The sequence below is a fragment of the Lepeophtheirus salmonis genome, chromosome 6, assembly GCF_016086655.4.
Source record: "Lepeophtheirus salmonis chromosome 6, UVic_Lsal_1.4, whole genome shotgun sequence".
Taxonomy (NCBI): Eukaryota; Metazoa; Arthropoda; class Copepoda; order Siphonostomatoida; family Caligidae; genus Lepeophtheirus; species Lepeophtheirus salmonis.
In genome coordinates, this window is record NC_052136.2 from 56960186 (window position 1) to 57032274 (window position 72089).

The 72089-nt window shown below is 30.2% G+C and overlaps 2 protein-coding genes across 3 annotated transcripts; one reads left to right on the forward strand and one right to left on the reverse strand.

Moving 5' to 3' along the window:
* Positions 1 to 11811: 11811 nt before the first annotated feature.
* mAChR-B (muscarinic acetylcholine receptor) lies at positions 11812 to 40238 on the reverse strand. Of its 2 annotated transcripts, XM_071889772.1 has the most exons (6): positions 40099 to 40238; positions 23779 to 23831; positions 14314 to 14408; positions 13831 to 14129; positions 13525 to 13762; positions 11812 to 13462 (listed from the first exon to the last, which is right to left on the reverse strand). In XM_071889772.1, exons 3-6 carry the CDS (start codon positions 14370 to 14372, stop codon positions 12121 to 12123), a joined length of 1938 nt encoding a protein of 645 aa, XP_071745873.1. In that variant the 5' UTR covers positions 14373 to 14408; positions 23779 to 23831; positions 40099 to 40238; the 3' UTR covers positions 11812 to 12120. The 2 variants fall into 2 exon arrangements, with proteins under 2 accessions (XP_071745873.1, XP_040571743.2); XM_040715809.2 differs by lacking the exon at positions 23779 to 23831 and having other exon boundaries at positions 40099 to 40236.
* Positions 40239 to 57799: 17561 nt separating this feature from the next.
* On the forward strand, positions 57800 to 63657 carry LOC121120988 (protein phosphatase 1 regulatory subunit 42). Its single transcript, XM_040715853.2, has 4 exons — positions 57800 to 57857; positions 61064 to 61405; positions 61815 to 62085; positions 62211 to 63657. The coding sequence occupies exons 1-4, from the start codon at positions 57848 to 57850 to the stop codon at positions 62389 to 62391; spliced, it is 804 nt and encodes a 267-aa protein (XP_040571787.2). The 5' UTR covers positions 57800 to 57847; the 3' UTR covers positions 62392 to 63657.
* Positions 63658 to 72089: the final 8432 nt, after the last annotated feature.

The window sequence follows — 72089 nt, forward strand, 5'->3', positions numbered from 1 at the left end:
TATTTAAAGAAAGATGGCGGAGTAAAAACATTTGCATAAGATGTTTAAAACCCAGGAAAACATTGCACATTTGCAATATAAAGTGTTAATAGTACCAGAATGAATACAAGGTGTATCATTCACAATTAACTTGCGCGAAAAACAAATTTAGGCAAAACCTTTAAAGTTCAAAACTTTCGATAAGAAAGAATCCACTGATAAGCAACACTTGAAGAGAAACACTGAAAGTAAAAACACTGATTTTACAAAAATTGCAAAATCAAAATCTCAGCGTCCATAACTTTAGCTATTACTTCATAAGGCAAAAAATCTGGTGGAAAGAAGCCAAGAATTAAGTTTGTTTGTATAATGTGAATTCTATTAGTAAAGATTATTTTACAAATATCCAAAAATCGTATATTAATGATTCTAACAAAGTTGTTAAGTTATATGACAATTACAGCTGTCATTTGGGTAATTCATGGGGGGAATCACTTAGTGTAAAGCAAACAAGTCAATTACGGGTTATAAATTATAAAGGTATATCTGTTTTGTGTTATTTAATGAATCCATCAACTCATCAATTAATTAAAGTACGATCATTACTCGACTCAAGGTCAAATGTATATCCTATCAAAAAAAAAAACTGCCTTGGAACTAAAATTCATAAGTGTCCTCCACGATTTTAAAAAGGAATGTGTTAATTGATCGCAATATTACTATGCAGGAATTGAATGTAGTCTTTCAATTATTGATTATTGACAATATATTTCTGTCAGAAATCATTAAAGTTACTAATATAAAAGAAATTGGAGAACCTTTGTTAATAATTATAATTACAAATACTTAGCACCAAATAATCTTTTAAGATTATAAAATAAAACACGACTTGTTACTTTGATAGTATATATAAGAATGAGTCCATATTCATTTACTCGTTTGTAATACATACAAGGTACTATGAATACATAATAATAAGAACAATGACACACCATTTCCCCTTGTAAAGGAAGTTAAACACCAATAATTATTTCAATACATTAAAACGAAGACTTTGTCTCAACTTGGTCGGATATTTAGGTAGATCTAAAATTGGTTCCATTTGTGTATAATCTCGCTTTATTTGAATCGTATTTATCGCATTCTGGACCCGTCTTCCATTTTGACCTCATAGGAATTTCCATGCCTATGCTTCGATATAATGACGGCCTTTCGCTCCATCTCTTTGATTTATCATCTTGCCAACATACTTTCTCCCCCTTTGGGAAAGTAATTTGCTGTTTATATTGATCATTCTCTGAGGAGTTGCGTGTTTATTTATGTATATTAAGTTGCGTTACATTTTATGCAAAGTAATTTCGTATATATTATCTTGTATATAATCTAATAAAGAAGTAACTCAATAGGTGAAGAAATGAAGAATTATTCCTAAGTGCAAGAACCTAATCACTGTAATTAATTACATATCATGGCGCAGTCGGTAATTACTGATAATTAAAGCTAAGAATCTTTAAAAACTTTAATTAAAAAAAATATTATGTGTATTTTAAGTTATAAAATTTGATAAGTGAAAATGGTTGGACGAGGTGATGACTTAAGGAAGCGATCACCTAGTAAAAAGGTTCAAGTAACCAGAGCTGTTAATAGCATAACAGTTTGTTTAAGTCCCTATTAGCACGGAAAACATCTGAAGGTAAATTATTCCTAGATGAAGCAAGGATTAGTCTTCAAAAAGCCTATAAATCATTGGAGGATCATTATATGGAATTGATGGACATAGATCCAGATCAAACAGATGAATACAATACTCAATTGGAGGAATATAATACAAAATATAAAGAGACGCTAGAGAAGCTTTTAGATACTATGTCCTTGAATGAGCAACCAGCTGAACCAACTTTAAATAAACCACCCGAATCTTCAAGTCACATTATCCATATTACCAACTCTTCACTACCTTTTAATTTAACAAAGGATCATAATCTTCATGAATAAGCTGAATGGGTGAAAAGTTAGAAGAGTTACTATACTCCTAATTCAATTGATAAATTTCCCCTGCATGTTCAACATACTCACTTCTACAAGGGAATTGATGCTAGTCTGAGAGCGAGAATAAGTCCTAATATACAAGGCGCTGCTCCTGTTTTTTCTGAGGTTGAAGATAGATGTGTAAAAGCTTTAGAGGATGAATTACTTCATCTGTAGCCTCCCTTCCAAAGAAGATTACTAAGACAAATCCAAATTCAAAGTTCAATACAAAATACAATAGTTGATATACCTCAACAGTGAACAGTCCAAAATGTTATTCATCATCAAAAATTTATATTAATCAGATCAAAGGATCGATGTCTTTGAAGAGGATGGAATTGAAAGTTGAATCTAGTCTCAAAGGATGCTTGAAACATTTCAAGATTATGGTATTGCCGGTCACAAGGTCGAGCAAGAGTATAATTTCCTTTGATTATATAAGAGAAAATTGATTTCCTTTCACTACCACAAATCAACGGTTGTTCAATGCAAGTAATTATCCTATGAAATGTGAGGGAAATTGAAGTTACACATTCAAGTGAGAAAAGTATTATGGTTGATGTTAAAATTACATCGTCTATGAAAAGAGAGTTTCTCATAGGTATAGATGATTTGAAAAGATTATCAGTCATCACGGAAGGGTTTCCAAATATTTTAGTGAACAAAGTTCAATGCTTAAATAAAGAGATGGATAAAATCATGGAAGAATTTAAAGATATATTCAGTGACTCTCTAGACGATAAACCAATGTCTGGACCACCTTGAGTTGGATCACTCTCAACATATAAAAGCGCACAAAATTTTTGACAGCAAGTCCAATAAACATACATCAACAAGATAAAGCATAGGCACTTATCGATAAATTAATTAAAGATGAAATTATTGAACGAGTTTCTAACCCGACTGAATGGATAAGTCCTGCATTTTTCGTCAACAAAGAAGGAGGCAAGGGAGTCCGATTAGTAGTTGATTACACACGTCTTAACAAATATGTCAAACGTCCAATACATCCATTTCCAACAAGTGAAGATATAATGCTGAGTATCAAGCCTGATTCGAAATTTTTGCTAAAATGGATTGTGTTCATGGCTATTTCCAAACCCCCTTAGAGGAGGAGAGCAAGAATCTCACTATGTTTCTTTTACCAGATCGTAAATTTCGATTTACACGCGCACCTATGGACTTAAATGTCAGTTCGGATAAATGGTGTTCTCGTTTTGATACTATAATTCCTATAATTGAAAAGGTATGTGATGCTAAGAAGATAGTTGACGATATCCTTATTTAAGTACCTGATGAAGAAACTCTATTTCAAAGGACACGTCAAACTTTAATAGAATGTAGAAAGAAAAATGTAAAGATCTCTATAAAAAAATTTGATTATGGACCATGTGTTAACTTTGCTGGTTATTCCGTTTCTGGCGAAGATGTAAAACCAAATGAAGAAAAGCTCGAGGCTATACGTAAATTTCCCATACCAAAAAATATATCAAGTTTAAGATCTTTTATGGGGCTTATCAATCAACTCGGACACTTCATGCCGGATTTGGCCCACAAGACTACTAATTTAAGATCATTGCAGAAGAAAGATAGTAAATTTTTATGGCTAGAAGACCACACAGAGTCTTTTGAACCAGTAAAAAAAGCCTTGCTTAGTTCAAGGCTAATTGCCAGTTATTTTAATCCCAAGTTATCTACTCAATTGTTAACAGATGCTTCACGTTTGAATGGACTAGAATTTGCTCTAGTACAACGAGATGACGACAACTGTTTAAAACTAATTTAATGTGGATCAAGAAGCTCGTTGTAAGTATTACTTATACGGTTCACCTAAATTTCTTATTCTGAGTGATCATCGTCCACTTGTTGGTTTGTTCAAAAAAGAAATTACGGATATCCCAAATAAACGCCTACAACGTTTCAGGGAGGAATTAATTGATTACAACTTCGAATTGGAATGGGTTCCAGGTAAATCTCATGAGATAGCGGACGCTTTGTCAAGAGCTCCGATATTTGACCCACCTGAGGAGTCGGATGAGGAATTTGATGATAACACAGTGTTACGTAATAAAATCTGTACAGATCCTAGTATGTAACAATTGATCGACGCAGTAGTAAATGACAGTGAATATCAAATGATATTACAGGCATTCAGGTCGGGGACAGAAATGAAGAAATTTCCAATCAACCACCCAGCAAAACAACTATAATGAATCTGGGATCAATTATCTCTATTTGATGATGATGAATACACACTCTTCATTTATGACAACAATCGTATTATTGTTCCTTCGCCCGAGCGGGAAAGAATCTTACAATTACTTCATATACTTCATGCAGGCATTGTGAAAACAAGGAAGACGGCGCAACAACTCTACTTTTGGCCAAATATCAAAAATGATATCAAAAATATGATAGAGAAATGTGATTCCTGTCAGAAGTGTTTACCAAGTAAGCCAGATGAACCAATCATTAATTCAGAGGCCGAATATGCAATGTCACATGTGGCTTCCAATCTCTTTGAGTATAGGAGTGGTTTTCCTTTTATAGCCAAATTAAATTCGTTGTCTACAGATGCTGTTACAAAAATTCTATTTTCATGGTTTCATTGGTTTGGATTCCCAAATATATTCGTACTAATGGAGGATGACAGTATAGAAATGAATTTGATAAATTCTGTGAAAAATATATTATTATTCATGAGAAAAGTTCACCGCATAATCCTCAAAGTAATGGTTTAGCAGAGCAAGTAGTCAAGTCAGTTAAGTCAATCATCAAGAAAACAGATAAGACCAATATAGAAGTAGAATTATTTGCTTGGAGGAATACACCCAGAGCAGATGGATTTAGTCCGGGACAAATGATGTTCAGCAGAAGACAACGTGGTTATTTGCCAACACTACCTAATGCTCATGAAAAAATCGATTCAAATGATGCTTATGAGAAACCAAAGAAAACAATAAACGTTGTAAATTTTCTTTTCAGGTCGATCTGGCTTAGAAACAGGAGATCATGACAATGTATCTGCTATAATATTCTTTTCGATGCTGTTACAATATAACATCGGGAAATCCTTCGAAATTATTGCAAAACTGTTATGTATTTAATATGTCCTTTCTGGTTTTTATCTTCTTATATAAGTACTGTGTTTTACGTGTTATAAATAGTATCGTCTTATGTAAATATATCAGAGTATAGTTAGAATACACATGATCATATAAACAGTGTGTAGTTTCATTCCTCCACGTCATTCTTCCTCTCATCTCTCCCGGTCATCCTGGATCTCTCCTATTATAAATAAGATTGTGTCTCTCCCTCGTCAAGACGCAACAAAAACTTTGACAAGTTTTCCAACTGAGTAGCAATTCATTTCTTCTCTCCGGACTTATAAGGGCCGTTACTTTACTGATGTTAGCATTAAATATTATTGTTAATTCACAATGCCCGACAAATTTCATTTTAATTTCCACTTGCGTTACGGATATTAGGATGATAAGATTAATTCCATTGAATACAATATTTATCGAAAATATTCTTAGAAATAATGGGGATTGGTGATCCAGTATGAAGTAAAGCTTTAAATTGAAATTGTTTGTTGTGGGTATGATTCACAATAACATTGGCTTTTGGAGTATCTTCGTCGTATGTATTCAACATATTCCCAATAAAAGTTGAACAAATCTTCTTGTCTCTTCTAGGTATACGACACACTTTCATAATATGCCCCTTTTTGTAGCGATTCGAACAAATAACATTAAAACTATAATAGCAATCCTCAATCATGTGGTCTAATACTCCACGACAAGTACAACCTTTTGACATAATCGTGCTATTTGTATTGTTTCGGCTGTTGGTATATCGTCGATCTCCTTTCAAATCCCAAATCTATTAATGTTACCTTTTGGTATCACTGACTTATTATCAAATTTTCTACCTCTTTGAACAGGATTAATAGAATATTGAACACCTCGTTCCACTTCCCTTTTATTAATCCCTCTTGCTTCGTGAGATTTAGTAATTTTCTTCAATGTCTCTCTTGTTAAATCTCCCCCTGCCTTGAGATATTATTGTTTCAATTCGTCGTTATTCGTGGCAACAATGCATCGAAAAATATGCAACTGTTCGATAGACATATTCTTTACGTCTCCTTCATCTTCTAAAATAAACAATCTTCTTTCGAAATCAGATATATCTTCATCTTCTCTTTGAGTTGCCCTGAAGTATTTTAATCTTCTTGTAAACAATGGATATATTCTTCAAATATTAGTTGCTCACAACTATCGTTATCTTCGCCAAATATTGGCGTATCTGACAAAAATTTTGAGGCAATAGCTTTATCCAAATCAATAGACAAACAACTACGGAAGTAGGCATGTTGATTTTGAATTGGAATAATTTTCATATATCCATATTCTTTGAAATTGTTCCTCGAAATCCGATTGAATAATTTTATCGTTTTCTTCCCCATTATAATCCATCCAGGCATTAGCACCATCCTCAACACATCTATATCTATAATCACAGTATTTAATAGCATCCTGTAATTCTTGGATACTGAATGAATTAGGTGAATTTTCCTTATTCAGACTTATATGAGTTTTAAGACTTGTAATAGCTCTAGTGAGAAAACTTTTAATTCTTGTATAGATGTTCTTTGTTTTGATTGCCATCTTTAATTAATTACAAAGTCAAATGCACTAACAACAACGATCAATTTGAATCACGTCCAACAAAGATATGCACTACCCACTTGAATTAATATATCTACTTTTGAACGGAACTTTTCCAAATATATGCAACCTCTCATCATCCCCGTTCAATAAGTATTCTCTCAATTTTATAGATCTTCCTTATTATATTCCAAGATACTATCAATACATAATAATAAGAACAATCACATACCAAACCTATTCACCCTATAGTCATAAATCCTATGAATTATAATTACTTAAAGGAAATTTTGGTCATCAGAAAGTTATCCGATCAAAGTTAATAGACCATTTTAACTTCTAATCGCTGAACCATACTATGCTCAACTAATAAAGAAAGAGCAAATACTTTCACCAGAAATTTCAATGCCACCAGTAAAACATTCAAAGTTGGGTTGGGTTTTTAAGGGGAGTAACAGTAATAGATGCAGTTACAAATATAAATGTACAATTCTCTCAGGAAATTGACTACATGAATTATAAAATAGAAACTATATATAAAAATAGTTTTGAAACTTTTGACTCTAATAAATTTTGAGGAGAATATGTAGGTATAAGCCAACATGAACCTGATAAATTGATCTCAGCTATGGACTAGGGTTTTTTTTTTTTTCATATCAAGCAGAACAACACATCAAAGAAATATATGTTTATGATTCCACAAAAATCCTGTTTTGTTTAAATGCTCCGGAAAGGTACTTATACAGAAATTAATTGAATGACATATAATTACACAGAGCATTGCCTATCTGAAAAAAGGTTCTTAATAAAGTTAAATCAGAACATCAGTCATTAGTGGATGACGCTTAAAATAAATTTATTGAAAACGGATTTGCGGGAAAAATTCCAACGCAATTACCAAAAAAAGATCACCAAACCTACATTTTTAGATGTTGTCCTGTGCCTAAACGATTGACAACAAAATGTAGGATTGTAATAAACGCATCAATGCCCAATCAGAAAAATAAAAAATTAATTTATCAAGTTAAAGATGTTCATAAATAAACGGTAGTTATAAAAAAATTAATTTGGGGTAATACAAAGTCTTACATATCTGATATCAGACCAAACTCTTCTATGGTCTATTCAATGATCGGGCTGGAGGCAATCCCAAATAAAGATATAAAATAGTCGGTGGGGACTCCAAATAGAATTAGGAAATTAATAGTTGAGAGAATATTTGAGTTAGGGTACGGTGGATCCAGGGAAGACGTCAATGACTATAATCCACGCATCCCTATGCGGAACCCTTTTTCAAATGCAAAACAAAAATTGAACTATATTTAACAGGTATTTAGTACTACTGCTGTTGAAGTCTGACGAATTATGAAAGCTAGAACAAATGTATATTTGTATTGGTTATAATTTATCCGACATATTGATCTGGTTTCTACGTAATTTTTAAAGGAGGATCTAACAAAAGTTTGAGAAGTGACAATGGCTTTTCCTATATTATGTATCCTAGGTCTTGGTTTATGCGTTGCAAATGTTTAATGTGTAGGGGTAAGGCAAGATTTGGGTATTTCAGATGCTAAATTAAGCAATATCTACATTGCATCTATAATTATTACAAATAATATAAATTATATAAGTAGTATGATATTCTTTCTTGAAATTTTGTTAATGTTTATTTTTTTAAGGATTGAATCCAATAATTTAATAACGAATGTCTATCCAAATAAAATATGTCTTTCTATATCTAAATGATACTGATACTGGCAATAGGTTAATTAATTAACCACCTCCTATTGGGGTACAAGGGATCTTTCGAGTTTGTTTATAAATATAATTCTCATATTGGAGTCAAATACATATAAACTTTATCCCAGAATTGTTTATAACTGTCCTAAATAATTATCGCCTCTAATGAATAAAGATTGATACGGGGTTGATGTGACCATCATTGACTGGATAATTGCTACCACAAGCCAATATAGAGCACATTTAAAAACTGACTTTTTAATTACACGACTATTGAACATAGTGAACGCTGTTCGATGTAAAGGTGGAGGCCTTTCTATAGGGGTTGAAACATTTATTCAACGGAGAATAAATTTATTGAGGAGGTTTGACGAAAATGCATTCTTAATGTGATTTTTTCCTTAGATATCACCGACACTATATATATATATATGTAGATATGAAATAATGTTAATTTAATCCGTCGGAGTAATTATTTTAAATCAACGCAACCTCGAATCTATTAAATGTATCAACGTTCAATGCACATGTTTTGATTTATTTCAACTACCTTTTATTTTGTTGCTGTTTGTAATAATTATTATACTGTTTGTTACATTTTCTTTATTAATTCATACCATTGATATTGGATAACAATAAATGACGATTTAAAAAAATAAATAAATATATGCAATCAACATGATTGAAACTATAACCAAATTTAAATATTCTTTTTACTCAAATCTATAGATAGTTGTCTTAAAATATTTGTTATTTGATAGTATTAGAAACCTTATTCATTGTTTAACAAGAATACAAAGTATGAAGCAATTCATGGATGAGGAAGGATCAAACTTTTAAACCAAATAATGTAAGTTTGATAAATTGCTAAGACTATTTCTTTGTCTTTTTCTAATTACAACACTAAAATTCCATATAAATGATTTATGACTTACATTATTTTATTCTTCAACTAATAGGTAATATGGAGTTGTAGTTTTAATTCAAAATAGATGAAAGAATTAAACTTTTTTAATATTGAAAATGAAGGAAATCATATCAGAAATTTAATTAAATTTTTTTTTTTTTCAATCATTACTCAGGGTATGAATTACATAGCATCTGGACATGTTATTCACTTTCAAAGTCATGCAACCTCACTATTATTAGAATTACTATTTAGATTTAATAAAATTATTTTATTTTATTGTCAACTAACATAGTTAAAAATTAAAATATATATTTTGCATAGAAATTGATTGTTGTTCCAGGACGTGGAATATACAATCAACAGGAGTGGTCCCTTGTTGCCACCGATAAGACAACTTGTGGAAATCTCAAAAACAATAATATAAGAACTTCTATGCATAAATTTCCAACGTCAAACATGGGAATTCTTAATAAATGGAAATCAGCTATTACAAAAAAATTTGATATTTGGTAAAAAATATTTAATATCATTGCTAGTAGTATCTGATGAGGGCTTATATACATTTTTTTTGTACAACAATACAACATAATTATAATATCTATTTAATACAAACTTCAATCGTACTAAAAATATAAGTGTTAACAAATAGGGTACTTTTTACAAATAAACATATTTGCATTTTGGTAACAATAAAATTTATTTTTCAGACACAATAGTTGAATTTTGAAAAATTTCCCGGGTTAAGTAGCCCATATATTACTCATCGGTTTTACTCAAATAGAAAGTGGTTGAATGTCTCTATAATGTTCCCAGTAAAGAAGCAAATCCTTTCTTCGATAGATCTTGCCTGAGTACTACCAAAAGGGAGAGTTATGTTAATAATTCCATATTCGAACCAAAATAAAGAAATTATTATTATTTATATATCTAGATGGCAAATCAGTTGATAGATCTAAGAAATTTATTTGTTCTTTTCATTTTAAAATTTATGATTTAGAAACATAAATTAGATGGACAAATGGAGAACAAAAAAAGACGCATCTAATAAAAATCCTTTGCCATCTTAAAGATTCAAAAGAAAAGTGAGACTTAAATAAAGGACTAGTATATTTTCAATGGCTGAGGTAGGACCTAAATGGAAAATGATGAAACAGAATTGAGGGCACAAAAGTTTGTGAGAAAATATGACATGCTACTTTAAAGAATATCATTTATATCCGAACAGTTAAAGCTGGCAATTCAACCTTTAAGCCAAACAAAAGAAGTGATTTTAAAAAGCATTCAAGGCCCTCTGTTTTCCTATTACACATGCTGGGTAAATTATAGGCTCATCACAAATTCGTTCTCTACAAATAAATGCATAAAAAAGAACAGTACAAGTATTTGAATGTTATGTTAACATGATGATGTTCATTTATTCTTAAAGTGTTCATATTCAAAAGGTGGAAGAATGGCAAAAATCTTGTCGTCGGGCTTGATGAGATCTAATGCTATTGCAATGAAATTAATGACTACACCTTATAGACTATTATCGATTGACAAGAAACCCTAAGCTCTGACTGGAAGTTTTATTAACTATAAATAGTCTATTTTAAGTGATAAACTAGTTTTAGATATGTAAATACTTTATTTTGGCATTTAAAAGCTTATTTTATTTTAAATATCTGTTTGTTGGTTATTTTAAATGTTTGTTTGGTTGTTAGTTTTAGAAGTTAATTGTGCTGATATTACTTAAATGTGTTTACTTTGAGGATAATAAACCACCCGAACTCCGGGTCCAAAATAAAAAGAGCATGAAAACAATAAATATTAGGCCACTATTGCTACATAAGACTATTATGTTGATCGTTGTGATATATACATATTAATCAAGGATGTTCAGAATACTATCAGCCGGTATGCTAAAAAAAACAAAAACAAAATCTAACATGTTAACCCTTATAATTTAAAGAATGTTTTGGAGAAAAGCAGCTCAACTGATGCTCATGATCAAAACGATTTATTTAAGTTGTATAATTATTTAAAGTCAGATACACTTTTAATATATGGCTGCATATCAAAAAGGACTTCCCTTCTGGTAGGTCTGAAAAAAACGATCGTACATTGACTCTGTGGACTTTGAAACTAAGCTTACAATTCTTATTTTTGTATACTGAAATAGGGATTTGCATACTTAATTTCAATTTGAATTATTTTTGCAATTTTTTTTTACTATACGCAAATTTTGATTCTGTCATTTTTATAAAAATTACCAACTAAATTAACCATATTTTCAAATGTAATTATTGTTCTGTTTAGGGTATAAAAACAAAACATATCTTAAACTCAATAAATAGAAAGGCCTCCAAACTTCATTATTTCATAAAGCTTCAAATTTAATAAATAAACACCTGCTGCTTCCCTTTGTCTTGAATCAGCATCCCATTCCATACATCTGAATATATATATATTGACAAAATTTTTGGGAATACATCCGGGGCAAACTTTCTTTTAAAATTTTATTCTCATGACTTTTTCCTACAAAAAAATAAAAAACATTCGTGATAATGAATATTACGTCGTTTTGTGTGAAACCTCACCTTTTTTTAGAAACATATTGATTATATTTTATACTACGAAAGTATTTATTCTAGATTTATTCTAATGTAACATAATAATTTTATGTATGCAAATATCTATCTAATGTATTACACATTCATTATAGAGTTCATCTTTTTAGAAAAACAAAAACATTCTGAAATCGTATTTGAATATACATTTGTACATAATATTTAGAACCTACATATATATTATCTATTTAATCGAGAAATCTCCTTTCATGATTCGTTTGAAAGCGTTTTTAAACTGCTGATTACTTGCTGCATAGCAGAAAGGATTGATTTGGGCATTGGCATAACAGAGAAAGTAGGAAATCATATAAACGTGGATGTTGACTGCAGTAGGATAGAAACTTGCAAGAATTGCAATTACATGATATGGAGTCCAACATGCAACAAATGCTCCTAGTATGATAGATATCATACGTAGAGCCTTTTTGGCACGATTTTCAATCATGTTCTTATCCTTTTTCCGTCGTCTGAATCGTAATTTCTTTCGAATCGTTTTAAGTACAATCACCTTACTTCTTTTGCCTTTAACGGTGAGAAATTGAGAGGTTGTTATTCTTTCTTCCTTAGCCAACCGGTGATCTGATTCAGTTTGCTCTTGTTTTGGTGAGGCATTGATTTTTTTAATTGAGTCTAATTCACTCATTACCACCTTACGGTGTTCTAAAGACTGATCCTCGACCACAATATGAAGAACGGCGGGCAAGGGACTTTTTTCGTTGTGAGATGAGGATTTTTTTACATTTTTAAGCTTCGTGGTTCTAGCATAATGTTGATACATGGATACAAGAGAAGTCGGTGAGATTTGAGTACTTTTTGATTCCATTGAAATGCTTGGCCCTGGTTTCTTTCTACGATGGTTACATGGAGCAGCATGTCCAATGCATTTTTCTCCTCTACAACGATCAGGTGACACAATTTCTGTTGCCTTTTTTTCCACTGTTGTCTTAGCAACTGTATTGTTAGTAACCGGTGTAATATGCAGAACTGTTGGACGAACTTCCCTTACATTTGTTGGATTAGATTTTGTCTTTAGAGCTTCAGATGGGGCTGCCAAGGGTTTTCGAGCCATGTTTAAACATTTTTGCCTTTCCTTTTCCTTTCCCCTAGTTTTTTTACTGAGGGTCCATGCCGTTTGAAAAATAAAGGAGTATAGAACGATAAGTATTACAAGTGGAATCCAATAATATCCGATGATAAGTGATGTGTTGAAGAGTGGATCCTTGAGAAACTGAACCATGCATTCACCTGGGAGTAAATCTCTTTTTCCAATGAAATGTTCCCATCCGAATATACTGACAAAGAACAACAATGCTGACACCACCCAAATCGTTACTACAACAGCCATGATTTTATTACCAGTTCTCCATGTACGATATTGGGTCGCAAATTTAACAGAGCAAAATCTGTCTATTGTTATGGAGAGAACCGTAAACTGAGAGACTAAGCATACTGTATAATCCACTGAAAGCCAAAGATCACATAACATGGGTCCGAGTTCATCTGGCCAATATCCAACTAATACATAACTACAGAATTATTAAAATTAAAATGAAGTTAAAAAAACATAGCTTTTACTCATTTTTCTTACATTGTATAAAATGGCATGGAAACAGTACCAATGAGGACATCTGTAATGGCTAGGGAGGCAATAAAAAAATTTGGTGGTTGACGGATCTGTCTTTCCACAACAAAGGAGACAAGTACAAGGAGATTTCCAAATGTTGTGATAACAATGCATATTGCCAGAAAAATTGCTATAAGTACAGTTAAAGCAGTCCCAAATGGTGCAGGCCAACATTCAGGTCCGCATGGAATGCTTTGCTTACCTACAAAGAAAAGATATGATCTATGATGGTATTTCAGTTATACTCACGTATACGTAAAAATAACTTACTCAAGGAATAATTTCGACATAGCTCGCTAGAATTATTATACCCAAAGAAGGAGAGACATAGATTATTGTCATTGGGCAATAATGGTGGAGTCGAAGAAGGATTTGTTGTACTGGATACATATTGATCATATTGTTCAATTAGGTTAGTAAAGAGTTCTGTTTGATTGAATGGAAATGAAGATGATTTTTTGCGGTTTCTTATGATTGGGAGATCATCTATGCTGATTGATGGAAAGCATTCGGGAAGATCTCGTCCCAAAGCAGTGTTGCAGAGACGTTTTTTCTGCTTTTCAAGCTTCCTATCATTATATTATATATAATTTTTTTTTGTAATAATAGAGGAAACGTGACTACAATAGTTTACGAAGAAACTTGTCTTCCTCTACATAAGTGAGGGCAACACTAAATTTATATCTTATAATAGGCATGACTACATATTACATTATACTATTATTGTTGATAATAATGTATTAATTTGTTTACCATTTTGTGATATAATTTTCTCCTATTGTAAGAACCAGTGAGGACTTGTTTTCCTCCATCTTGTTTGTGACAGATATTCCATTCACTGAATTCTCCTATGACAAATGAGATGATTATAAATAAACATGTGTACTGCAAATGTATAAAGTATATTGGGTCAAACTTATTAAATTCGGTAGACATAATGACTTATTGGATAATTATAGGTTCGATATCCATATTAATGACGTTTCATAATAAAATTATTTTTACTTGATATTTAACGGATTTTTTGAGAATAACACCTCCTAAATACTACTCTAAGAAATGTTTTCATCCAGTTTTGAAAGAATTTTGATATTGTAACACTTTCAAACAGCAGTTTGAATTAAATGAGTAAAAGTATATGTATTTTAAAATGGCTTATTCGAAGAATTAGAAAGACAAAATTACTGCCTGGAGATATTTAAATATGTAATATATCCTTAAATTGAACCTAATACTTGTTGCAATTTAATGTCATACTTACACAAGCCCTCTAATGCAATACTTTTTTTAAATGGTGCGCCTTCGTCTTAGTTTTTGTATTTCGATGTTTATCGTAATTGATAACGTTGCTTCCCTGATAACTTTTTAGAAATAAACATTTTGGTTGTTTTTGTTTTTTGTTCATGTAACACCACTCACCCATGATCAAAAATGAATTTTATACTTAGTTTTTCGTCTTTTCTCCCAGAGCTTTCGTTCTGGCTTGCAAGTATTGAACAAAATGATTATACGGCCTGCACTCGTTATCTTTCAGTTATCAGGCCCGCAGTAAAAAAAGGTTTGGGTACCCCTGCTCGAATGTATAAATAATATTAATAATTTAAATCGGTAATATGTCTCATCTTTTGATTTTTGTTCGAGATTGTTCTTGTGTTGAAGGCCATGTAGTATGTAGTTCTACCGCCTCTTTTTCCAACTTTTAGTTTATTTTTGTCCGTAGCCTATTTTTGTTATTCTTTTTTTACTTACTTGGCTATAAACAATCCTTACTAAATAATAATGATTATATATTTACAGATACTATCTAATTTTGGCAAGACAACCATGGAAGGATTATCATATACATACCCCCACAGATAAGTTTAATATTATAATAATGAAACCTCTCTCTACAAGAGAAAAAAAGTTCTAAAAGGTGTGTGAGTCTGATTATCAACATCATTAAAGATAGTATTATTATGTGCATAGTGTTTATACTGTACGTAGATCTAATGATGAGTATACTAACCGCGTGTACATTTGGCACATCTTCCTCTTTGTAAAAGAGTGTTTGTTAGACTTTCCAAAGTTGTTTGAAATGTTTACGTATTTTGTAATAACTAGCATCCCTCAATGTGATAATCCCTGGCAACAAAATGAGAAGGAAACCTATCACAGTTCCTTTGGTTAGTGCCTGGTAATTTTGCCTTAAACCTTAATATATAAATAAATAAAGTCTATATTTCATTAACGTTTAATATACAATATTTATTACCCTTTAAATATTTGTTTTTATCTATTAAAGTTTGAAGGAATTATGATCTTGCCCAATATTAAGCATTTTTTTCATTCCAGGAGTTTTTGTAGTATTTTGTAGTATCTTGTTTAAAGATAATTACTAACAGAAAAGTGATTAGCATTTCTTCTATTCGAATCGTTGCCCTGTTTTTTTTTTCAAATTCTACTAATTTTATTTTCCATTTTGTTTCTGGTTCGAATTCATTACATAGTGAAATTTTGCTTTTGTATGCATTGAACTTTTGGAGAATTATTTCATCATTTTTGCAGCAGAAAAACAATCATTTTATGTGTCTTATAGTAATACACATTACATATTTTGATAAAAAAATTCCAAAAGAACAACAATTTTTAACCAAAAATAACAAAAACGACGTATAAATCTCAATTATTTATATAGTAAGGGGAAATATCCTTGAGGGAAAATGTCCAAAAACGAATGGTTTAAGGTAAAATATCCTGAGGCGAAATTACCTAATGTCCTTCTGGATATATTTCCTGGGACATTTAGTCTTAGTAATATATGACACTGGTCTTCAACTAGCCCACATTGCACTGATATGTCTTAATTTAACCTTTGGTCTCAAAAAATGCAACACGATGCTGTCCAGAGATTTTAGGTAAGGGAGAAGGGTCTCTAAACGAAGACAAAGTTTGCAAGGCATAACTTTTTGTCTGTAAGGATGTGTTAGATGGAACCCCATCCTGAGTCTATACATAATTTCCTTAGAGTAATTAGCGTTTAATCATAGCAAGACAGTCCTTGTCATCTGATGCTACCACCCCAAGGAAAATTACCTGAGGTGCTGCATGCTTCGTTCTGAAGGTCTTGTTAACCTCTTTGGATGATCCTCTTGGATTAATCTGCTTCACATATCTTCTTTCCAGATAACATTTAAGTGAGTGTTGCCCTTTTTCTTGCTGTGTACTCTTCTTCTTCTTCTTTTCATACAAAATAATTTTAATTTAAAAAAAAAAAAAATAACTTATCACCTGATTGTAATTTTATTTCCTCTTACTCCTAAGAAAATTTGAGAATCAAATCAAAAAGCAGGGAAAAAGTTCTGCCTGCACTCTGTAGTTTGTAGAAAACAATTTTTTACAAGTAATTGTCCTCATAACGCAGTTTCTAACTTTTATATATTTATATTTTTTTTGTTCCACTTCAAAAAGCATTTAGATATCAATTAGACGCATACTATGACCCCTGATTTAATGAGTTTTAGAAGTACTTCATATTTGTCCATATTTTGTGGAATAAATATGGCCTGTGGCTAATGATAATTGTAATGATTTTGTTAATATTATAATTATTTATATGACTTAAAGATAAAATATCGAAGCATTTGCAAATATTATCTAGAAATCTGTTCATTCAATATAAAACCAAATTTACAATATTGTATACTATTAAAAAAAAAATTGATACCTATACCAAGAATGAAAGGTTTCAAATTAGTTACGTTAATTCGAAAAAAAAGAAAGATAAGGAATGGGCGATGAATGATGATTTTTGACCCGTTATCTATTATTTTTTGTTCGGTACGACGCCTATTAAAAAAGAAAGCAAGATAATATAAAGGGGGAAATTGAACAAAAGAGAAAAATAACTATAAAAAACCAAGAGATAAAAGGCACAAAGTCACGAAGTACATAGTTTCTAAATGATTGATTGTTTGCCTTTAAAATCCAGATACTAACAAGCAAAGTTATTAAATATAAATTGAAGTTATGTATTGGAGAATAAAGGACAGTGTTATCATTGCAATTAACCTTATAAGGAAAATCAAATTGTACGTTTTGCCAAAAAAAAAAAAAATACTACAATAAACATATAGGAAAAACTGGTACAGGTTGTTAACAAGGTAATGCAATACCTGGCTGTTTGGGTTGTGGTCCCAGCACACTACTCTATGCCGACTTGTAGCATTTGGTTTTTTGGTAGGCACATTCAGTATGATTGGACGGTCTACTAGACTGTTTTCTCCTAAATATTGAAAAAAAGTAGTTGTTGGATGCACCAACCAAAAATATGACTTTCATTTTCACTTCCAAGATGTTAATCTAAGTAATTGTGATAGTTTTGAGTAGTTTAATGAAATTTTGCCTTTAATTTTGTTCCATTTTTTATATTTTGTAACTTTTCTGTCTTTTTCTTTGCAAGCAATAAAAACAAACAAGCGTTATCTATGATGCATACAGTACAACTAATTAAAGCAGACTACCGGAAACAAATTTGACATGCTGAAAAAAGGCTATCAGTTAGCAAAAGTAAACTTAGGTCATTTTTTTTTTTACAGTAACAAAAGTTCTTAGTTTTTGACCTTCAATTTTTCCATTTTTGTATCCTTCAATATTTATGAAAATCATAACTTCATTTGTATTGTATATATGTATATATACAAGTTGGGGATTTTAAATCCAGAAAATTTTAGTATAACGTACATTACAATTTATTTCCCAAAACTAATGAAGGAATTCACAAATATTTTGATCTTGCATATAGAAGTCCTTAGTGAAGTCAATCCCTCTAACCAACCACCTCCAACTTCAACCACAGCTTGCAACCTGGCCAATAACCTGGCACTGACTTTGATGAGGAACTCCTTGTCCACATTGCCCACTGCTCTGAGAATGGAAGGCCACAAAGAGTAAACATAAATATACACACGTTTTTGAACTCTCTCTCCAAGAAGCGCCGCCCATAGTAGTTCAAGAAGTTACGCTTCTGCCGAGTTAAGAGGTCATGTGTTCATGAGTCTTCTTTGCAGGTGTTCCCGACCAATCAAACTCCTTTAAACCCCTTACAACATCGTGAACAGTTGATTGGGACAGCTTCATAAACTCAATAATATCTTTGGAAGTAGGCTCAGCACGGAGCTACACAATCTTAGGGGCACGGCGTTCATAATCGGAAAATGTTATGTTATACAGTTTTGTCAGCTGAATCTGATGAATACACTTTCAAAAAACATATATTTTAGGGTTGCCAAGATATTTTAGTCTAAAAAAAATTTCCAAATTTTAAATTCCCGCCCTGTACATATATTTTTAAGGGTATGAATAAATTAATTTTTGATTCAAATGGTTTGTTGATTGGAGTAGAGAAAATGTTAAAAAAATAAATTTTTGAAAGTTGATAATCTTTCAGACATTTTCTCTCTTTTAAACAAGAAACATTCACTGGAATATACTCATAATATTTGTTCTTTTTTATTTTAAAAAAAAATATAATTTTGAGAGTGGAATTCATTTTTTAAAATACCTACATAACTTTTACTTTTGAAATTAATCACTTGAAAGATTTGTTAAGACTTAAATATACTTGAAAAAAGGACTATTACAAATTAAACGTTCAAAAGTGAGATTTAATCAAATGCATTTCTATGTGTGGAGAAAATGTCTTTGACTTCAAGAAATTATGTGAATTATTTGTAACATGGACATTCCTAGCATTTATCTAATTATTTACAAATAATCTGACTATTTAATGTGGAATTATTTTTCAATGAAATGATCTAAAAACCTGTTTTATTTGTAATCAAAAGTAAAATAAAATATTAAAAATTGTAATTTAGTTATTATATGATTTTAATAACATTCATTGTACGCTCATATAAATACAGGGTTGATCTTATTCAGTGTTAAACATTTTATTAATTTCAATTTTTTAAGAGTAAAAGTGAAACAAGAGGTATTGTGACGGCATTATTATCTGAAAATAGTGACGAATATTCTAGTATAAATAATTATTTATATTCTTCGTTAAGGCAGGAAAATCCAGGATAGCAAAATCGAAAGATTTTTTATAAATAATCAAGTTTTTAGTACAATATTACAATTATACATTTTGGGTTATTCCAGGAAGAAATTTTTAGAAGGTAGCAGATTTCATTTTGAAATAGTATGTGGTATCATTGATAGTAGCCCTACTCATAAATTTAATATTTGAATCCATTACTCAATCCAACTCTCAGTTATGAGATTTTAAAAGGGAATAAATTCGGATTTTGATGATTTTTTTATTAGTGATATAGTAAAAAAAAATAATTACAAATTTAAAACAGCATTGAAAAGCGATCAGTTATCAAAACTTTTTTTGTAATTTTTTTTGTTTGTGCCAGGGAAAAAAAAAATCGATACCCTTAACTATTTTAGGGTTGGTGTTTTTTTATATAGCTTTTTTACCTTTTTAACCATTTAAAGATAGAACAACATTTTTTTTTAAATTGTAAAGTATTAAAAATAACGAAAATCATAACTTTATTTAAATTATATTTTGCTTTAAAGGGTTTATTCGATTAAATCTTTTTTCATTTCTTTACTAGATAAATGAAATTATGATTTCCATATTATTATTAATAATAGTTAATTCAATTTATGTAAACCAAACAGGTTAAAAACCACCGCGGCCACTTCACAAAGCATTTAAGTCCCTTCCAAATACTCAAAACTGAACTCCGAGTCCATGGGTCGTTAAAGACTACGGCAGAGACACTATGCAGGTTAAAATCGACAGCCGTCACTTGATAAAGAATTTTGGGCCCTTCATATAGCTCCCAAATAAACATTAGGGCCATGACCTTTTAATCTGCTGGGTGGCTCTACCATTGCACAAAATATTTTTTTGCCCGAGGTATACTGATTTTGTAAGTGAATGACGGGAATTTTCTCAGTGATAAGTTTCCGCACTAGCAATTTTCTCCAGGTCAATTTTCCGCCATTGCAATTTTATCCGGTGTCATTTTCCGTGTGCGTTTGTAACCTTATAAACATCAGTACAACTTATGTTTTTTCTAAAAACAAGCTTAAAGAAAGTTGAAATGACGTCTTTTCCGACTGTTAGATATATAAAATAGCTTTAGAAAACTAAAACCTGACTGATTCATCTATAACTTTTGTAGAAATATTTGGCTCTTTTAGGCCTACTGTATGCAATTTGGTAAATGGTCATCTCTGATTTAATTTTGTAATAGTGTTGAGAGATTTTCAAATGGCCTTAATGCTTTGAAAATGGATGTTTTTTAAGATAATATTTGCTTCTTATTCAATTTACTTTCAAGCTCAGTGATATATTATTAATTTTATTTGATAATTTTCTTACAAAATATAATAAAATCTGTGTTATTTTATTCTTCTTATCTCTCCTTGTCTAAAAACAGAATAAGAGTTACAGGAAATTTTTGAGACCAAATACTCACAACGCACATTATCCATCCTTTTCCATTAATTAAACAATAACATTGGTAAACTTATATGAAAAAATTATATAATACTATTATGCATAATTTTTTGATTCACTTAGGTTTTGTATTAGTTATTTGTAAAATATGATTACTACAAGAAGCTATGAATATTATCACAAGAAAATAGTAAGTATCTTTTTTCTACCTTGTAAAAGTGAATAGGTTCATTTCATGACTTTTTTTTTTGGAAATGATCACTAACCAACTTCAAATAATTTTACAAAAAGTTTTATCTGTCGCCCAACAGCCTTAAAGTTTTAAAAATTGAGATATTTTTCGAAAATGTTTTCTTTTGTGATATAACTTTCATACAAACAGAAGAACCTAAGTTAAATCACTTTTTATTTATAATTATTTATGTTATGTATAATTAAATTCATATATTTTTTTAGTCTAGTAATAGACCAATGAAATGTGTTAAATGAATCTGGTTATGACAATTAAAAATAAAAATCAGTAAACAATTTGTAAAATATTTTATTCTTTTTTTTTTTTACATAATTAAATTTTACCAAGAACAATAAACTTGATTTAATTTTTAAAATATGTGTACATAATATTTGATTCCATTTGATGTGTCATTTACAAATTGTATATGTTTGCAAAGTATGGGAGTGGGGGGGGGGTAACTCTCTAACCAATAAGAGCGTTTGGCTTCTTTATGATGATAATAGTTTTTTTTTTTTTTTTTTTTGATAGCAATTAAATAAGAAAAAGGCTCTCACAAAAAATCATGTTCTCCTTTGAAATAAAGGAAGGAAAATGAGTCTGTGAGAGAGAGTCCAAACAATAGTGTTGTAACAGACTTTATTCATTCGGTCCAATTCAGTCTTAGGACCGGGTTTATTGTTCCTTAGGACGGTCGATTATTTAGAAATGTCATTTAAAACGTCAGTCCTTGAGACTGGTCCTAAGAATTTAAAAAAAAGTATGGATGGTTTATTAAGCCAAATAGGATATTTATTAAGATTATTGCACATACTTCGCAAAAAATCTTAATGTTTTCTATAATACGAACATACTATATTGTTACATAGTTCATTATATTATATAACTGAATAATAAAAAAAGAGACATAACTCAATGCCGTCAAAAAGGATGGATTTTGCCTTTTTTTAAGGAATGACAAGTGGAATTGAACTCTGCTGTGGTTTTCAGCCCGACATAAGGACCGACAAAAGACTTCCAACCAATCAGATTGTATATTTCCAAAATATAAGAAGTTTTCAGAAAATCCTGCATTTAACAAATTTATAGTTAATAAACTAAACGTTCCATAAATACTGAATAACACTCGGCTTAAAGTTTTTACTATTGACAATGTGCATCTTCTTTGCGAAGCATGCTGTATATGCATTTTGAATTGGAGTGCATTTTGGTGATGTGTTTTTTTCACAAATCTATAGCTATTATCAAAAAAGTTCAAAAATTTAATTTCAAATATAAATACTTATAAATATTTTACATTCTCTAGCGATAAAATAGAAACGTGTACACATCTTTCCTACGATTGTAATTGGGCAATCCATTTGGTAAGAATTAAGAATGTGTTAAGTAAAATTAAAAGAAAAACTACTAAATGTCGACGTCAGAAACTGACTAGTTAGTGGCTACCAATCCGAATCTTCCCAGGGCTTTTAAGGTAGGGCCATCATGATTAAAATGCAGGTTATAATATATTCTTGCAGATGTAACAAGAAACCCATACCAACAAATTTGGAAGGTGTAATTGAGAAAGAACTCGACGTTTTAGCTCATTTTTCCGATCATGGTTGTTAATTCAGAATTGAGATATTTGTATTAAAGAAAAAAAAAATGAAAAAAACTGTTATTTTTATTTAATTTATCTTATTATTGTTTTTTCTTAACCCCATATTAGATATATGTAGGGATTGTGTTAAATGCAGTTATAATGTTTGTTTTTGTTTGTCATAATTATAAATAAAGGTACGCCTATATTTAAAAAAAACATAAATTTTTTTGAAAAATATTTCGAAAATCCATAGCCGTTTTCATAAAGATTATTTTAAAAAAAAATTGGGAAAAAATAATTTCAAGTATTAAATTTTTTAAAGAAAATTTTTATAAATTTATAGCTTCTCACTGAAAATTTAATTTTTGGAAAAAATTGAACATTAAATTTCAAATGTTTATTTTTCTAGTAACAAGCAAAAATTCCTCCATTTTTTTTAGAGGGGCTACAACTCCTCCAGCCCACTTCCTGAGGATGCCTCTGTGAATACATTTCCACAAAATGTGTCGTAACATACAAAAAGCAAATAAAATAAAGGGTCATATTTGATAGCTTATATTTTTTCAACTCTTATATTATAACTAAAACGAAATAATAGACCTTATAATTTGTAAAACTTCATTAGATGTTCCGTATGATGTCTGCAACTTGTACAAATATCATAGAGTGTTTTGAATTGAAAATCTAAAGTTCAAGTGATGATTCAATTGTTGAAATCCACCAATTGCTGGATAAATCTATGGAGTAATTATTTGCTTTTTAGGACAATTATTATTTAATAGGAATTCTATGACACATTATATTTTTGCAAGATCTACATTTTTACTCCGTGTACAAGTTGAGAAATGTCCATTATATTAATTTAAAATATAAAAAATTTGTAAAAAACTAAAAAAAAATCAATCTTTTATGTCGGGTATAAACATCTAGATTTCAAATTACCTGTCCCTTTTTTTTTTGTAAACGAAATCAAATTATTTCTTTCTTCAATATACCTTAGCAACAAAATGAAAAAAAAAATAGATCAGTAAGTTACATATATAATAAGGGAACAAATAGTTGAACTTATGAAAATTATGAATGCATAAATTGCATCCAAATGTCAGTGATTCACTTATTTTTGACTATGTCAACTTATCCCGTGAAATTTGAACACAAAGCTTATAATTGAGTGGCATAGGTCCCTCAAATATTGAGTAGAAAGTATATATCGATGTAAAATAATATTATGGACCTTTCTCCTTTTCTTGATTATCGTTTATCGGTTTTGTGCTAACTCACCACATAATATGTACTGTGTTCGATGTAAAATTGTGGACTTGACTTGAAATAAATCTCGATTACTTTACGGTGAATACTTTAATTTACCAGGATGTGTGGTTAAAAGTAAATACTTTTCCGGTTCATAAACAATATAAAAACTTTCCAAAATCAACAGTTGTCATAATGGAGTTCGTAGGGTGCTCCCGGAGTCTTGTTTTCAAGACTAAAAACGTGTTTGTTTCAGGTCAGAGCCTTGAGATGTCCGCAGTATACGCTGGAAAATCGGGATCCTGTAGTACGTGGATTTAGATGTAACAGCATGCCAAGGCTCTCAATGTTAGTGGTTTGACTGTGAGGAGGTATTTGAAAGTTTTGGGGAAGCCATCTGATGTCAAACGACATCAGAAACTGCTTTCAATAAGTGCTACCGCGCCTTTAGACCCTGATAGGAAGACATGGTGGTATCTAAAGGAAATCTATTTTTAAAAATATAAATTTTAGGATATATCAAAAAAAAGTATGTGATAAAGCCTCACTGTAGAACTTTTTGTGCTTCTTGTAACAGTTTACCACATTTGTTTGCTATCAAAAAGTCCACCATTTTACCACTGTAGGTAATTGGAAAAACATTATATGACGTAATTTTTTTAAATATTTAAACATGTTATTGTTTCGTCAAAATTTAATAGTTTTAAAAATTGCTCGACAGCATTAAGTTTATTCGAATTCATTAAAATTAATATTGAAAAGGGTAGAGGAGATTAAATACTTTAAAAGACGAAATATTTTGATAAGTTTCTTCCTTCTCTATTTCACTCTCACACCGAGAGAAAGAAAGTTTTTTATCATTTTTTGAAGATAAAATTATTTCTACGACATTTTTCCCATATTTCATTTATAGGTTTACTATTATCTACTCCATATCAAATCCTGTGCCAATGTGAGGATATCCGTTTTTAGATGGTAAAGTCCATTCAACCATATTACATAGAAACATACATACCTATGTACTCATCTATAAGAAGACCATTTCATATGTTTTCTACATAAATTAGAATATATTCATTATTACTCTCAACAACAAGAAAGGAAAAAACAATTTATTAATCCGGGAAAGCAATTCTACATAGTACATACTACTGCTACAACCAATTTTACAACATTGTTGGAATTAATACTTCCCTTTTTTTCTTTCTTTCTTTAGTTATTAAAGATGTTGATTAATTTTTTGGTAAGTATTGATCTCCTATCTACACTACTTATGTAGCACCTATCACATGATATATATATTAAGTAAGTGGGGATTTATAAGTACTATTTAACTCTCTGTTAAGGAACTGGGATATTGAGCACCCCAAAAGTGATTCTTATTCCTTTGAATCTACATTTGATTTTCAACTGTTTTAGCATGTTCTTAAAACATTAAATCTGATTATATGAATTATTTTATTTATGAGGATAATGCCTGGAATAGGATTTATTCCTATATTTAACCATCATTCATCGAGGTTTTGATAATTTAATTAACTTTGTCGCTTAAAAGTTGATCCTTTGGTTTTTTTTCCTATTAATATCTTGGATTCTTATTATTTTACTGTAAAGGTGTGTTTACAATACGACATTAGAAGAGATCACGTCCACTTGACTCTTGAAGGTAGAATACTTTTTCTTTTCTATATTCATACATTTTTTTTTTATAATATGACCTACTCTACCAATTTTTTCCGTATAACTGTATAGTAGTCGATTATATATATGTACAAATGCCACCAACAATCAGTATAATTTTTTTCCCCCAAATTTAAATATTTCATTTTCTTCATTTATAATCATCATACTTGATATCAAGAAGCTTTTATGATATTATAAACTAATATTTAAAAAAAAGGTATATTTAAAATTATGGATTTTTGTTCAATTTTGTTTTGATCCCATTTTTATGGGGGTGTACCAGCAAATAGTCAACATTTGGTTAATATTTTTTCCTATTTGAATACCAATTTCATGACGTCATCCCTCGTAAAAGGAAGATCGAGGTAATCGAAGAAAAATACTTCTAACTTGATCATCCATCCCATGATCGTAAAAATAAAGCTGCATTCATGATGAGTAGAGAATTTTAATATTTTAAAGTGGGATTACTTAAAATATAAAAAATGAAAGAAACAAACTTGGAGATGTATATTGTTTAAATACACCTTTTTTTAAATATTAGTTAATAATATCCTAGAAGTCTATTTTTTAAATTATACATTGAATATTTTTTTAATAATAAAAGATATGATATTCCTCATCACTTAGTATATATGATTAATTTGTAATTTTAATTGACTGCTGAGAGCCGGGCATTTTTCATTTGAAAAGGGAGGAGGGGGGAATAATGAGATATAACTAAGGCTAAATTGATGTAATAGGGGCTAAAAAAAAATCCAAATATAGATATCGAGAGGAAAGTTTTTCCCCTCTCTGATTGATGGGTCAGTGATTGACGTTTACGTAAATAAAAGCCTCATTGCTTAAGTGATATAGATATTTATTTTGTGCCTCCCCCCTGCCCATAATATTTGTATAAACAAAGATTAATCCCCCTCTCTGGTTTTTAAAGAGCAGACAGTCCTCCCATATTCAGATATCCAGTCTCTTTAAAACAAACATTTTCTTAACATACATCCATCAAAATCTAAATACTTTGAATTTTAAACTTCAAGAAGATAGAATTTATTAATTAACAATGAAGTTTCAACAAAAGTAATACTTTAAATAAATATTTTGTCTAAGCTCTCTTAATCATTAATTTTGCCGTCCTTAGGGGGAATGATAGCTTCCAGGAGGCGGCGGAAGGCCTGTAACCTACTAAGTCATCTGTCATTGCGTCCCAGTGCTGGCTGACAGTGGCATTGAGGACCTTGGTGTTTGAATTATGGACACTACATGCCTTCCCCTCGCCATGCATCCAAACGATGTAGTTTGGGGGATTGGAAAAAAAGTTCCCCATAGGAAGAGATCGGTTTCTTTCATTGATGGTTCCATAGAGTTATATTTATCCTACCCAGGCTCTTTCCATACACTTTTTCCATAGCTCTCTGGACAGTCTGGTGTAAAAATCCAAGATCTCTTGTAAGGCCCCTCATAGACTTGAGGGGATTGTCCTGAGCTGTTTTCTTTTACTCCTATGGCTCCTTTTTCGCCTTAATTACAGAGCCCTGCTTCCTCTCCAACGTTTTGGACTTGCTGAGGGTTTAAACAGTGGTCCTCCAAACTCCCAACGGCTTGGAGAGCGAGAATTGATATTCAGCGATCACGTGTAATTGTCATTTTCTCAACTTGTAGGTAAGTTAGAGAACTCACGTTTGTTTGGTTTTGTAACTAATTGTTTATATTTTTATGTATCGAAATTTGAATTAGCTTCAATCCCTCAACCTTCATTAATTATTGAATAAGTATTGTTCAGATTTGCGTGAAACACACGGTACAAGATGACCCTAAATACTGTTAAATAAATAATCACATATAACTTTGCTATTTATATAGTTAATAATCTTTATAGTTTATATTTGGTGTGAAAACTACTGAATATCATATCAAAGAATGCCAAAAAAAAAAGTCAAAGTCGTCTACTTTAGCAAAAATTACAACCTTAAGTCTGTTAGCACAGGCTTCGCAGTAGGCATATCTCATTTCCATGCGGAGGTTACCACAGTCCATAATTAAGTAAGCCTTCAGTGCATCTAAATTAGGAGAAGGCTTCTTGCAGACTCTCTACTCCAAAGTGAACCAGATTCTAAAATCCATCGCATTCAAATTTGGAATGGATGTAGTCTAAAAGTTGTTAATAAAAAGCTAAGGAAATTAGCTTTATACCACTTTTGCATATTATTAGATGTATGAGAGTGTGTACAATCCTGTTGAAAGGTATAAATATCTTAACTCTGTTGGGAATTGGCACATGGCTCGAGATTTATCCACGCACTCAATGCAATTAAGTTAGTCCTCGTTGGGCACAAAGATAAGATTCAGTGTACCAGAACGGCTGATGGTCTGATCACTGACTCTATTTTATTCATCCAATAGATCCTAAAAGGTAAATCAAACCTTTTATTGACCAAAAGGTCAATAATTTTGTGAAGTTGAATAGAATATTCATAGAATTTTTTTTAGCATCACTAAAACAGTATTAGGAGGCGTGCGAGACTTCAAAAAACTGAGAAATTTCTTGCATCTCTTTACTTTCTTATCTTTCGTATTTCAAAAGTGGTCAATGAATGTTTTAAGCAAACATTGTTGACAATTAATCAATAATTATTAATTTGAATGAGATCTCTAAATTTATATGAGTTATATCAATTTAATTTGAAGTTATACTGTATTTATAGTCCATCTTGTATATTAAAAGAATAAAAATAATTATTCTTTATGAAATTTATCATTATTTAAAAATAATTTGTTAAAATAAACATTGAATAAAATGATCAAAATGAGAGGAGAAATGGAGTTAATTACCATATAGCTTACCTTTTTTGGCATACTACTAAGCTTGTAGAAGAAATATTCAGATTTGAAAAGACAGTGTTCCACTTTTTGATGGAATTACTCTGATGTTGATTCTCAATTGTACTCTAAGCCCAGCAAGAGATACAGTTATAAATCCCAAAATCTCTCATTCATGGGCACTCGACTACTGGTAATTACTTCATGCTTAGGAATTATATCGTCAAGAATTTAAAAATAATGATATCATCTTTGGAAAACACAAAACATCCTTCTGATTACAAAACTAGAAAAAATCTTGCAAATGTGTAGGTCATATTTTATGGAACTCTAGTGGTGCTAAAGTAACCATACGTTCCCTAAAAGGCAGATGGGGGAAAAGAATCAAATATTCATAAAGTTTTTGGCTATTTTGTTATTACTTGAATAAGGAAAAATAGAAATAAAAAGATTATAACCATCTATGTCTGTATATATATCAAATATTAGAACCAGAAAAGATAACAAATAAATCTAACTATTACTTGCGTTTACATACAATGACTTCTCCCCCTCCCCTAAAGTAATATTTATTTATGTATAACCTGACGTAAAAGGTAAAGTTTCCTTATTAAAAATATATTTATATGTGTAACAACTATAAGGTTTTATATTAACCCTTTTAAACGTAGTGTGTTGTTCTATTGAAAGTTTCAAAAAATATAAACATTGTCTACAAGTTGTGAATTCTTCGTCTCAGAAAAAATATAATTTGCAATTACCGATTTTTTTTCCAAAAAAATTAATTTTCACAATGAATTTTTGAGTTTTTTTGCAAACAGCTGTAGATTTTTGGATTTTTTATTTTTTTTTCCAAAAAATTTAAATTTCTTGAGAATAGTTCTAAATATTTGAACATTTAAATTAATTTTTGACTTTTTTTTACAAAAAAAGTCAAAACTACCCCCCCTCCCCTTCTCCTCCCAAATATAATCTCGCGGACGCCGCGCTGTCCCTCCTGATCACACACACGTGGCTACACTCTTTACTTGGATATTGTCTCCTAAAGAACAATGATAGTAGCATTTAAAAACAACAAAATTCACACGGATTAAATGCTTAGAAGTTACAATCCAAAACATAATACACATGTGAAAAGCCTATTGATAATTATCATTTTAAGTACATAAGAATAAGTATAGCCTAGGAACATGTAGACAACCATAACTACAATTATACACTATATTTTTTGATATACAATAGAAACAATAATTTATTAAATTAATTAAAATCTCTAATACCATGTTACTAATGAATTTTCTTACTCTGACTCTCTTAGTTTAAGTAATCGAATGGAAAAACAAAAAAGGTCTACTTCTATTTCTATTAATGAAATATTACCTAATTACATAAAGTAGATATAATTTTGTATTATATTAAATTTTCGTGGCTTTTTGGAAGGAATACAAAAAATCCAGTGATTAACATAATTAGCTTTCATAATAATTATCAAATCCCAAAAGCTTACATTATATCAATAAAAAGATTTGCTGGTATATTTAAAGATTAATCACATAGATACATAAATTAATGATAAGTACATTAGTGTTTCTCCCAGTCAGTTGTAATCTAAATGAAGAGTGAATAGACACACTATTATATTTTCTAAAACTAATAAAATTTGCGGTCTTTCTCTGATAATTCCATGCAAAACTCTACTTCAAAAAGTAAAGAAATATCAATCAGACTTCAAAAAGTAATTTGTCTTCAGTTTCATTTCTGGCATTGTTATCGACGTGTTGCATTTGAATCCATGATGTTCTCTATCTAAGTTTATACTAAAGAATGTTCATTTTATTCAAATCATATGTGCATTATATAAACATGCTGAGTCTATCTTGTAGGATTGATTCGCTCCATAGGCCTCCTTAGAGGATACTTACGGTAATTCAAACAAAATAATCAACATAACATAATAATATTATAAGTTATAACAGTCATACCATGTCATTTTGACATACCACAAATGTTTAACGTAGTAATCGGATTAATTTTTTACCGGAATATCCTATAACCAGAAACCAAATAAAGAGGAGCAGCATCCTTACAAATTAACAACAAATCACATCCATCTCTCGTTCGTAATTATACTCCTAGACGAAACATAACAAAGCAGAGAGGCATCATTACAAACAAATAACAAGTAGTTTGTAATTTTAATTTTGAAAGAAGGAACAACGACGAGGGGGTAATAGACCTCGTTCCTCTCGGATGAAGGAATCCCTCGAGAAGACAATCCAGTAGAAATGCTAGCTTCAAACAATCTTTTGACACGTTGTTTGTCTTGGATCCGGAATGTAAGGAGTAGTAGTGATCCGAGCTTTTCATCACACTACAGGTCCCAGGTCAGTAGGTGATAAAGGCGCTCTTATTAGCTTGTCTTTCACAAACCCATATTCCGCTTCAGATAGTCCAGTTTATTTTATTCAGATCATAGGTATTATATAAACACTCGGAGTCTATATTGCAGGATTGACTCGCTACATATTTAATGAACAGCAGTAAAATGAATCTTGAGAGCTCCTTTGTTACAAAAAGTCTTAAGACAGACATTACACTGAACTCGCTTTTTCCCTGTCTGAGGATTGACATACGAGATCGCAATGTTGTCTCGCATCTTTTTACGTATTTCCTGACTAGACAAAGGAGGAAGTCATTGCAAAATTGTTTGAAGCCAGCAACGATACCAAGAAAATCAATAAAGTCACAAAATATGACATATACTTTGACGTCTGCAAGCGATTGAAGACGTGTAAGGGGCTTTCTCCTGCCTCCTGTTGTTCACAAAAAGCCAACAATGTGGCTTTCCACATCCCGGCTGGGATCAAGAGGTCCAATAAAGCAAATTCTGGCATCTCAAGGCTGCTCTTGCTCCAATGAGGTGTATCAGTAGGAGGACAGGGGCCAGGGCTATCAGGAACTACCTTGGCATGGAGCTCTACATCTGGGGAAGGCATCACATTCTTAGCCTATGAAAACTTATATTTAGTTAAGTTAATAAAAAGTATTTACTCCATATCAAATAATATAGAGAACTTTACAGAAGTATAATTGGATAATTATATTATGAAATACGAATTAGTGTTTCCTTCCACCAAATCCAGTAATACTTGATGATTCACGCTAATTATCCTTGGATAATTTGTTTATTTCTAAAGAATGAAATATTTCACTAAAACGATTCACAGCTCCATTTTCAATTTTGAATATAATAATGAAGGTCTACTTGGGGATATTTGTGACTATGATTCATCACTTTTAAATAATAAATAATATTTCATTCATGCCTTCAATTAAATTGAATAATATTTAGATATTTTATCATTATTACAGGGGGAAATTATGAAGGTTGCGTGTCTATTATCTATCTTGTGTTAAGTATTTTATTGTCTATCACATAGTCAAAACTCATTTGAATTATACATGTTCTTGATGGTTTTTGAAGATTTTTACATTTGGACCACATAATATTGAAAAACTATTGATGTTCCAAAAATACATAGTATATGTTAATATGAAATCATAACAACCATAGTTGTTTAAATAATAATCAAAGTTTAGGTCAATTTTTGGTGGAGCAAATGGTGATGTAGAACAATGCCTTATTACCCGTATGGAACCTTCTCAATTGTGGGTATCGTTTGTCATTGAGCTTTAAGGTGGTTTTTTGGTGGAGTATCGGGAAAAAAAGCAATGCTTAGCTATGAAGTTATACTCTACAAAATCCCCAAAAAAACAATATGCACAATAGAGAAGGATCCATAAGGCAATAAGGCATAGTTCTACTTTGCTCGTTACTCTACAAAAATCGACCTGATGTATAATATTCAATAACAATTAGTTAGAGACAAAATAAAATCATCAACAACAACGAATTCATAATTTCATTTACACGATAAGCATAAAAAAGTAAAATTATAACACAAAAAAAAAAAAAACCTAAGTGCCTGTACGTAGATTTTTCTATGTGCAAACTTAATAACTTCATTTCAATTATTTTTGACAAAAACCCATATTAAAATTGGTAAACAAATATCTTAAGTTAAATCTTATAAACAAAGATATCATGAAAATAAAAAAACAGTGAGTAATTATATAAATGGCATTTACGTTGGAAAAGAGTAATGAAAGGTACTGCGTTCATCGATAATTAATTCCTTTTTATTGTCGGAACAAAGATACAAAAACATCTGGAACATGTTTAGAACTTTTTAAGTACTGCTACAAGGACATGCATGGGAAAATACATAATTTTAAATTATTTTGTAACGGATACAGTCTTTTGTTACAATTTCTTATAAGTTTATTGATAATTCATATTTTTGTATCATCCTAATATTAAAACTAGTTTGAATAAAGTCTCATAAGATGTCAAATCTGGGGAGTTACCACAAAATGAATCTTGAACAAAAATCAAGAAAATCATTTTATTGCGGAATTTATAGTATTAGCCAAGGTTGTTTTGGTTCAGGTTCAGCGCTTCTATCGGTCTCGGTTCTTTCGTTTCAACAGTTTTGGTATCAGTTCATCTTTATTGGTCTCGGTTCTGGAGTTCGGTCTTGGATTTTTTTGACATTTAAAAAAAGAAGCGTTGTTATAAAATTTGGGTGAAATGGTATTAGATACAAACAGGGAAGCAGCTACCTTATACGCAGAGTACGAAGAAGTTCCAGCAGGGCTCCCAAAAATAAAGTTGCCTCAGACACTAGTTTTCAAAGTGGGGGCCGTGAGGGATGATTTTAATATTATGAATATATATATTTGTAATTCCGAATTCATTTTAAAAGTTGTGAAGAAATAATTTGAGAATAATAGTATCGTAGTACTTAGGAAAGAAATAGTAGTTGGTATGGTTGACTTATTTGGCTAACTACCAGATGATTTAGAGCCTTTTTTGTTTCTGTTCGGATGAAAGCTTCCAGAACCAGAACAAGAACCGCTTGAACCGTATGACTGATAAGAGGACAACCTTGGTTTTTCATCATATATGCATACAATCCATTGATATTTAAACAGATAAAGATCAATTATCTATTTCTGTTAAATTGAGCCACCCCACTAAATTAGCTGTAGTGTATAGCCTTCATTTGATTACCGATATTGAATTTAGCCCAAAAATAACATTTCAAATTAAATCTATTAATTTCTAACTATTTTATTGTAACGATGAATTTTTGCCGTTCCTTAACGTGCAATTTGTAGCGTCACCATAAGATTAATTATAATAATTTGTTTGTAAAAGTCGATAATAATTACCATAGTTGAAGGATACACATGATATCCAAACTCAATTTTGAGAAAATAATTTTAAATTACTTTCCTGCTGACGGACAGTAAATATAATCACCTGGTTACAAAAATAATATCTGGGAAAATCAATGTTCAGAGACCTGGTTAGTCTGTAAGGGTCCTAAGACAACTTACCAAAGGTAATTTTGTCAAATGACATTTCACTCAAAAATTGCTTTGATTATTGCGATTCATTGAGCATTACTAAATATTTGTGATTCATATGGCTACGACATTTATCAGGAATTAAAACTATAATTTGGTTCTCCTTGATTCACTTAATGATAGGCATGTTTTTATATAATAAGTAATCCTTTAATACTCGTATTTAATTCATATTTTCTTTATTTATGGCTTCTTTAGTCTAAGTATGTTACTCGAAGTGAAACATATTTAATTAGAGGTCTGTAATTAGAATCAAAATTTGTATTTCCTTTACAGTTTTCAATTGGTATTACAAAAAGAAATTTTTTTAGATATAAACAGAGAAATTGCCACTTTTTCGGATACTAAAGATTCGACTCTTTTCTCTACTCAATTAAAGTTTAATATCGGTGTTAAACTATAATTTTAATGAATAAATGTTATTAACTCTGCAATTATTTGATAGTTAAATTTGAAAGTTCCTTTACGAATGTACTCCATTAACGTATTTTCGAAAACTTGTCACTTCGATACTTGTTCCTACTGTCCAATAGTCAAGGAAGAGGTTCAAATTAAATTTGATTCATAATTATAAAGGTTTTCTAATTTTTAAAATATAGATAGAATACTATAAAATTTATAAATAATCTTTTTTTTTTAAATGAAAAAATTACCCAATGTATTTATTTGAAGTCAGGTAAATATTTTGAGAAACATTCTACTTAGACTACCACTCCTATTTTATGTTATTTTAGTAATATATTCCCTAAAAGGATTTTATGATAGCGCTCTTAAATAGGTGAACAATTTAAACAAATTATTAAAGATTAACGTCAATAGAAAACAAAATTATGATTGAAGTACATAATTGGAGGTTAATCTCCGTGCTTTAGTTGATAATGAGGGAAATCATCTATGAAAAAAAAAAACCTTTCCTCCGATGTAAGACTTTTTCGAGTTCTTTTGAATCCCCTTTAGCCCTGATGCCAATCTCTTACAACTTTTGAGTGCATGTCTAGGGAATGGCCTGCCCTCAAAGCAACTGTCAACCAGCACAGGTAGGCCATGAAATATGAATATATCTGCTGTGTGGCTCAGGCCTTCCACCGCCGCCTCAAAGTCATCATTGCCGCTAAGGGTGGGTACATTAATGCACACATCTATTTATTGTATTAATTTCATTTAAATTCTATAGTTAATTAATAAATTATATCTTGTTAAATTTTAAAATTTGAAGTGATCAGATTTTAATGGACCCCTTGGCACACAAAAAAACTCCGCTAATAATAAGAATTTGTTTCTTTTGATGTCTACGGAGGAGAGCATTTCATTTACTATCAATAAAGCTTGACTGTTGAATATTTATAAAAAAAAATATTTTTGATGTTACAAATAATAAATAACTTCTTTTTATTTTTGTTGCTTTAATTGGTCAGATGTCAATGTAAAGATTAAGTTTAGGTAAACATTATAGTATTAAATTTATTTCATTTTAACTAAATATCTTCTTTGAAGGACATTTCTATTAAGTATATTTCCTACTCTATGAACGACCGATGCATGGACCTTTATCCATATTAAATTCAAGATAATCATTCTTCTCCGAGCGCGTTGTCCGTTGAACTACGTTCTAATACCTTTTGCATTGAGATATTTTAAGGTTTTTTTTTTTCAATGTTATAGTAAGAGTAGGTTGCATCTTATAAACAAACTATAATTTTTATCCTTTTAATCAAAAAAGGATACATTTATAAGAATTCAAAAGAGAAGGTCCATTTTTACATATCCTTAGAGGATATTTATAAAGTAAATATGTAGGTTGGAGGGCTGGTTTAAATTGCAAGCACAAGCTATGATGTTCCTATTAACAAGAAGATAAAGAAAAATACTTGTTCACCAAATGCAAACATTGGGGTAGAAGAGAGTAGGAAATCCCGAAAACTTGTGTACCTACTTAGTACTTTAAACTTTGTTTTTGATCATTTTTTTTAAATCTGGAAATTATATATCTACTGGGCGGTCCATAAAAATCTGAATACTTTGAATTTTAAACTCAACAAGATATAATTTATTAATTATCGATAGAATTTCAAACATATTAATAATATAAATATATACATATGTGTCTGAGCTATCTTAATCATTAATCTGCCTGTAGCAATATTCCCTCTGGACATGCACCCAAAAGGTGTAGTTAAAAGTGTTGGCATCAGGCTGTAGGGAGCATAAAGGGTAAAGAAAAAAAGAATTCGAAAGAGTCTTGCAACGAAGAAATCGATTTCATTCATAGCTGGTGACAAAAATGGACTTTTCACAGCTCACAAAGATCTTTCCACCCACTCTGATGATAGCTCTCTGGACAGTCCGGTGTAAAACCCCAAGATCTCTTGCATGAGTCCTCATGGACTTGTGAGGATTGGCCTGGGCTACATTATTTAACTCCTCCGAGGCCAGTTTGGCATTTTTGACTATTGGCCTCTTCCTCCCGAACGTTTCGTACTTGTTAGAGACACTCAACCGTTTGGACACTTCCGTTGGGATTTTTCCAGCGTAAAGGAATGACGAAGGAAAATTCGTCAATCACGTTCAAGTGTCATTTTCTCGCATTGTACGTAATCTGGAGAACTCAAGTTTCTTTTATTTTGAAAATAATTGCTTATGCTTTAATATATTGGAGAATTAATTTCAACCTGCATTAGTTATTTAATTAGTAAGTATTCAGATTTCAATGCTCTAAGTATTTTAGACTTTTGTCTCTTATTTAGATTACCACTAAATCATGCAAATATTGTAAAAAATATATAGATATATTCTTTAGACCACAAAAGCAAAAATATATGATTGGGTAATAAATATATTTTCATTTTTTTGAAAATAATGCAATCAGGGATTCAATTCAAGGGGAACACAAAGTTGAAGCTTTTATCGACTACTGTTATTTATTTTTTAAGTGTTTTTGGTACTAAATGTCCTTTTGGAAAAATAAAAATTGCTATACTATATCAAGCAACATAATTCTTTCTTATAATATCTTTATTATTCATTTAGAAATAACTTATTCTATTTTAAATGTGTACACATTGATATTTTTGAATGTTTTTATTCTTATTCTTAAAAATAGGGCAATACAGGAAAGGGGATATGACCTCAAGCCTTTTTACACTCTTTTTCCTTCTTTTTTTTAGAACATGGGTGTACCCAATTTATGTACAATATGAATATATTTTATTACAAATTATTTGAAGAGCCTTTGATGAGGATATTATTCGCAATAAACTGATAAATATTTCATATTTGTATATATGTACAGTACATTGCCATAAGATTTCTGAATTTATAAGAAGTCTTGAAGACGGGAGAGAGGGAAGAAGCACTTGCCAAAATAGGATATGAAAGATAAAAAAACTTACAGCACAGAAATTATGGATAATGTGCCAAAATATTTCATAGCATGTAAAATTGAAACATGGTTATTGCTACAACCCAACACAAATAATGCTTTTGAAATACATGTATTGTACATATATCGGACGTTTATTTACCTTTTCTTTGTTTTTATTTCTGATTTGTATATTTTGTAGTGATAGGACGATTTATCTGAATCAGACAATCCGGTGTTTTTTTTAGAATCGGGGTCGACATTGGCAAAATAATATTTAACTTGTAATTCCAATTCCTATTTATTACTGATATATACTTTTTTATAACTTTTCTTAGTAATTAAAAAAAAATTAACTATAATATTTAAGATTTGAAATTTAACGTTTTTCTCCAAAAAAATATAATTTTTCAAATTTTTCCAAAAAAATTTAATTTTTTAAGAATAGCCTTTAGTTTTGGAATCTTTTTTTTTCTAAAAAAATTATTTCTGTTGTGAATAATTGTCGATTTTCGAAAATGAATTAAATATTAAATTTTGGATTTGAAATTCATTTCCAAAAAATTAAATATTTGAAATATTTTTCCCAAAAAATTAATATTTGAAATATTTTTCAACAGAAATTAATATTTGAATTTTTTTTCCAAAAATGTTAATTTTTTGATTTTTTTTTCGAAAAAATTTTAAAAATCAAGCCCACCTAAAAATAATCTTATTGACGGCCTTGGAAGCAAAAAAGGTTTAACTATTATTTAAAATATTAAAGAATCGGCATTACTTATTTTTAATAGAATTTTTGGGATTTTTTTTTAATCGTTCTATCACTAATATTTTGAATGAAAAAGTAAGTCGGATATCAAGTAACTTTTATGTGCTTTATGCCATGAGTACTGATCCAGTAGCTATAATTTTATTATATGAGTATATTAAGTGTTCTCAAATCACTAATAGAGGAATCTTCTTATGCCCAGGAACTTTTAAAAATCCACTATAATATTTTAAGAGCATTTTTAGTAAGAAAATACAAAAATAATCTTATAGAAAAGTCAGAAAAATTAGAAATGTATGATACTTTATTTGGCCCTGATGGTCATAATACCTTGCAAATAGAATGAATCAGATTTTTCTCCTTCAAATATGACATTGAATTCTTATGATATTGAAGTATAATTTGCATTACTTCCAAATAATTAATCATAATATTTTATTAAGAGAAGTAGATGATAATTAGTTAAAGGATACAAATGTAATCACTGACTATATTTTGGAAAAAATGATTCTTGCTTGTTGAAGTATTGAGTTTTCTTTATATCTTGCTAAGTATTACCGGGTGATCCTTTGAAATCTGAACACTTACTAATGCAATAATTAATGAAGTTTGAGTGCATGAAATTCATTCATATTTCGATAAATTAAAGTATAAACAATTACTTACAAAAAATAATAAGTCTGAAAAAAAAAAAAACATTTCCTCCGATGCAAGTATCTTTTGAACCCCCGCCCAGCCCTGATGCCAGCCCCTTCGACTACACTTTTTTTAGTACATGTTGAGGGGAAGGTTTGCAGTCCCCGACATCCATACACCAAGGTCCTCAAAGCCACTGTCAGCCAGGATTGGGACCTCATGACACGGGACTGCATCTGTACCGGGTGCCTGCCCTTCTACATCCACCTAGGAACTATTACTGCTGCTAATTATGGCTATATTAATTATTAACAGAGCTCAGATACACATCTATTTATAGTACTAATTTTGTTGAAATTATATTGTAATAAAATAAAATATATCTCGTTGAAGTTTAATATTCAAAGTGTTCAGATGTTAATGTACCCCTCGGTACAAGGCTGTGTATTTTTATTTTTCATTTTGCTACGATGATATAATTATCTTTATTTGAATATATTTTATAACTCCTTAACGTTAACAATGGTAACTCTGTAGAAAAATAATACTGAATAAAAATAACATTACGTATGTCAACATTCACAACCGTAAACAACATGAGCGTCTAATTAATTAAGTCTTGTTTTAATTTTGCTTTAATTTATAGCTACTTTTTCTTGGTCATTCAAATTTTTCCTTCAATAGCAAATTGATGGAGAGTGTTTCTAATAAGATTTATTAGCAGATATTCAATTAAGGACTTTTTACATCATAAATCACTATATCTTCTTACTCTTGGATTGATTTTTAATAATGTAATCCACTCATCACCCATGACAAAGCGTTTATAATTACTTTGCAAACCTCTAATACATGTTATTGTTATGAAGGATAAATGACTCTTAATTAGTTAGTTTCTTCAAACCTCCTCTTACAAATGACAAACATTTATTAATATCCCACCTCATCAATTTGTGTAGAGAGGCTAAATTAAATGGATCCCAGAGTTCCTGAAAATCCTTCATAACAATTCATCATCATAATGGGAAAAACATAAAAATTCCTTGTAGATGTCCACAGATATGTCCGTAGATATCAATATAATTGATCTGGAGGGGATATTAATAATATTTATTATCACCATTTGAACAAAAAATAATAAAAATGAACGGACTTTCACACTCTCCCTTCTGTTGGGCCCCTCAGATCCTTTTACAGATAGATGTAAATTTTATAGCTTCAAAGTTTTTCCGGTACAAAAAATATAAACACTTACCATTTATATCAACAAAATTGGACTATTTTTCAAATTCAAAAGGCCAAGGATCATACAAGTATGATCCTTTTAGTGAAGAGGTTCATCTCCTTTAGTTATAGAGAAAGGATTTGTCACTCAAATGTTAACTTGTGTAATGAAATGATATACTTACTATATTTCCTTCCCTTAAAAAACAAGAAAAAAATCCATGCGACTTGACTTGCTTTCTTCCTCATCTTTTTCCAAAACCCACGGAAAGAGCGCGAGTCTTGAAAAAACAATATCTGTTTGACGAATTGGTAAGGTTTTTTTATATTATTTCTTCATTTATGTCTTATTTTTATTATTGCTATTATTAAGATGCTTTTTTTAGGTATCGAGAAAGTTAATTATTTATTAGATTTTTTACGCTATTACTAATGATATTGAATAATCAATACGCAACGAAGTACGAACTTAATTATTTTACAAAATAATAATTATTTAATTTATCATTTGTCAAATGATTTTTTTGGTAAATAAACAGACATGTAATTTTTTAACAAATTCCAGCTTAAGAAACCTATTGATGATACCGTTTTAGAAAAGGCCGAGTTATAAATAATAACCTTTTTAAACCTTTAGGGTTATTTAGCCTAATAACCCCCACTAGGATAATGAGTCTGAATTTGTAATTTTAAAAAAATTAGAAATTTTTATTAATGTTCCAGCACAAAAATACAGGATTTTTAAGCATTTTGTTTAAAAATTGAGAACAATTTTTATTCTAAGCTGTTGCTGATGTTTGTAAAAAAAAAAATAATTTCATTGTATAAAACCTCTAAAATTATATTTTTAATTTTTCTAAAAAAAAATACATGGTTATTGTACTTTTGTTTGTAACACTGGAAGATCATAAGTAAAAAATTAGCATTTTTCTCCTATTTAATGACCCATGGATTATATAATTACTAGGAATGGGGCAGTACGCTAAACTTACGTTTTGGTATGAACCATGACACACCCTTCAAGGTACGTAGTTCGATACGCTATTATAGTAAAATATTTTAATGTAAAATGAATGTATTTTTTTTTTAAGTTTTTTCGATATTTTATTCTTTAATAATTTATTTTCTGTAAAAATACATTATTTTTAAATATACTTACTTCTCTAAAAAAAAAAAAAAGATTGATATAAAATATACTTGGGTTATATAATACTACATATTATTGATATTATTATTATTATTTTTTTTTTTGGAAAAAAATGAGCTTGTCGACATTTTCTTGTTTTGAATGAGACGAATAAACAGTCATGATATCGCCGCCGTCGATAAAATTATTTTGCTTGATACAGATGTACCTGTAGTTGCGAGGTATTATGGAGATAACTTTGAAACATTGGGAAATTTGTTTAAATTATTCTTACGCCATAGGGTGGGTTTTCGTCAACTGGAATATATTTTATCATTGTTTAAATCATTCTCTCCTTTTTCTATTAGCAAATAAATAAAATATTTCTAAATTAAAGGATGCTTATGGATTAAAATCTTACCTCACCCTCTAAATCAATTAATTAAAAAAACATATATATCATAACAAAATATTTAATGTGATTATATATATATATATGTGGTACAGGTACTGCACCAAGGGTAAAAACTTACCAAACCGTGCTATATCTCCATACCGTACCAGTCCTAATATTTACAATTGTGAAACTGCTACAATGGAGGCTACTAAAAATGTATATCATACGTATAGCGTTAAAGGGTTCTTATATTTGAAATTTTTTGAGGATATTTGAGAAAATACTGGATTTAGATAAATCATTATATTTTCCATTTCAAATAGTTTTGGTTTTACGATTTCCATATTTCATATTTTAGAGGATTACTTACCACTCTTTTTAATGTATGTAGTATTTGTTTATCGTTAAGTACTCGTTATGTGTTTTTACGAGTGGTCTTAATATTGTATTAGATATTCATTACATTGTAGTTGAATCTCGAATTGAATTATCTCTCCCACCAATGAATATATGATTAGTGTAATCTACTCGTACATTACGTTACAAGATATGTATATTCATGAAATGTTGAAGACGCAGTATCTGCTCAAGAAAACTGTATATATACCTAACTCATAGATATATATATATATATACGTATATTGTGCATAATATATAAAAATGTTTAGTGGACAAAAATGTATGTCCCCATTCAAGTTATTGATGGTATTGAAAGGATCTGAATACATTAATTACACACACATTACAAAAAAAAATTACATACAAAGTAATTTGTTGTCTGATGTCCATGGCTCTACTTCTTATGTGATTGTGAAGTTGTATATTTGTTAGGGCGGTTTATATTTCAACTTTTTTTTGAATTTCCATTAAGGCTAGTTTGGGAAAGTTGGTATTTGGTAAATAAATAAACTATGCCATGTTTCATTTTCCGACAATGCCATCTTTATGTAACACATCAATCTCAATATTTGAATGGAGACATAAGTTATCTTCTTTCCCAATAAAGATTAAAATAAAGCATTAATCCTTTTTTTATATAAATTAATTATGATATATATTATTTCAATGTATAACAAATATTAATCAAGTTTCTTTTAAAGCTAACCTATGGACCAAAAAGTTAGAATAACATAGAAAAAGTAATCTTTCCTTTATGAAAATCTAAAAAAAAATATGTTTGCTGGCCGCGGATCATCAAATTTTCCTAACTTTTTTTTTATCAGAAAACAATATTAGAAAAAAAACTTAAAGTACTTTTTGTAGTTTATAAAAATATTAATCGAAATTATTAAATAGAGAATACCTACAGATGTATTTTTAGTACCTCTATAAAGAGTTTTTGTCTTTTGCCATAATTTGATCGAGGTGTGAGATCTAAAGAGGACCACCTAGAACATTGCAATTACGAAAAGGTCATTTTCATACCCAATGACGACTTATACACATTACCCGAAATTGAAATTCGAAAAAGTTGAAAATCAAAGCTTTCTTAAATAAGTGCGTAGTTGGATATCTAAATCTTATTTATAACCCTTTTTTCTGTTTCTGATATAATACAGAAAACGAGGTATAAAATGACAACTTTCAAAAAAGAAACTTTATATTTATAATTTTTTAAATAATGGGAGCATCGGAATAGGAGGTAAGCATCACTCTTTTAAAAGTATTAAAATCAGCTCAATAATGCCGATTTTACCCATACGTATGCTTACATAATTATATACATTATTAAGCAACCAAAAATTGTATTTTTATTATTTAAATTGGTTAACGAATAAAAGGAAGTGGGGATCATAGTATAGACTAACCTAAGTTTAAGACCAGGTGTATATACCTCTTGGGTAAAGTAGAGTTCATTTTTTAAATTTGAGAAAAATGTTGAGCTCGGAGGGTCGCAATTTTTTTCTTCTAGGTAAAATACATCATATATAAATTTTGAATGGTTTTGAAAAATATTTAGAGGTATGTCAACGACTCTGAAGTTTTGACATTTTACCATTTTTTTTAAAAATGAGTGTTTTGACCTAAATATCATATAATCACTAAATTTTTTATTTGAAGTATGCTTAAAATGTTAAATTACTATAGGTTTGATCTTTTTATGACCTTTTACAGCCCTTTATTAGGTAAAAATATTAATAACCTAAAATTCCTATTATTTATCGAAAACATTCGTATTAGTCCTATTTAAGAACTATTATAGGCTAGTTTAAGTTGAAAACTAACGTTGTAGGCCAATTTTGTTATTGGATTAGCGTAAGAAATATCACAACGTAAAGAGAAAATCTGATAATATTTTTTTTCAAGGATTAAACTTATTTATTGTTTACCTAAGTTTTGAATATAAGGTAATAAAGGTATGATAATTTTTATTGTGCATATGTTTTTAAATTAAAATTTTAAAACAGCATTTTTCCTTTAATCAAGGAAGTACACTATATTCTTTAATGAGAAAAACTCTACACTCACCAACATAATTAACAAATTTTGAATGAATGATAGAATCAAGAGCTTATCGGTAGCCATATTAAAAATTCAATAAGTCAGGATTTGTCTTAAGAAATGTCTCTTGAAGGTCCAAACTTTGAGGCAGATACTTTGATTTTTTTGAATCGACATCTTCGAGATTTTTGTATTTTAATTCATTTGAGAGTAAATAACGTCCTTTCTTGAGTTTCATCACTCAAACTTTGCAAGACCATTACTATACATTTTTTTTAATTCTAAACTTAATACACTGATAAATAGTTCTCATCCAACAAGTTCCTCGGAAAAGTACCATAAGTGTTTCAATAATTTTTTGATGTTGAACTCGATATATCTGAATTAATGGAAAAATATTTAAGGAGGAATGTTATTAAATTAAGACATTATTAGGTGTACTTAAGACTTGAGGAGCAGACATCAAGGCTCGAAAATACACTTTCACTATAAACAAACAACTATGGCGCAATCCTTGCACCTCTATTTTTGTCTATTTGAATTGAGATCAAAACATCCAAATTTTTGGGCACTATAAAACTTTTGATAGCCATAGGACGTGGTGTTGAGCACCAAGTGGAATAAATTGTACGCATCGTGGTTGCATATCAACAAGGAATATAATTACCAGGTTAAGGAATTATTTATAGTCGTGTTGAGGAAGATTTGTTTCCATACAATCAAGGGACCTTGTTGCACATCTTCTACGAGACTAACTATTTCACGATCCTCAATTCAGGTATCATACATAGGTCTATTAATGGATGTATATTTTCCTTGAAATCATTTGAACATCAGATCCAAATAGACACGAATCCTGTGATTATATAAATCCCATAATATATTGTCTACATTCGATAAATAAAAAAGGTGATTTCCTAGTTTTTTTCTGAAAAAGAAAACAAGCACTAGGAGTCCTACCCGTATTTGAATTTGTTTTGTCAAACAGCATGCATTGAATTTGATCACGTATTTTCCGTCATGAAAAATGCTCAGAAATGTTATCTCAGTTAAATTACTTTACTTATTAATTAAAATTTAGCTTTAAGGACTTATTGGATCAATTACAGGTGCATTTATACATTTTGTACATTTATAATATGGATTTAGCATATAAAATGTATTTTTATTCGAAAAACGTCAGTAAAATGTAGGAGAAGGTCAAATTTAACCTAACATAACTTCTTTATTCTATTTCGAGTAATAAATTAAAAATTGTAATTATGAATATCATTTCTTCGACAAAAGCACATATGGACATATTGCAAAAAATGCAAGTTATTGGAATCTTTACTCTCTTAGACGAGAACCAATCGTTAGTAGAAAAATTATGAATTATTTTCGATTGCAAATGTATTCATTTAAATTTCTTGTATCCTAAGACTTGTTTTAACACGATGTAATTTGATGATATTTAGGTAAAAACACTCATTTTTGAAAGTTAATTGTCCAACTCAAAACTTCGAAGTAGTTGACCTACCTCTAAATATTTTGTTTTTTGGTGTGCCGATCCTTAATTTGGTTAAAATCAATCCCATTTATTGAACCTTCATATGTGTACCAAATTTAAAATCCCCCTCTATGAAACATTATGCACATCTGGAGTACATTTGTGCACAATTAAAACCCATTCGGGTACGTACTATCCTACAATCCTCGTGCTGCAGTTATTAATTATTAAAGTTGAAGAATATTTAGTAACAAATAATACTACGTAATAACTACTTAGAGTAAATTGTATCTGAATGGCGTATTCGTTACGAAATTGACTGGAAATAAACTGCCTTCATCACAAATAGGTTTGTGATTTTTCATATATCATCATTTGGAATTAAAAAAAAGTATTTATACAAATAATGACGTTTTCTAAATATTTTCAAAATCAACAAATCTAAAGGCAATAAAATAAATGGGTGAAAATTGCAGTTTTGTTTATTTCAGGATCAAAAATAATGGGTTTCAAATGGAATATTGGATTCTTAGATAAAATAAAGTTATCCAAATTTCTGCGCAAATTTCGATTTGAAATTTTTTTGGAAAAATATAAGATGAACTTCTAATCTAGAGAATTTTTTTCTTGTATTTATGTTGGTAAGTTATTTGAAGTTTATAAAACTTTTTTTTTTTTAAATTTATCATAATAGTCTTCATATATTATACAGGAGATATGTTATATTATCATTCATGATATAATACCTTAACACCCCGCCACAACGAAGGGGTCTTAACATTAAGAAAATTACTATGAACATTGTCATTGTGATTTCCGGCTGCCTTGCTAGAATTGTATATTCCTGAAAATTCTAAGAAAAATAATATACATGGAGAGTATACTATGAATGCAAAGATGATAAACTTATTTCTTTCCATTTTATTCATGTGGCTGTTGTTGATATCTATATTACGACGAGCATCTATAATAACAATGTTTAGTTAATATGCGACACAATAATGAACTAATGCATAATATGACTTATAGGTAATATTACAAGTATTTATAATTTAAAAAATATTTTATTTGTGCAGGGTACGATAAGTGTCAATGTTTCATTTTTGGGCACTTAAGCATTTATTTTTTTTTTGTCAGATAGCTTGTAAGCCTGCACCAGTTGAAAAAAATAGAATCAAGTGACGAATTCGTTCTCCAAATATTTTGAAAAAGTACAGATTCCTCCTTTGAATCTGCGGGGAGAGCGACAACCTAAGTTCCAAAATCAAAGTGAAGCCCTGGTTTGACATGGTTACCAATAGCAGACCTTACGTGTGGCACCAAGTCCCGAAAAAAAGGTATAAAATGGCTACCGACAATTTCGACGGCTTCATCTCGCCAGACTTTTGGCCTCCAATTTGCCGAATGTGAATCCAATGTAGTTTCTTTGTGCGTACGTGGGACACGATTTAACCGTGAACCACAAGCAAAGCAAACCCCCTGCAACACCAAAAACGAACTTATCAGTTAGATCAAGAAAAAAGTCTAGGATTTGCCTAGGTACTAAGAGGCGAAGGCCTGCACGCGCTTTCGGCCTCATATATAGACAGTAATTGAGATAGGTGGTTATTTTATTGAATAAAATATATCAAAATCCATCAAGCTTTTATAATCTAGTTCTATTATTTTTTAATCTGATAGCTAGTTGGATAGAATATTGAGTTTGAAAAAAATCCTTTTCACGGCATAGATAGCCTGCACAGCCATTATGTACATATTTTGTACCATACATAATAATGAGTTTTTAAAATACAGGAACATCAAAAATGTATAAATCAAATGTACGTACTGTTTCAAATAACATAAAAGTTAATATATTCGTACTTATAGTGGATGTTTCAATTATAGTTGTATTAAAAATGACCATCCAGAATGCCAAAAAAAGAAACCAATGAATGGCATGGTAAGTCTGACAATTTAAAGAATAATTTGGAGTAGAACAGCTTAGCTGTCTGACAATTTATTAGATCAACTGCGAGCTGCTATATGAATAAAAATCTCCTGAAACAAGCAACGACATAAGCAAGAATTACTCCCATATCGATTATCAATTCTACACTGAGTCCAACAAGGACTTACACATTTTACTTCTGAAACAATCCTCATTGTTAGTCCCCATTATCCGTGAGCTCACACACTAATTATTACATTATACTTACATATATGTTCTCTCTACAATAAGTTAAGTATAATGACACCAGCTTTGGAAAATAAAAAGACAGTAAACAAATTGCCAACCAGAAAAAATATGGCACGAGTTTTATGTCTTATTTTATATACCAGGTGGTCCATTGAAATTTAAAAACTTACTAATTCAATTATTAATGAAGGTTGAGTGATTGAAACTAACTCATTATTCGATAAATTAAAGTATAAGCAATTAGTTACAAAAAACTGAGCTCTCTAGCTTACGTACAAGTAGAGAAAATGACACCTGAACGTGATCGACGAATTACCATTCGCGCACTTCAAGGGATTGGGCGTCTCCAGGACTACCTTCTACGCCGTCAGTAAGTCCAAAACGTTAGAGAGGAAGAGGGCTCTGACAAAAAGGCTAAAGTGGATCCGGAGGACTTAAAGAAAACAGCCAGGGTAATCTCATTAAGTTTCCACCAGACTGTCTAGATACCTACCTAGAAAAAGGTTGGAAATAACCTTGTGAGAGGGAGAGGCATTTTTTGTAATGAAAGAAACCCATCTCCTCCGTTCTAAGACCCTTGAATAAGTATTGAATGAATCTATTGAGTTCATTTGAGCTCTTTCAGACACTTTTGCCCCCCCCCACACACACAGGGGGTCAAAAGTTGGATGACCAATTAATAACCTGTTTTCCTGTATCCAATCTACTGATACTGGCAAATTCAGTTAAATAGATTATGTTTCCTTCTGACATATGACGTCAAACTAAGGTCCCCCACCCGCTCTGCTCACTGTGGTCTCCGGGACATTCAACTCCCCCTAAAAGTTATTGCATTAACTTTGTAGGATTGTTCTCGATAGTGTCCCTAATTACTCCAAAAACTCATTAGTTCTCCCTTTATTCTGCCCTCCACTTCCCAGAGTCCTCTCCAGACTTTCCCCATCCTTGATTATTTTCTTCCCTCATAAACAAGTGTCTTCAATTCCATAAATAAAAGCCACTAGTCAGTGCGGACCGCGTCAGCACTTCGTTATCTTTTTGCTTCCATTTCAAACAATTGCTTTTGTTTGATTTGATCAAAACAAGTATCATTGTTCATAACTTTAAAACCATTGTTCTACAAAACATTGCACAAAACGTACAGTGCATATCCTTGCTAGATACGGAGTGGGATTTGTGTATGCTTTTTTGAACCTCAATAGTGATTGCTGCTAATCTAACATAACTTCATGACAGCTAAGCTATCCTTCTCTAAAACATTCTTTAAATTGTCAAATTGAAAGAATCATTTTTTAGTTTCTCTTTTTTATCATTTGGAAGTTCTTATTTTTTTAAATTCCATCCTGGTCAATATCAACTGCGAATAACAAGGGCTTACTGAAGTGATATTGAGATGCCCATAGAAGGTACCTCAATGATATTTCTTGTTTGTAATTCTTTCTTACAAAGGAATGAATTCCCACAAATAATTTAAAAATATAAAATAAAAATTTTCCAATCAATGGGATTTCATATTTATTCAGTTCAAGGAGGCATATGTAAACACTCATAATATATGAATATGTGTCATAAGTCGATAAAAACGGTTGATAATTATTCATGCTGCACTAATGATATTTTACCATATCTAGATAGTATAATTTTAATTTCAGTTTTAATTAAAAGGTTACAATGAAATGGGATTTTATTTTTGTAATAATAATTTATATGTGAATAGGTTTTTTACAGCTTACCCATCTATGTACATTTCGTTTGATGTAATTAATCTTTTTGATTAATTAACATTCATACGGTGATGATATGTATTTATATACTATAAATATTATATTCAATTATCCTCTTATTTTCTTTTGAAAAAAATTTAATTTTACTTCTCTTTAAACAAAAATGAGTCAATATTTGATATCAATGAGATATTGATTTTAAATTAATAGAGTAAATACCTTACAATCTTTCTCAAAATTTAATTTATAATAAACTTTTTTTTATATTCAAAACTCTTTTTATATACTTTCTATATTTTAACTTCAGAGTATTATTTACATAAAACTCTTTTCTTTTTCTTTTTTTTTTTGTGGAAATTTTTTGCAAAAATTATAATTTTACAAAGGATAATTTATTAGTTTACTCCGCAGTTACAAGAAGGTATCTCTCCCTACGCTACTTTAATGTAATTACAAGGATGGTTTAATTAAGAAATATTTGGGTTTATCCCTAATTGAGTTCTTTTAAATGATATTGTCTACAAAACAGAACGACTGGAAATTACTTTCTTTTAGTAAATCTGGTTGGCAAATCAAATGAAATACAAGGATAATAAAAAAACATTAACTTTGCCAAATGAAATGATTCCAATAGCTTGTTTATATTTTTAATCCTTTTAGCACATATAGGTCCAATACTTTTTATATTGATTAACAGTGTCGTGGCTGGTTACTTTTTGGGGAGCTCAAGCCACTCAAAAAGTTTTTGAAGCCCTCGCTCTAAAAAAAATATTATATATGTTATATACAAGTTGCAGTTGGATTATACAAGTTGCAACTTGTATAAGCCAATGGTACTTGTTGCAATTAATTTGTCTTAAAATGCAAAATTTAATGAGAGCATTAGTAATTCTAATTACAAAGAATACATTGATAATATTCTTTCATTTTGATCTGTTCAAATTATATAGTTAGGGACAATATATTTATGACATCCAGTTGAGGGGAAGGGGGTAGAGATCTAAATATTTTGGGTAGGATGGGGGAGGGAGGGGATATGGGATATTTAGGAGTCCCCTACATTGAGATTTGATCACTATTTCACTGATCAACAGAACCTTTTGGAGTATGAATTATGCGTGGTGTTCAAGATAACCAATATATTTTACTTACAAATGCATACTTACTTATATTAATACAGAGTAGTTTGAGAAACAGCTCCATCAGCCCAACCCCAGTAGATGTCCATGCAATATAACATACTTTTGTAAGGGTGAGCCCCTGAGCCATGAAATCTGTGGAAGCGATTAAAGTCTTTGTTACTCCTTTGTTACTTTTATCCAGACGTCATAAATGTATAACCCCTTATAATGTATTTATGACTATATAAATTTGAGCATTTGAACTTTATAATGTGCCACACGGTCACATAATACTTATATTTTAGTAATTTGTACTAAAATAGTCAAAAATGTCATCAATAATTTGTGGATCCTCCATGGAATATTCAATACTTAAGATGATCCTCATCTTAAGTACTGAAAATCCTTTATTTAAATTAGTCATCTAATTATCTGGAAGTACAACTTACTTGAACAAATTCAAACTTATAAATATTTGCATATTGTAAATAACAAATATACAATAATTACATTTACATAAGTAATTGTACTATTTATGGATAGGCCTAAATTATGCAAGCTAACGACGTCCTTGTGATATATAATTATTACTGTTACATTTCTAAATTCAAAATGGATTATCTGAAAAGGACTTAACATTAAATATCAATCAATTTGATTCAGCTCCCTTTGATAATTCAATAACTACGTTGATTAATTAAACTAAAATATTTGATTGTTGAAAGCAAACTTGACAAACGAAGATTTGCAGCCGTATGTGGTCCGCCAAATACTTGTTTGTGGATCGCTCAAAAAACTTTATCAACGTTATTCATTTGGTTCAAAAGAATTTTCTACCTTTAAATAGTTTTATTTTGAAGTGAGTTAACGCAAAAAATAATCTTAAATAAAAATTAAGAAATCCCCATGGGGGATTGTTTGTTTTTTAAGTTTTATCGATTTTTTATTTCCATTTCGACAAATTCTGAAAAGTCGTCGTGGTAAGAAAATAAAAAAATTAGTATTATCCGTGGTCATCTTTAGAAAGCACATCTAGCACAAAGTTTGAAAGATGAGAAAAATTATTTATTTCGAAAATAAAGATTAAAATACAGCATTAATCATTATTTTGCATTAATTTATTATGATAAATGTTATTCTAACCTATAAAAATGGATTTGAAAGTGTATTTCTTAAGCTATCTTATAGAGCCAAAAGAGAGAATAAAATTTTGATATTTCCTTTCTGAAAATGTATGCATTTTATGCAAAATAACTAAAAAAAATTTTCTTGGTATCTGTATTCACTAAGTACAGATTATTTGCCTTTTGACATAATTTGATCGAGATATGTAACCAAAAGATGACCTTGTAAGACAATGCAATTTTGCACAGGTAATTTTCATACCATATGACAATTTTTTGCACTAGCTTTAATCAAAATTTAAAAAGAGTTGGAAATCAAACCACTCTAATGTCCATTGCACAATAAATAAATATAATAACAATAAATTATATATATTATACAATCCAATAATTCATAGACATATTTCGATCAATTATAGGTTTCGTATTTAAATTTTTGGGGTACATTGGGATACAAAAGAATGTTACCTATACTTGAGAGCCTTCATTTGTTTTATGAGACTTTATTTGGCCCTGAAATGGTTTTTCAATTAAAATCTATCAATTCCAAATAGTTTATTATCCAAAAATTAGATTTTTTTGGAAAAAATTGAAAAACTAAATCTTTTAAAAAAAAATTTCAAATAGTAAATTTAATCTAGAACTATTCACAAAAGATCTCAAAAATCCACAGCTGTTCACAAAAAATTTCAAATATTAAATTTTTTGGAAACAAATTTCAAACATCTATATGTATTCACAGAAAATTAATTTTTAGGAAAAAAAATTTGATAAATTAAATTAAATTACAAATATTAAATTATTTGATAAAAAAAATTGCAAGTAAAAAAGAAAACTTCCTTAATTGGGGGGGGGGGACATAAGCCCCTCCTGCCCAACCCCCGTGGACGACTTAAAATTGATGATAATTTGTCGAAGAAAACAAATGTAATCCAGACTTAATTTAGATAAAAATTATTAAATCTTATTTTGCATGCTAACCGGCCACATATTATATAAATTTATCAAACACATGGCAAAAATTGTTGTATCTTCCAACTTTTCCCTGGAAAAAAAAATAAAGAAAAAGGCTTCAAATGATTTGGTAGAAGTCAATTCTGTTCAAATGTGGGACTACTCTTTAATAATGGTTGGTAATTTTTCACAGCCTTTAAAAGACAATTTGAGTTTAACCAAGCAACATTCAGTGCGCAAATAGTGTGTAAGCAGAGAAGAAAATTCATAGCTAACGCATAACTAAATTGGAGCTGTTGAGGATTTGGGAATAAATATCATTTTGAAAAATCAAAATTATTTTTTTCTGAAGAATAATATATCTTGGCGATTTTTTACATTATAATAGTTTGGGCAAAAAGTAATTTCGTATTTGTAATATCGATAAAATCATGAAAAATATTGATTGAGACAGTCATTTCAGAAGTCGTAGCATCGCTCAGGTGCTGAACATCGATCATAAAACCGTTATGAACCATTTTCAGAAGGCAGGATACAAAAAGAAATTTGAATAGGAGAGGAATCGTGCTTCATCAAGACAACGCCAGTCTGCACACATTTTTCATGACGTGTCAGAAGCTCTGAGAGCTGGGAAGTTTTTATGCATCCACCCTACAGTTTATACCTCCCACCAAGTGACTACCGCCTATTACTGTCTTGACCAAAGCGCTTGGAGGTACAAATTTGGGTTCAATAGAAGCCTGTGGAAATTGAGTTTCCAATTTTTTTGTCAATAGGACATGAGCTTTTAAAAAAAGGTCATTATGAAGTTGAATTCTCGTTGGCAACCAGTTAATCAACAGAAAAAGGGGTACAGGGTGTCCACGATAAATTGGAACTACTTTAAACTTCATCCAGATCCATAATGTGGATATTCGGGGTTAAATCATTCTAATATAAAAGGTTGTGTGAACAATACAATATAACTTCCACCACAATTGTCTTGACAACAAACAATAGTCATCATGGAACAAGCAAGGAGACACACCATCCTCGAATTGGCTCGCGTGGGACACAAGCCCTCTGCTATTTACAAGCTTCTTAACTACCCCAAAACCACGGTGTACCGGGTTTTGAATGCCTCGGAGGTTGAGGAGAAGGTCTGCCGCAAGGCCCACAACATGAGAAGTGACCGAATCCGCAATCCCCGCTTCCTTGAAGGCCTCCAGAAGTCTATCAAGGCTTCACCGGGGACTTCCTTGTCCAGGTTGGTCAAGAACCGTGGAGTGAGCAAGCAGCTGGTCTCCAAGTCTCCTCAATGACCTGAAGAGCCATGGAGGAAGAATCATCTTCTTCTCCGACGAGAAGAACTGGACTGTGGACAGAAGCTACAACGTCCAGAATGACAGGTGGCTTACCAAGGAGAAAGAAGAGTTAACCACAAAGTTCCCGGCCTCTGTGATGACCCTGGGTGTCATCTGCAGCACTGGTGAGGTGATGCCTCCTTTCTTCTTCAATCCCAAGGAAAGGGTTAACGCGATAAGGTACTGCGAAGTCATGGAGGAGTTGGTCATCCCCTGGATAAAGGATACGGCCGCTGGGAGGGAGCTCATATTCCAACAAGACTCAGCGCCCGCACACATTGCCATGAGGACCACTAACCTCTTCAACTCCCACGACGTCACTTTCTGGGATCGCAACACCTGACCCTCCAACTCACCCGACCTCAATCCGTGTGATTACTAGTGGTAGGGGAAGTTGGAGAGGGAGGTGTGCAAGGTCAGCCACAAGAGCATCCCGGCCCTAAAGGGCTCCATTACGAGTGAGTTGAATGCTGTCGATTCCGCGGAAGTCAATCAGGGCATGCAAATCCTTTAGGGGCAGGATTGCAAAGATGGTGGCTGCTGAGGAAAGACATGTTGAATAAATTTATTGTTTAATATCATGTCTAACCTTTTCATATTAACAAATACACTCCAAATTCCATTTTTATCAAGCAAGTTGAATTTTAAGATAGTTCCAATTTATCGTGGACACCCTGTGCTTGGCTTAAGTCAGATGATTCTAACTCTTCGTATAAAGCATTGAAATAAAGCCAAGAAAATAAAGAAATTGATTTTCTCCCAGTTTAATATTAAATAACTTAATTAATATGTATGTAAAAAATGGGATTTTCTTAATACGGCCCTTTCGAAATTACAATCTCTTTATCTGGATTTACTTTTAAAGTTTACCCAGCCTAATAGATTTTGAGCCAATTTATCAAAGTATAGCAGAAGGAGTGGAAATTATATAATCAGTTAAAATGTTTAAAATTTGTTGATTTATTCTTTGATATTGTATTTTTTATATATGAGGTGTCTTTAGATCTCATCCAAAGATTTTAAAGGATTAAAACTATTTGATTTATTGACTTTTTATTAGTTTTTTACTTTATTTTTGATCATTCTTTTCATTTTGCTTCTGTTTTGGTCAAGAATAATGTGTGGTGATGATGATATACCTTCATATAATAAGATCACGCAATCTTCATATTTACTACAACTTCTTAGTTAGACGTTGAACAGTCTTTTAGTATGTTTAAAACTATCAATGCCGTTTGAAGACAAAAATGGAAGAAAATCTTGATTTGTCGATATAATATGGCAATATTTTGAATTTATCTCACAATATTTATCCTTCTTTTGGATATATAGATACAGAATTCTCATAAAAATTTAGGAAATACTGTTGATATAAATTTTGAATATCTAAAATTTTTACTTCTCATAAAAAGATGTAATATGTAGGAAATATATCATATCAAAACAAAAATATATTTTTTTCAAAAAAAAAGTGTAAAATTTCAAAACTTTATGACCGTTGATCTACCACTAAATATATATTTTTTAAATAGTTCAAAGTTAGCTAATGATATCTATAGACTAAAAGGATCATTTTTGACATCTTAAGATCCTCATATTTCAAACATGTAAAAAATAAACTCGACTCTAATGAGTATGCTTCTGAAAAATGGAAAAGAATCTCTGATTATTTCTTGAGGAATTATCTTCTTGACTATAAAATGCGAAATTTATTATATTAAAGAAATCAATCAGTGTGCAGTTAAGAATTTCTCAAACTCCCCTTAATTTCATCATGTGTAACTAAGATCAAAACGTAATTCATGAATAGACTATATTCATTCTCTTGATAGCCAGTCGAAACTCATCTAAGGATTTTTTTTTCTGAAGAAGCAGGTAAGCAGAGCCAAGGAGACGAATAGGTGGATTCCCTTTGGTAAAAGAACGTGTCTTATGAACTTATATAATAAATACCAAATTAATTTATTCGAATAATTAATTAATTTACTACCCCTAAGCTGATCAAATCAAAAAGTTAACATTTACATTTTGAACTACTAAAGATGATTATTTAAATGATGTCAACCTAGGTATAAAGGTAGTACTGAATTTTTATGTTTTTAGGATTTATTTTCATTACGTCACAGAATTGGGTGGGTCAATCAATGAAATGTCTGACAGATACACCTTGTCTATAATTATCTTGGGTAAGACTAGTTTATAATTAATGTTTCCTCCTTGAAATATGAAATAAGTTAACAAAGGTTCATAGCATTTATTACTGACTATCTCATACTCTAATTTGAATGTTTTGGAGAGATCTTGGAATTTTTTATTTATTTTCATATCATACACTAACGAAAGAAGTAGGCAGTTATGTAAATTTTATAGGTATGTTAGATTTTCATAATGAGAGACATTTCTTGTTAACTGAATCATCTATGATCTTTTTATAATTATTAATAATATTTATGTATCTACGAATAATAATATTTTTAATGCTTTTTTCTATTACCTCATTTCCCCGTATGTGTTTACATATACTTCCATAATATGTTTATAGAATGAAACTATTATTAACACAATCTTATATAAGATTTCAAAAGATTGGAAATCAAATAGAGATGTGAACTTATGTATAATACCATGACGTTGTCTTTATTTCAAATATATATCAACATATACCTTGAAAAGAGAAAAAAAAGAGACTTATAACCAGTTTGTGGTAGTGTTCTTACCTACATTACCATAGGACAAATGACTCTAAGGAAGGAGTAGACATTAGAAAAGAGAAGATCTAAATATTGAGTTACTACGTGTGAATGTGCTCATGAAAACGGAGAGTAACGTTGATAATTTTTTTGGGGCTTCTATAAAAATACCAACAAACTTCGTTTCTTCGACGTCCCTTAATAACTCCGACATAAGCCGGGTACTATCTTTAGCATTTAATAAGTCAAATGATGATATAAAAAAGAACTTTTGTCGTGGTTAACTATTATGTATTTACATAATTAAATATAACCACAAAACCTTGATGTACGCTTCTCTTCATATTGCATGAAAAATTATGATGTTTTTTTTTTGTATTGCATTAAATAGTTAACCATATTTTGCATAGTATATACTTGTATTAGTATAAGAATATTTAATAAGACAATGAGTTATAATGACTTTGATACATTATATTAAAAATTTCACTTTTTTAAACTGGGTTTCCTTATTCCATTTAATACTTTTTCGAAAGTGAATCTGGTTGGAAGGAGTAAGAGTACAATTGCTTATAACGTAAATCCTTCGGCTTCCATAGATTTCAAGACTCAGGGTTCCCGCTAAGAAAAGTAAATTACATTACAGGGCCATCCGCAGGGGTGGCCTGGAGGGGCTGTAGTCCCTTCCCTAAATGAATTTTTGTCTTAACTAAAAAAAATATTGATAAAAGAAAGGTCATTTAATTTTGAAATTTTCCGAAAAGTACAGACGCTCCTGTATTGATATAAGGCTGTTTGTGGTGGGTATGCATTTGTAAATAAAATATATCTTAAAGACCACTCATATACTTAATATTGAAAAGGTTTTGTTGATCAGTGAAACAGTGATGATCATTTGTCAATGTAGGGGACTCCGAAATATCCCATATCCACTCCCTCCCCCCTATCCTAAAAAATATTTAAATCAGTAACCCCCTCTACTGTCAACTGGATGTCATAAATGTATAAACCCATATACTCCATGCACACAAACAGAAAGGACACTTGAAAAAATGTGTACCTGTCATACATCTTGTGTTATAGACCGCTTTACCTTTCTCATTCAGAAAGGAGGTAAGAAAAGGCATATAATAATACAGTAGACAAAATTTACCTATTGGAGAAAGACAAATTCAAGGTTCTTCTGAAAAAATGGTTATGGGCAAGTACAAACTTTGTTTGTTAAGTATATTTGCTATGAGAATAGTACCATTCATTCGTAGTTATGCAGACTAAATATTCATATTTTGTTTCCTCGAAACGATTTGTACTTCTTTTTACCATTATTAAGGTTATTGAATATTGTTTACTTATCAATTTTAGTAGTAATTCTGTTTTACAATTATAGTCAGAAGAAGCACAAGGTTAATATTACATTGCTAGAACTCTATGCAAAACATAAGAATATCACAAAAAATATGTAAATATTGACAGACGACATATCTGTTTACATAGATCACTATGGCTTTTGTTCGAAGATATGTTATCATTCTTAAAATAAAGGGTTGACAAGATAAATCCAGATAAAATTCAAAAGTGTCTTTTTTAAAATTCTAGACTAGATAGAGATGTAAGCAAAAAAACGAAATTATTTGTTTGACATTTATGTATTAGTTTATTCAATGTGACTACCCTCGGTGGCAATCACTTTCTCGTTCCTGGGCCTGAAGCTCTTGCAGGCATTTTCCACATCTGCAGCCGAGATTATCACTCACTCCTTTTTCAGTGTTACCTTCAGGCTGTCCATGCTGTTGTGGTGCTTTGAGCAGACCTCAATCTCCATATATCCATAGAAGAAGTAATCCAACAGATTGCAATCGGGAGAGTTGGAGGACCAGGTCTTAGGGGGCCAGAAATCGTAAAAGTTGGTCCAAATGAACTCTTAGTTGATCTTGAACGTGTGGCAGGGGGCAGAGAGATTTTGCCATACATGGGGCTAGGGACGTTTTCTTGCACCCACGGAAGCACAGTGGACCTCAAGCACTCCACATACACAACAGAATTGACGTTTTCTCCTTTTCGGAGAAGAATGGTGGCATGACCTTCCCTGTGCTGGTGATGACACCCAATACCATGATGGAGCTAGAGTTCTTGGACTTGTACACATAGGGAACATTGCGCTTGGACGTGGAGAGCCATCTGTCATTTTGAGAGTTCCTTTTGTGTTCAATAGTGAATATTTTCTCATCTGAGAAAATGATAGTTTGACCTACATTAGACGTCTGACCCTTGAGATCAGAGTCTTAGAGTGGGATAACCTTCCCTCCTTCTCTTTCTCAGTCAACAAAGTCTCTTAATTGAGACACTGATGTGAACCCTATAAAGGGGAATAATTAATAAGAACATGCATATCTTTTTCATATCAACACATACATATATTTTTTTATTTTATGCTAACTACAATTTAAACAATTTTCACATCCCTAAACATTAGCAGTATGGGAGTGTTAACTCCAGTACAAAATATGTTATGTCAATTTTAATGTCGCTTTTTTTACTTTTAAGACATAAGGTTTTTATTTTTAGAAATAAGGGCGGAGTCACGGCAGTTGTTAACAGTAACTCTCAAAAATGAAATTTACCTTGTACTTTTGCAATCTTCATTACATCAATCAATCTTTACTCTTAACAGAGCTATAAAATATACAAAATGACATGGTAGTTAGCAAATACCCTTGAATTTTCTAAGTAATATTTGGTCTATCGATGCATCAGTATCGAAATCAGACAGAATCGGCATTTTTTGAAGTATTGGAATTGGCCCAATAATGCATATTCCATCCTTACTTAATTTTATAAATTATTAAGCAAAAATAAATTGTAATCTTATTATTTCAAATGTTCAACTAATAAAAAGAAATGAGGATCATAGTACATATAGACTAACTTTGGTTTGGCAACTATGGGCTCCTCCCTATAGGAACCTTCGATAAAATTATTTTTTCTATAACTTTTATATTTTAGCAATAATAAAAGACCTGTATAACAAAATTCAGGATCATCCATTGAATATAAAAGTCAATTAATCAGTGCGGACAATATATGATCCAGCCAGGAATAAATTGACTCCTGAGCACAGACATGAACTAACTATTTAAATAATTTTCATTTCAAATTAATTATGATTGATATATTTATGTCTTTACTCGTCAAGACCTAATTCATAAAAAGTTAAACAGGAAAAAAAGAAAATCAATTTGTTATTTGTTAATGTATTTCTTTTATACATAATATTAATAAGGAATCAGTATCAGGGGTGTCCGCAAAAACAAATGTAAATGAAATCCTGCAGACTCCTTGGCAGATGGTCTAGGAATCTGGGGTATCATATATTTTGTTTAAATGCATGCACAAAAAGATTTCGACAATATTCAGATCCCTAGTTATTAGTATTTATGTGGTTACAATTACCAAACCTGAGACAGGGTTGGTTATTATTCCCAGGACAAGACCGTGTAGAGGACTATATTTGAGTGGGAGGAGGGGTTCTAGAAAAATAAAAAATTTAAATTACAAATAGGATTTGTAATTTTAAAAAAAAATTCAAAAATCCACAGCTATTTAGAAAATAAATTTTTAATATTAATTTTTTGCTTCTGCATAATTTGCTTAAATTCCCTTTTTCTTAAAGAAATCTTGCAAATAAAATTTACTCCTTTTTTTTGCGTAATTTTTTTTACCTTGACCAAAAAAATTCTTGTAAAAAGCAATTTGTTTTTTTTTTTTTTTTTTTTGGGGGAGACGAGACTACAACATATGTGAGACTAAGGGAAGACCAAAATAAGAGGAATCAAAAGAATAATAAAATTTTTGTGGATTTGTAGATAACTGTAGATCAATTCTTAAAGGTTTACTCATTAGTAGTTGTATAATTTTTTTGTGAACAGCTGTGAATTTTTTTTACAATAACCATAGATTTTTGAAATTCTGCTAGAATACTTATAGATTTTGGAAAATTCTTGAGAATACTTATAGATTTTTTTTTTTTTTTTTTCAAAAAAAATTAATATTTTGTGAATAGCTATGGATTTTTTAATTTTTTCCCAAAAAGTAAATATTTTGTAAAAAGCTATGGATTTTTGATTTTTTTTTTTTCGAAAAAAATTGATTTATCAAGTTTTGTACAAAAACATTTTATTTTTGGATATTTTATATATATATAATCCGGCTTACGCCCCTGTACTGATTTAAATTAGATAGAAGTAGAATCCTGTATAAATACATCCACGTTCACTCACTTAATGATAGTTATTAATTGCATCCATTCCTAGTTTTCATGTTGTAGATATTTGAAAATAATTGCGTATAGGTTTCGAATTATTCCCAAGACCTGTATGTCTTAATATTTAATCTTATGCATTTCATTAGGAACATTGAGAATATTAGACTCTGATGCAATTACCTCTGGTATATCCAAGTCATTTATACGATTCCCTAATGAAGAGGATGAATGTTATTATAACCGAGTGTCACACCTACATTGCTCTAATAAAAAAATAGTTGAGATTGGAGATTTGTCACAAGTGCAGAATCTAACGGTTCTTTACTTATACGATAACAAAATTAAGAAAATTCAAAAATTAGACGCTGTTCCAAACTTAAGAATGCTTTACTTACAAAACAACTTGATAACTAGAATCGAAAACTTAGGAATTTTGAAGAAATTAAAGAAATTATACCTATCAAGGAATAAAATCAGTATTATAGAAGGTAAGAAAATGGTTTTAATCCTAAATTAAATTAAGTTTGTTGACGAGGTTGTGAGAGTAATTTTTAACATTCTTCCGTTTTTTCACTGTAAAATTTTCTATATGATTTTTAAAATGTTATCTCTTTGTTATAAATCTTTATTTATTCACCTATTAGTCTTACATAATTTGATGAATCCCTATGGCGTATGATAAGAATGTATTACTTATCAATGCAGAAATTTGAATGTGAGAAAGATAAGATATGATTAAACATTAACTCTCCTTTGTATTCCTCTTCATAAATACTAATTATTGACTATTTGAAGCAAAATTTCTCAATTTAAAAAGTTTCATTCGTTTAATACAATCTTAATACTCGTATAATAAATCGCAAAAATAAAAATAATCTTTTCCTTCATTCTTCAAAGGTTTGCATGACTTAACACAACTACAGGAGCTTCACATTGACCATCAAGCTGTAGATACAAAAATGGGTGTTGTATTTGATCCCAGAACATGTAATGGCCTCAGATCCTTAGAGATATTAAACTCTTCTCATAATCATATGAAATCACTTACGTCATTTGATAAGTTTAGTCGATTAAAGTCTTTAAATATATCATATAATGAATTGACTAGACTAGAAGAGTCTTTAAAAATCTTATCAAATATGGTAGGACTTCTTGAATTAGATATTAGGTCAGAACATTTATTATTTTATTCTACTTATCAAGTATTTTTAAAGATAGATAATGTATATTGTATCTGTACAGGATATTTTCTTTTTATATTCTTTATCTTTTGTGTTTTTGTTTTTTTCACAGTAACAATCCAGTAATCAAAGATTTACATTATAAGGATGACGTAGTAGCATCTTGCAGTACCTTGAAAATATTGAATGGAAGAGAAATTTACCTTGATTCAAAAATAATGCTCACGATTTTAAAGCGAAGAAGTCGAAAGAGAGGGACTCAAGAGTTGAAGAACAATGATGAAACAAACTAATTTTGAAATTCTTTTGAATTATTGTCAAATAATATTAAATAATATAACACCATGTACATTGGAGGGGTTTGATTTTGATTTTATTTCGAATTTTGATCATAGCTAATGTAGAAAAGTTGTTATATGGTATGAAAAGTAACTATGTAAAATTATATTGCACTATCAAATCTGTAGATTGCACATCTCCATCAAATTATGAAAAAAGGCAAAAACTCTTTACATAGTGAATAAAGATACTAAAAATACATATTTAGTTATTTTGCATAAAACAGTTTTGATAAAAAACAATTTTAACCTTTAAAAAGTATTCAAAAGTTTACTTTTTCTTAGAAAAAGTTTGGAAAATTTCATAATCCACGATTAGCACACATCATTTTCTTACATTTTCAGAAAGGAAAGATCAAGTTTTCCTTATTCTATTCTCTCTTTTTGCTTAATAGGGTAGCTTAGAAGAAATTATAAGTATTTTGTTATGGGTTAAAATAATTTCTATCATCATTAGTGTATGTAAAATATGGATTAATGCTGTATTTTTATTGACGAAGTAAATAACTTTTGTTTCCTTTCAAACTTTGAATTAGATTTTCTTCACCCAAAGACGATTAATATAATTTTGCATAGTTTATTTCTTTACCAAATCCCCACTTTTCCGAACTAGCTGTAATCGTTGAAAAAAGTTGAAAAACAAACCGGCCTAATGTACATATTTGGTATATTATGGGAGTGTGTGAGATGGCGTATTCATGTACTACTCAAAGTCCTTGATAAAGGATACTTAATCCTGTATATATATATATATATGTATATATAAAGTGCACATTTTTTTACGTTTCCTCTTTATTTTTGCACATACCGACCATTAAATAACACACATTTTTCAATATGCTTCTAAAAAAGTATGTAGGTACAAGTTACAAGCAGGAACAGTAATATTTACAGTCTTTAAAATACATTATTTTTAAATGGCCATGTAACGTCTAAATTTAGAAACACAACAATAACTCCTACATCATTGATTTTTTTTAAAGAAAAATATTAATTCTTTGTTCGTCAAAAAAAAAAACACTAAATATAAAGAACTAAAATTGAAATTGATTTGCTATTTCGTAAATTAGTAAAAAATGGTAATTAAACTAAATATTTGTCCACTATAATTAAAATACTTTTATAAATATATATCATTATTTGTCTGTATTTCTGTAGATTTTACCTTGCTCAATTTTTATTCACATCTGTTAATAAACAATAAATACCCACATATATCCTCAACACAGCGTTTTCCTACAAGTAGGAAACTCTGTACTTTATTCTGTTCTTAGCTGTCATTTTTTTTTTTTTTTTAATTTTACTCCTTGTTTATCTTCTGACGCATCACCCGTTACTTTTATTATAGCTCGCAAACTTTCTTTATACAAGAAAAAGATACCCAAAGTTAGTTATTTATTAGCCAATATTTATATTCCAATATGGAATTATTCTACAATAATCTTGAAAACTATTCAATACTTAACAAGAACTTATTCAAATTCAACCTAAGTACTTACCAATTTTTTTAAATAATTATTGATTAATAGTTACACATTTTGGAACTATTTAGATAAAACTTGACTTATTGTTGAACTTTTTTTCTTGTTGGACGAAAGGTTAATATATTTAACAACCTTTACATTATATCAGAAGTAACTCCATCAAGAGTTGGGAAATCGAATTTTGATGTGGAAAATTATGTAAATTAAAAGCAAATTTTAAGACCTATATATCAGTTATTAATCGTGTTTGCTATAATAAGGCAAACATGATTTTGCAATCCTTATCTGAAAAGATGATTAATTATTTTTGTTTCATATTCCTTTTTAGTATAATATTACAGATATTTACGATTTCCTTAACGGTCTTTAGTTTAAACCTCAAGTTTATTATGAACAAATATCGAATTGGGTGTGTCGAATGAAGGTATATTTTCAATGAAGAAAAAGAAAACAAGAATTTTTTACATTCAATAGAGATTTCATACTTATATATATATAAATATATAGGTATGAAAAGAAAACATTCATTTAGTACTAATAATACCATACCTTCCTTCCACACATCAAGTATATCAATCGATGCATCATATCTTTTAACTGCGTACAAAAGAAGAGGTCAATTCATTTGAACTCATATTTTAATTAGCAAACACTTTAATGGCAATGAACTTTTACAAATGATTTCACTCGTTATAGTTTAAAGAAAAATAAAGCTTTATTTAATTTACGATTCAGCAATAGAAAATCTAGAATTAAGATCACTTAATGAAAAGTAGTAGGGCTAAATGACTCATGTTACTATTAATTATCGTCCCATGAGCCTGAACAAGAGAGAATACCAACCCTTTTTCAATCGTACGCCATCGTCATATGTCGTGCTACCCTTCTTCGACCATGTAAGTTTTGTAAGGAATACACGTGGCAAAAGTTACTATGAGGAGGAGTGGCTAGATCGCAGTAACCTGGAATTCTATTTGCTCTCAGGAACTTCTCAGTTGTTTGGGATTTCCGGTTGCAATCTCAAAATACTGTACAAAAATTGGATTATCCAATATTGGATAATCCAAAAGGAATTTTAAAAAGATTTTTGAATATTTAGAGTTTCTGTTTATCCGGAAACATCGAATGTTGAAGATTTGTTATTGAATTCTATTCAAATAAAATTAATAGATTTAATAGATTCAAATCGCTTTAATAGATTCTATTGTAGAGGTGGGGGGGATATTGGGGTTAGTTGCAACATATTCCCTTTTTCTTGATCAACATAAAATGCTACAACCATAAGATCTACATATAATGTAAATTAAAAAGGAGAAAAATTAATAATTTGACAACTTTTCTTCGAGATATTGAATAAAAATTAATTTTTGGGTGGTAAATATAATTTTTTTGATATGCAATATGTTCATTTTTTTTTTTTTTTTCTGTAACTGGTAGCATTTGAACTATTTGTTCTTTTGTTATCAGTGGCTATATCTAACTATTTGTTCCTCAAAAAATATGATTCAATATAATATTCATATTTTTCTAACTCAAATTATATATTTTTAATCATTGCACAGTCTCTGGCTACGAGTAGCATTTAAGTGTAATTTGTTGAAAACTACTCACCACTATAATTTTTAACTAAATTCCAAAAATAGAATATCTATGTGGGAGTTATGTTGTCCTAAATTTTGAACTGCCTAAGTTAAATCAATTTTGAAGACAAGGGATGTGTGAAAATGTTCCAACCTCTACGTGAAGATAGCATCTCTTCTAAATAAAAGCTATTCAAATCTATTTAGCATCTAATGACATTTATGCACCAAAGTTTCAGCCATTTTAGACGCACAGTTGTTAAGGAACAATCGTTTGAGTGAGTTGATGTGATTGCTTTTTGGAAAATGGACAAAATCTAGTATCGCTCTGTTTGCGCAGTTTATGTGCAAAATTACGAGTTTTGGCGACGATTAATCACTGTAGATGAAATTGGGATACATCAATAGACCTTCGAAACAAAATACAGTCCAAGCAGTGAACTCGAAAGATTTTCGTCAAATGAAAAGGCTTTTGTGAAGAATTATTTAGCAGGAAAAAAACGCTAAGTACTATTTGGACGGATTACAGAGATGGGGTCATTGCTGGATAAGAATAGAGTTACAACAAGTTGAAAATAAATAAAAAAAAAACTGTCAGAAAAAATGTTTTGTTTCTTTTTTTCGTCGAAAACTTTTCACACGACCATCGTAAATGAGATAAAAGCAAAAAGTTTTACGAATCCAGTCTCCCCTACTATAGAAAAGGAAAAATATCTGCGAATCAACAGATAAAATTAAAATGCAAGCTAATTGGTATATCAATTTTTATGTACCATGTATTTAAATGGTGCTTTCTATATTGAATACATTTATGTATGGATAAAAATCTACATCCCTCTGAATTTAAGCCCGCACAAGTTTTGCAATATGGTTTTTTTCTAAGTTTAAAAAAACACTTGGAATTTGTATTTAAATTCAATCAAGAGTTCAAGCAACTTCAAATCGTCAGATTCGGTTCTTACTAATAACTCCACGCAAGATATTTTTAGATTGTCTCCTAATATGATTTTAAATATAATCCTATAAAAGGAATACATGCACATTGTACAAATGTATGTTTAAGTACCTATGTTATGCCTACATAGGTAAGAATGGGTCGAAGTTAATAAGATTTATCTCTATGCACTTAAATAACATAAGTAAATTTAAAAACGCCAGTAATCGACGATAATTTATAGGGGAATACATGGGCGTTGGAGAGGCATGGTTTTTGGATTTTTTTGGAAAAAAAAATTGAAAAAATTAAACATTTTTGAAAAAAATGAAAAATTAAGTCTAAAATATTAAACTTTTTTGAATAAAATTTGAAAAATTCACAGGTATTCACAAAAAAATTATTAAATTTTTTAGAAAAAATGTCGAAAATCCATAGTTATTCTCAAAAAATTAAATTTTTTGGAAAAAGATTTCAATTATGAAATTTGAAATATTAAGCTTTTGAAAAAAATTCAAATATTAAACTTTCTGAAAAAATTCAAATATTAATTATTTGAAACAAAATTAAAATATTAAATTTTTTGAAGAAATATCATAATTCTATAGCTATTCTCAGAAAGTTAAATTTACTGGAAAAAAATAAAAAATTAAATTTTTTCGGAAAAAAAAAAGATTTGAAAAATTTAATTAAATTTGAAATATTAAATTTTTGGGGAAAAAAAAATCAAATATTAAATTTTTTAGTCAAAAGCAAGAATTCAATAATTTGGAGGGGGATACAGCCCCTTCAGTCCACTCCTTACGGACGCCCCTGGAAAACCACTCAAGTATTGGTCAACAAAATAGGTTTTATAAAGTATTCATCACTAATTAATGCCATAACCACTCAAGGTTTTTGACTCATTACTCTAAAGAGTATTATTGTATGTACACTAGGGCGGTTTGTTTTTAAACTTTTTTTCGAATTAAGATTGTGGCTAGTTCTGATAAGTTGTAATATGGTAAGAAAATACTCAATACAAAATTTTATGGCTTTATAATACTTTCTTTATGTAGCAAATCTCGTTCATAGTTCGAAAGGAAATAAAAGTTTAATTTTTCGTCAATAAATATTAAAATACAGCATTAATCATTATTTTACATCTATGAATTATTATAACCTATAAAAACATTATTAAATTTTTTTCTAAAGCTACCTTATGGAGCAAAAAGAGTGAATAACATAAGACAATTTTCATATTTCCTTACTAAAAATGTAAAAAAATGAACTTTTCCCCCCTTTTTTTTTTTGTTCTTTAGGATAATTTTAGAAAAAAAACTTTATAATTCATTTTTATAGGTTAAAAAGATTTCTATCAAAATTATCTTATACAAAATATAACATATATTCTTTGTATTTATAGTTACTAAGTAAAGAGTTTTTGACTTTTGTCATAATTTGATCAAGATGTGCTACTTTTCCGCACTAACCATGATCGATTTTTGAAAAAAGCTGAAAAACGAAAGGCCCTAATTTACACCTAGAGCATAACTCATAGATTAATCATTAGCTCTATAACTTTGAGCGCTATATGAGTGTGCATTTTAGAGTCGGAGTAAATTATTTTCAATAATGTTTGAGTAAATTAGGCGAATTTATAATAAATATTCAAAGCTTAACGAGACATTATTTGATTTTTACAAATCAACGTTTAAAACAGTCATAAAAAGCAAGAGTAATCAGATCGAATGAATATTATAATAGGAACTGTTGATATTCTGGGTATACTATTGTGTGTGTTGTAGTCTTATTAATTACTACCTGGAGTATGCTCGGATTTATTATGCGTCGACAAAAAGACCGAAACATTTTGTCTAATAATAAAGATATGTTCTCAATTTTTCTATTCTTTTTTTTAAAATGACGCACTGTTAGCTACCTACGCTCGTTGATACAATGTTATTTATTAGATCAATTAATCATGCAGTTCTAAGTTATTAAGCGAACACTAAAAAAATAAGAGGCCAACAAGCAAATTGTGCTATGTTAATATGACCTGGGTCTATAAAGTACGGAATCTACACAAGGTTGTAGCGTTGATATTTTTTTTTTTTTTTTTGGGAGGGGTAGAGGTAAAAACCTCATTTTTGATTCTGTAATTAAATCTTTTAATTTTTTACAACAGCCACTGTTTTGTGCAAAATTTTCAAACTGATATCCTGTATTTTTCGGATAGTATTCAGATCATAACTGACCTAAATCCCAAAATATCTGTATTAGAAGCGTTTAGTTTATGGTCTTTTATATATATACAGGGAGCGGGGATCAAATTGTCGCCAAAATATTTTTCTACAAAAAACAACACAACATATACATTTATTAACTTTTTTTATTGAAAATCAAAGCTATGACGAGCATATAGGTATAGAGTAGCCATTCATTCGATATAATCACCGTTGGCATCAATAACAGCCTCAATACGGCCTCTGAACAGGCCGCAGGCTCTTCTGACCATCTCATTGTCCATGTACCTCCTTACCTCCAATACCTCCTTGATGGAGTCCATCAGGCTGGCTTTGGTGCTATGGGGATGTCTGTTGGTATGTCTCTCGACATAGCCCCAGACAAAATAGTCCAAAGGATTAATGTCCAGAGAGTTAGGAGGCCACAAATCCTTGGTTATGACGTCATAACAGTTCTCGGTTAACCACTGCATGGAGATTTTGGACACATGGCAGGGTGTTGAGTCCTGTTGCCACGCCCAGGGCCTGTCTCCAGCCACCCCTTGGATCCAGGGACCTGGTATGGTCATCCTCAACCATCTTCTTCACCTCGTCGACAAAGTTGGTGTCCCTGACCTTCCTGTCGGCGCCCTCCTCCTTGGGTGCCCTCTTTATGGTGGCATCAACATCCCAGGTGTCCTTTAGCTTCTTGCGGATACGCTGAACAGTCCGTAAATTCACTCCTAAGGTTAAAGCAATCGTTGAATGGGAGATTTCACCTCCATTATTAACCAATGCCATGATTACGGCGAGCCTCGAAAGCTCCTCGTTCCACTTATGGCTCTTTATCTCATCATGTGATGACGGTATGATGCTAACTGAACTACGTGTCGTCAGCTGACAAAAATAGCTTTCCTATTTGGTAACCGGTTTTTTATTTGATAATGTCGTCTTCAAGTTATCAAGGTTTAAAGTAGGCGACAGTTTGAGCCCAGCTCCCTGTATATTAGACTTTACTGTAATGACCAAAAGTTGGAAATTTGATATCCCAGAATATTTTGTATTTTATTCCTCTACACAAGAAAATAACAATAAAAAGTTTAAAAAAGGTCCTTCAATGACGGATTTTGATTTGAAAATCTGTTGAATGCCGGAAAAAAAATGAAATTTGATGTTTTTTTCTTTATAATTATCGATTTAAATCAAGTAAAATTATTTTTATTTTTTTAATTATTATAGATTTAACATATATTTGTTAATAATATTTTAACAAACTTACTTTAACTTACCTCACGGTATGAATATTTTAGTTCCAAAGATCCTGCCAAAAATAAATATTCTCTTCCGGTGCCGCATATTACGCACAATTAATTTTAATTTTCCTTTTGATTTTTACTAATCAAAAGTCGTTTTTTAGTACCAAAGTTCTGATATATTTTTATTAAATATACTTTCATTGTTTATTTATGCCAAATAAAACCCTCTTTTATACCAATTTATAATCTTGGAGTATAAAAACTTCTACACTGGAACTTTCTGAACTCTTAAGTACTCTCATTTACTCAAAAGGAGTTTTGAGGAACCCCAAACTACTTTAAAAGGATGAACCACACATTATTTTGATTGTAATAACCCGTACTTTCCCTGTAGAGTATGGTAGAGAAGAAGGCCAGTGTTGTTCCAAGAGTAAGCAAGGATAAAACGAAGGTAGCTTCAGAGGCTGCTTGGGATAATATGCTACAAGAAAACGATGCTTGGCAGGTGTACTAGTGATGTTAAGAGACTTAATGCTGTAGGCTGTGCCAGAGGAGAACATATTTAATAAATTTATAGTTTTTGTATCCTATAGAACTACGTTTTACTTTATTTACTTTTTTGTAACTCTTTTTCCAGAGCAGGTATGAGCCAATTTTGAGGAGACTATAAATTATAATAACCCCGTAAATATGCCTACATTAAGTACATTTTTTCTAAAGTTACATCCGGTTGTCTACACAAAAGAGATTCATACCCAATAAGTAATCAAGTAATCTAATATGTATACATATACTGTAGGGTGGTTTATTTTTCAACTTTTTTCAAATTTTGATTATGGCTAGTGCGGAAAAGTTGACATATGGTACAAAAATTACCTATAAACATCGCATTGTTTTACGACGTCACCTTTAGGTGGGACATCGGGCACAAAAACTCTTTATTTCGTTAATTTAATCACTAAAAAGACATTATTAGATTAAATAATTTTGGTAAACATTTTTTTATGCTATAAAACGCGATTCACCAGTATTTTTTTAATATTTTCTTATGAAACAAAAAAAAACGAATAAATTTAGGAAAATTTGATGCTCCACGTATAGCGCGCATCCTTTTTTTTACATTTTTAGAGATAATTTAATTTATTATTCTCTATTTTTTCTCTATAGAGTAGCTTGAGAAAAAAAGCTTTATTTAACTTTCTCATAGATTAGAATAATATCTATCATAATTTATAAATAGAAAATAATTATTAATACAGTATTTTAATCTTTATTGGGTTAATAAAGAACTTTTGTCTCCTGTCAAACTTTGACCAAGATTTTCTACATAAAGCTGACATAGTCGGGGAATGAAATTTTACATCGTTTACTTTCTTGCCATGTTACAACTTTTTCAAAATAACCGTGGTCAAAATTCAAAAACCGTCCTAATGTACAGTAAAATAATTGTACCTATAGTAAGCCACCCACAACAACTTGAGACTCATATGCATAAAGATATGAACGTATATACATGTGTTCTCATGTCTTTTATAACAAAAAGGATTATCCCACTCAGTGCCTTATTTATCTCTTTCACAAGAAATGCCCTTCATTTGCTTGTAGTAGTACACATGTAGTTTTAAGCTTTAAAACTACACATATATATATATTGTGATATGAAACTACAACGTCATAACCGATTTTATATCTGGTTTTATCCAAAAGCTTCTATCTATAAATAATTATTAATTGTACAAGGCTTATCCAGCAACAAATCCATACAATTGTCGATTAGCCTCTTACTCCAACTTTGATTTCTTATTCCTTCTTTCTTTGCAAATATGGAGAATCATTCGTCCTTCTGTTGAATGAGTTTCTTTATCTTTATTATTTTGTATAAATAAATAAATATTTTGTCACCATATTTTCCTTTGAACAAAGTTGATAAACATTGATGACAAGGTATTTTGTGACTTGGAAGAACGGGTGTCACTTAATGATTATATACATAAGTATGTTTATAAACGTTTATGGACTCACATAAAAATAAATACATATAAAGATACACGAAAGGAAATTGTTAATTTAATTATAAAAAACTACAATAGAGGGGTTTCACACGACGTCATCATTTTGAAAGTCGGCCATCTCGGAAGAGGCATAATCAACTAAATTTTTTTTTTAACATAAAAATCCATGTTTATATCGTACCA

Excerpts from the sequence above, each read along its gene's own strand:
- mAChR-B (XM_040715809.2), bottom strand. Across the intron at positions 13,763-13,830 it reads ATGTCGAAATTATTCCTTGA|GTAAGCAAAGCATTCCATGC; the intron begins GTAAGTTATTTT and ends TTTTCTTTGTAG. Across the intron at positions 13,463-13,524 it reads TCCATGCCATTTTATACAAT|TTATGTATTAGTTGGATATT; the intron begins GTAAGAAAAATG and ends ATAATTCTGTAG.
- LOC121120988 (XM_040715853.2), top strand. Across the intron at positions 61,406-61,814 it reads TAAAATCAGTATTATAGAAG|GTTTGCATGACTTAACACAA; the intron begins GTAAGAAAATGG and ends CATTCTTCAAAG. Across the intron at positions 62,086-62,210 it reads CTTCTTGAATTAGATATTAG|TAACAATCCAGTAATCAAAG; the intron begins GTCAGAACATTT and ends TTTTTTTCACAG.